Source organism: Hippoglossus hippoglossus, chromosome 18 (genome assembly GCF_009819705.1).
Source record: "Hippoglossus hippoglossus isolate fHipHip1 chromosome 18, fHipHip1.pri, whole genome shotgun sequence".
Lineage (NCBI taxonomy): Eukaryota > Metazoa > Chordata > Actinopteri > Pleuronectiformes > Pleuronectidae > Hippoglossus > Hippoglossus hippoglossus.
In genome coordinates this window covers 14,447,125-14,508,072 of record NC_047168.1, presented here as the reverse complement: position 1 = coordinate 14,508,072, position 60,948 = coordinate 14,447,125, and the positions used below count along the sequence as shown (strand labels likewise).

General features: G+C 45.0%; 5 protein-coding genes and 1 long non-coding RNA gene across 23 annotated transcripts in view; 4 read left to right on the top strand and 2 right to left on the bottom strand.

The window, feature by feature from the left end:
• Positions 1–3,105: 3,105 nt before the first annotated feature.
• On the top strand, positions 3,106–5,840 carry leap2 (liver-expressed antimicrobial peptide 2). Its single transcript, XM_034569021.1, has 3 exons — positions 3,106–3,330; positions 3,801–3,976; positions 4,442–5,840. Exons 1-3 carry the CDS (start codon positions 3,253–3,255, stop codon positions 4,494–4,496), a joined length of 309 nt encoding a protein of 102 aa, XP_034424912.1. The 5' UTR covers positions 3,106–3,252; the 3' UTR covers positions 4,497–5,840.
• Positions 5,841–6,537: 697 nt separating this feature from the next.
• LOC117751956 lies at positions 6,538–7,400 on the bottom strand. Its single transcript, XR_004611947.1, has 2 exons — positions 7,182–7,400; positions 6,538–7,150 (listed from the first exon to the last, which is right to left on the bottom strand). It is a non-coding gene; the product is annotated as an uncharacterized LOC117751956 (long non-coding RNA).
• A 277-nt stretch (positions 7,401–7,677) lies between these two features.
• Positions 7,678–20,499, bottom strand: phka1a (phosphorylase kinase, alpha 1a (muscle)). Of its 18 annotated transcripts, none has more exons than XM_034568991.1 (35): positions 20,380–20,499; positions 19,365–19,523; positions 19,153–19,200; positions 18,718–18,886; positions 18,529–18,611; positions 18,299–18,379; positions 17,370–17,468; positions 17,114–17,260; positions 16,811–16,864; positions 16,529–16,651; positions 16,342–16,437; positions 16,118–16,225; positions 15,961–16,039; positions 15,737–15,871; positions 15,493–15,602; positions 15,192–15,336; positions 14,841–14,919; positions 14,354–14,514; positions 13,191–13,352; positions 13,032–13,117; positions 12,798–12,943; positions 12,373–12,526; positions 11,958–12,116; positions 11,743–11,872; positions 11,511–11,612; positions 11,252–11,367; positions 11,071–11,106; positions 10,798–10,833; positions 10,406–10,441; positions 9,888–9,914; positions 9,051–9,095; positions 8,741–8,902; positions 8,551–8,604; positions 8,158–8,358; positions 7,678–8,069 (listed from the first exon to the last, which is right to left on the bottom strand). In XM_034568991.1, exons 1-35 carry the CDS (start codon positions 20,455–20,457, stop codon positions 7,896–7,898), a joined length of 3,780 nt encoding a protein of 1,259 aa, XP_034424882.1. In that variant the 5' UTR covers positions 20,458–20,499; the 3' UTR covers positions 7,678–7,895. The 18 variants fall into 18 exon arrangements, with proteins under 18 accessions (XP_034424882.1, XP_034424890.1, XP_034424883.1 ...); XM_034568999.1 differs by having other exon boundaries at positions 14,447–14,514; XM_034568992.1 differs by lacking the exon at positions 10,406–10,441.
• A 1,866-nt stretch (positions 20,500–22,365) lies between these two features.
• hdac8 (histone deacetylase 8) lies at positions 22,366–42,646 on the top strand. Its single transcript, XM_034569018.1, has 11 exons — positions 22,366–22,572; positions 22,654–22,706; positions 23,690–23,820; positions 24,774–24,915; positions 25,043–25,155; positions 25,300–25,377; positions 25,474–25,582; positions 26,331–26,503; positions 27,918–28,012; positions 35,906–36,011; positions 41,778–42,646. The coding sequence occupies exons 1-11, from the start codon at positions 22,459–22,461 to the stop codon at positions 41,798–41,800; spliced, it is 1,137 nt and encodes a 378-aa protein (XP_034424909.1). The 5' UTR covers positions 22,366–22,458; the 3' UTR covers positions 41,801–42,646.
• A 4,244-nt stretch (positions 42,647–46,890) lies between these two features.
• On the top strand, positions 46,891–52,259 carry cited1 (Cbp/p300-interacting transactivator, with Glu/Asp-rich carboxy-terminal domain, 1). Its single transcript, XM_034569020.1, has 2 exons — positions 46,891–47,115; positions 51,469–52,259. Exon 2 carries the CDS (start codon positions 51,490–51,492, stop codon positions 52,063–52,065), a length of 576 nt encoding a protein of 191 aa, XP_034424911.1. The 5' UTR covers positions 46,891–47,115; positions 51,469–51,489; the 3' UTR covers positions 52,066–52,259.
• Positions 52,260–59,431: 7,172 nt separating this feature from the next.
• rps4x (ribosomal protein S4 X-linked) overlaps positions 59,432–60,948 on the top strand; it is a 3,895-nt gene continuing 2,378 nt past the window's right edge. The window contains exons 1-3 of the mRNA XM_034569090.1: positions 59,432–59,502; positions 60,050–60,127; positions 60,858–60,948. The exon at positions 60,858–60,948 is cut by the window's right edge and continues 90 nt beyond it. Coding sequence (XP_034424981.1) covers positions 59,500–59,502; positions 60,050–60,127; positions 60,858–60,948 — 172 coding nt within the window. The 5' untranslated portion in view covers positions 59,432–59,499. The remainder of the gene's footprint in view (positions 59,503–60,049; positions 60,128–60,857) is intronic.

The following is a 60,948-nucleotide window of genomic DNA, read 5'->3' as shown; positions in this document are numbered from 1 at the left end:
TACTGAGAAACGGATATAAATACAAACAGGTTCCCGGAGAAAAGATGAGGAAAGGAAACCAAACTGAGATCCAGAATAAAAAAGAGCTGCTCAGGTGAAAGAAAGAGTCTCATCAGCATCTTCAATCGGACACAAAGTTCAATTCAGCTGAAGGACACGTGTGCTCCTGCATTAAAGGAGAATAGAAAAAGACAATTCTCTGTTTCTGCTGATGTGTCAAGTTTGATCCTTTTTCTTTTCGAAGTAGATCCGTGTGGCGCTCGTGTCACAACTCAAACAACCACGTCCACCACTTCTCCTCACAATGATCTGATTTCACATCGTCGAGATCATATGAAACACGTGATCGTCAGCGAAGAAGAACACTGGTCAGGATGTTGCTGCTCCCTTCGCAACACTTTGGTCATTTTGTGTGTGTCTGTGTCTCCTTGTGGTTGTTTTTTGTCTTTATGGTCATTTCACGTCTCTTTATGGTGGTTTTATTTCACTGTATGATCATTTCCCCCGGACGCCAACAGTTATTTCAGTAAGTCTTCTGCTTGTATTGCTTGTGCAGTCGATCCTTTATCGCAATGATAATTTAAATATCTGTTATTGTTTAAGAAAATGAAAAACGTGTTTTTTTGTTCCTGGTAGAAACGATTTTTAAAAACCTTGTTCTACTTCCATTCTTAATATCATGTTTATAGAGACAGATAAGAGATGAACTGTCCCCACAGCTGCTATCAGAGAGTTATTGGCTGCGACTCAAGGCCTTTATTTCTGGGTATCTGCTCTGTGAACATCAGCCTGTTCAGACCACACGAGGACTGAGAGCTGGTCAGACGAGGTCGTGTCTGAACCCTCCTTCGATCCGTTTGTCCACGAGGAGAATTATTTCCTCTTACTTCATGAAAGTTTTTTTTGACCGTGACCATGAGGACAGAGGAGAGGAGTGAGTGTGGCCTCAAAGGGAAACCGACAGAGTCACAGACGCTGCAGGAAGGAGCCTGAATCACTGATATTATAATAAAACATACATGAATCTGTAAATCTGTAAAAATCCATCCTGGGTTGTGTGTTTTATGATTCTTCACCACAGACACAAATACTGACTTCTTCGTGCCGTCACTCATCACATGACATCACTCGATGGAGAATAATCTTCTGATCAATACAAACTTCAGATTTTTTTATCTCTATTATTTGTGGAGATATCTTTGAAAATGTGGATCTTGACCTTTGAACTTTGACTGATCGGCTCCAAAAGTGAAAAAACCTGCAGATAAACTCCACCGAGTCCAGTTTGAATCCTGTTACCATGGCAACCGCTCGTGTAATTCATTTGCAAAAACCAAATTATTCACACTTTGCGGCTTATGTGTGCGTACGTCTCACACTTTGCAACAAACCCTGAAGGACCTTCACCTTCCTCGTCTTGAACTCTTCGTCTCTGCAGCTGCTCGACCTGTCGCACACAATCTGATGAGTCATGGCTGCCGATAACACGTGACGCACATGTTCTGAGTTTTACAGAGCAGGGGATTCCTGTCAGTACATTCCGACAGGAATCGGCCTCAGGAATTTTCCCTTGCATCCGTCCGTGATCCTGCAGATTAGATGTTCTCCTCCTCGTTCTCCAGTTTCTGTGAGTGTTTAAACATCCTTTAGCCGCGAGCGCGTCGTTCACGTGACCTGCAGCGTCTCTGTCTCGGCCCCCGGCTCCGTCTGCTCTCGTCCAGGTCGACCTGATTTACCCTGGATAGGTGCAGCAATTTGAATAAAGCACGTGAACGGGAACGTTACTGCTGCTGTGGCGTTGACCTGTGAAGGTAGCGGCCCTCACCTTTGCCCTAATGACCCAGTTAACCAATTATAAAAGATATACAATTTGCAGACGCAGGCACTGGCTCGGCGGCTCACGTGTACAATTAGGAAACACCGCGACCTCTCGACCATTTAGTTAAGATTAGACGTGATCTCACCGCTGACCTCAAACAAGGCCTGCATGGCCTCAGGACTGGACTTGGTACCCGGGTGCAGCCCCGCGCCTGCTGCTGTGCAAATAACCGGAGCAGACCAGTGTGAAGGGTTGGTTATCCTGAATTAGTCTCCAAGGACACGGAAGAACACAACAGCAACACAACCGGCTGCAACTTGAAATGTGCGACATGAGAATGTGCGGCATCAGGTTAATGTAGAATGTGTTGATTCATCCATCTCCAGTAAAAACGAGGTAACTTGTCATAAAATATACAAACAATCCTCGTTTTAAGCTTAGCAACAATAGATTTTTGGTTTTTGATACTTTCTTTATTTAGTTTCCTTCATTTTAAGAGACAGATAAAGAAAAACGCGGCCATCTTGTGCGTCTGTAGCGATCGGTGTGTGGAGCCGCGGAAGCGAGGTCCCGCCCGCCCATACCCTCGGGCCAATCACGAGTCGGTCTCAGCTGTCAATCATGACGTTTCACCCTCGTTTCTATAGCATCTATTAACAAATTAAAACCAAACTTAGCGGAAAAATGGACATTTCTATAGAGATAGACGAGCTGGCTGCTCCCGGCAGTACAGCTAAACAATCAGCCTCCTCCATGTTAGCTACTGGGACATGGGCCAAACAAAAAAGTCAAATTATTCTATATTTATTCTAAACACACACACATCTCCATCATATTTAAGTTGGTTCCTCTGAGTCCAGACGTGTCCTGCAGCCTTCAGGCTCATCTACCACCTTCTGTTATTTGAATGCACGGAGCACACGTATGTGATGTGTCATGTGCACCGTGCACCTGCTTATATAAACCACACTGAGCTCATATATTTGTATATAACTGCATTATATAAGCAGAGACTGTTGGTTGGATTGCGTCAGGTCAGGATATGTTCAGGTTCACTGCAGGTTCACTCACACACACACACGTTTGGGGAATGCAGGGTTTTCTGCAAACACATCCTGTCACATCTGGGCCAGAAAAGAGAGACAAAGCGAGAGAGAGAGAGAGAGAGAGGTGGAGCGAGGGGTGGACGACACATGATGGACTCTCTCTCTCTCCCCCCCCCCCTCCCGCCTCTCGCCTCCTGGGATCATGGCCAGTCTATATAAAGGAGAGCTCTGCCTCCTCTGCCGGTGCCACAGCTGCGCTCGCTGAGTCAGGCCCACTTCCAGCTCAAAGAAACCCGAGTTGAGCCGGACTCCAAACTCCAGACTCTCTATTTGGACTGAGTCCTGCAGAGATTTACCCGGAGCCCGGTCGGACCTGAGGCTGAAGAGATGCAGGAGAGAAGCAGTTTCGTCCACAGCAGAGCAGCAGTGGCTCTGTGCTTTGTGCTGTTGATGCTGGCTCAGCAGGTGAGTGAGTCCAGTGACATGTGTCAGAGGATGCATTCATATAAACTGTTCGACATATTATAAGCTGTGAAAAACATAGATTTTATACGTTTAAAGTAAAGCTAATCATGAGAAAACCACTCAGAAAATGCAAATCAAGTATGTTTTAGAAAGTAAATGTACCATAATAGTAACGTACCTATGTAAATAAATGATCTTTTTATGTATTTTCACTTTGGAGACCTGTACATTAATTGGTGGTGGTTGAACGTAAAAGTTAAATCTCGATCTTGGAAACTTTAGACAAACTACCGGCAAATGAAGTCACCACTTTGACTCAGCACATGTCCAATAGAGATACTCGGAGTTGACTTGTGGAGAATTACTGTAATAAATCAATGTTTAATCGTGCAGCGTGTCCTTGGTCTCTAATCCACTCGTGTGTGTGTGTGTTGTGTGTGTGTTGTGTGTGTGTTGTGTGTGTGTTGCAGGTGTGTGCGGGTCCGCTGGCCTCTCGGCTGCAGTCCAGCTCCGACCAGAGTTCAGACTCGGTCGTCCACACGCTGAGGAGGGTCGCCCGCATGACCCCCCTGTGGAGGATCATGAGCAGTAAACCGTTCGGAGCTTACTGCCAAAACAACTACGAGTGCTCCACAGGACTCTGCAGGTAACGCAACGTTATCAAATACACACTGTCAGGGAATCCGAGGTTAAATCGTCGACGTACGAAGCTCAAGTAAATGTAAAAAACACACTTAATCCAGGTCGCTAACACTCGGGTCAATATTAGCTAAGGCATTAAGAAGCAAGTCATTGAAGCATTCCAGTAGTTTAAAGGTTCAGTGTGTAGAATGTAGTGACATCTAGTGGTGGAGGTGCATGTTGCAGCTTTAAGCAGTTAGCTTAGCATCTCTTTTAGTTTATTTACTATGTACGCCATGCTTGTGAATATTCAATAAAATATCGGTGATGTTATGAGTAGATTGGAAATGAATAAATATACTCTCAAGAGAACTAATGCGTTTTGTACGTTATCAAACTGAGAATTACAGAAAACGGAAAGTTTTGCCTCAGTGATGAAGAACGATGAAGCCTCTGACAGAGCTTCGTGTTGTTCTCTTGTCGTCCACAGGGGGGGCTACTGCTCCACCAGCCATCGTTCCCCGTCCAAGCCCGTGAACTACTGACCGTCCTCGGACACCGGACGTTCGAGCCCCAGTGAGCAGACGTGATCCGCACCAGGGTTCTGATGACCGGAACTCATCCAGGCTCTGTAATCGGACTTCTGTATTTATACGTTCCAATTCGTTTCTGATGAAATCTAAAGGTTTTTATGGATTCACACAGCAAGTAGTTAATTAATGCTCCACCCATAATGAGAAATATCACTCGAGGGGTAAAGTTCCAAAAGAAAAGTCATGTTTATACTTGATGTTTTCCACGATAGGATCAGTGAGAAGGTTTTTTTATTAAGGGTCCGAACAACTTCAAACTTTTTTACTTTTACTTCTACTTCCGTGGACCAAAGTCCCTTCAGCCCTGATCTCAAACTGTGGCCTTGAACTCACCTCCAGAAATTGACATGATCATAGAAGCAAAACACAAAGAACAGCCAGTTATGACGAATATCAACAACCAGCCAGAAAAAAAGAAAAGAAAAAGCAAACAATGTGGAGCTTGTTTTAAATTTTGTGAATGTGAATCAGTTTGAATTTAAGAAGTTTGTGAATCGTCAGCCTTTAAAAACCCTGAAGAAATGTGCTTTGGCCAAAAACCTTCTTATTTCCCGTTTAACAAAGCAACCAAATGTAAATCTGACTGTAATCTCAGATTTCTGATGCAGTGGGATGACGGTCGACAATAAGAGGAAACAGAAACAACCTCAAGAACACGACGTTGAAAAGAAGAAGAGAAGCTGCAGAAGTTACAAAACTCTGCGGCCGTGCTCGAGCAGCCGGAACATTTTAACATCTTCGAGTTCTGTTTTATTCTGTTCAAAGTTGTATTTAAAGAAAAGATTGTTCAGGTGCAAATTAATCTGCCGAGAGGAAATCACTTCAACTACAAACACCTCATTTAAAACAAATGGAGGATACATACCTGTCATATCTATGTATTTTAGATTTTTTCAGTACCCAAAATATACTTTATGTAGTATTTCTTTTTAGATATATTGACAATGAAATGCTTGTTTTAGAATAATAAATATCCCAAAACCTTTCTGTCTACGTGCTCAGACAATCTTCCCAGATTTAAAATACCCTGGTCTATTGGGAACAGTTCCCTGACGACGAGCTGCACGGCCTCGGGGTTTTACTTTCAGATTTTGCTTCGACTCACCTGCATAGTTTACGTCATGCACAGAGCGGGTGGTTGCTGATATTTTGTACACTCAGCATGTTTGAGAAATGTTTGAGTAGGATTGCACTTTTAAACCAAAAATTATCTTTGTACTGTGTACTGTGTACTGTGCGTACTGTGTGTACTGTGTGGAGCGGCGGAGGAGGGGGAATAAAAGCATTGCAAAATAACAACCGTGATTTCTTTCGCCTTATTTTGAGTTTTAGAATAATTCATGTTGAAAGAAACAAGTGGCTTTAATGCACGAGTCGGACATTTGACTTCACGTTCACCGACTTCAAACGACTTGAAGACCAGAATCAATAATGTGAGTTAATCAATCTGGGTCTTCAGCACAAACCCTGAAACGAGGCCTGTTGAAATCTGCTCGCTCAGCAGTTTCCTGCAGGAGTTTCACGTATTGACTCATGCAGCTGCACTTTCACCTTCATCTGATCGAGGAGGAGGAAACGTGATCCAGGTTCAGGTTCAGTTGGTGACAGTCTGTGTGTTCACGTTTACATATGTTCGGGTCAATATTTAAGGTCTGTACTGAGCCCGTGTCTGTGTTTACCTCCGTCTGTGTGTCGACTTGTTTCAGGTCCTTTTGTCCTGCGAGCTGAACTTTAAACTCTTAACATCACAGCTCAAAGTTTAACGTAACACATCAACTCTTCATGACACAAAACCTTCTCCTCCGTTCCTCTAATATTAGTTTAATGAGTAAGAAGTTACACATTTGCATAATGCGCATCTCATCGGACACGCCCCGATGAAGCAGGTAAAGCGATTTGATTGGAGGTTGGACGTAAACAGCAGATTTGTGACAGGCTCCAGATCAGATAACAAACTGCAGCAGAAGTTAGAAAAAGAAAAACTCAAAACAACTTATCTTTTCCCTTTTATTACAGAATTAGCTTCAAAAACAACAAAACAATGAAGGAACGGTTTGTTCAGTGGATATTATTCATTTCTAATATCACAGACGGGCTCCCCCTCCTCCCCCTCCTCCTCCTGTTCTTCTCAACATATTAATGACCTTAATAATAATAATAATCTGAATTACTGACTCATGATGGTTTGTTCTTCACATGGAGACATTAAAACATCTGGAGAACAAAGTGTTAGAGGTGAAACGTGCCCAAGATAAAGTAAAACAACAGATGATGTTAGTTTCACTGTTTTTATTACAAGATAAACTAATTAAAGTTAAAGTTTAGCTCATGACGACAGTGAATTAAAGTGCTTCCCTTCTTTAAAAGGGCTTAGAATTCACTGTGTAGTTTCAAAAACAACTACTAAAAGAACAGCATCGTGCTAAAAACTCTTTATTTTCCAACATGACACAATAAAAGTAAAGTCATTTCTGCACAAACACAGAGTTTCACCCAGTTACAATGAAACAGCATTCATGTAGCTTCACTCGCACACGCACACGCACACGCACACACACACACACGCGCACACGCACACTTTTTACGAGTTAAGGCTTTAGAGAAATCTCCCGAACAGATCCGTGTCCCGTCAGAGACACGTCTGATGTCTAAATGTAAAATAAATAGATTATTTAATTATGAACCATTATTTTTTTTTTTTTACATCACACAGCATGTAGGATGTTGAGGTATGGTGACACGAGACCAGGTCGGGGGTGCATTCACCCTCCTCCCTCCACCAGCTGCACCACAGTCTGAGCAGATGTGGAAATAGATCAGCGTCAGTTTGAAGCAGTATTTGTTTAACAGTGGTTACACACACGAGAACAGACGAGTGTGTCTGAGTCTCTGAAGCTTGATGAGGATTCAGTGAGAAAGTTTAGTTCCGGCTGAAGGTTCGTGTGAGTCACAAGTTTCTGTAAGTTCTTTAGAAAGTTAGATCCACTTCCACTGGTTTAGATATTACGCTTTGAAGAAAATATTCATGAGCTGCTATAATGAACGTTCAATTATTAATTTAAAAGTTTGACATCGAGTGAAACGAGTTCTTTGTTGAGAGTTAGATGAGAAACATCGACGTGCGGCTACAGCGAGTTAGCAGTTAGCTTAGCACAAAGACTGAGAGCAGGAGGAAACAGCTAGCCTGCCAATAATTCATTTTATCATCTAACTCAGGACAAGAATTTCCCATAATTCCCTTTGTGAAAAAAAAAACTGTAACATGTCTCGAACCTTCAGCCTCACGGTTCTATTGTGACTTTAAGGTAGAAAACGCTTTACGTCTCAGTGGAGCTGCGTCACGGCGTCTTCTCACTGCACGGCACACGACCCGCTGGGCAGCAGGTCCTGCACGTACTCCGCCACGGCCTTGGTGAGGTAGGTCATGCTCCCAAAGCGGCCACTGGGGGCGCTGTCGTACAGCAGCCTGCACACTCCGGTGCCCGGGTCCCTGTCCAGGATGTGCTCCGCTGCTCCCAGGTCCATCTGGAGCAGAAGAAGAAGAAGAACTTCCTGTTAAAGAACTGATTACTACAACACTGAATCTGAGGGTCGTGTGTGTGGCGCCGCCCACCTGATCCTTGTAGAACATGTCGTTGGCGAGGTGGACGATCTTCTCGATGTGGATGATGGAGCCGATGCTCTGGATCTCCACGTCCGCCAGCATGGTGAGGACCAAGATGGCCTCCACCAGCAGCTGCCGGTACTCGGGCTGAGGGACGCGGTTCAAAACCGTCTCCACGTGGACGGCGAACTTGATCTCACCAGGCGTCATCTGGAGAAACAAGAAGAAAATAAGTGAAATAATACGATTCTCAGCTTTTCGATGTTGTATTCCAAACTTTGTGATTGGTTTAATGTGGTGAAGTGAAGGAAATAAGAACAAAGAAAAGGAGAAGTGAGAAGACAGCATCAGATTAACAATGAACTGAAGCAACAAGGGGACTTTGGAGTGAGGAGCGTTTACCTCTCTGGTCGTAGAAGAAGGAAGAACAAAGCCCTCGATGGACAGACCGTGGCACTGGAGGAAAACAGGTTGGTTTCATCACCACGTTGAATTCAATGTGGATTAAAAGTCCAAACACTCATGTAATTTGTGTGTATTGTTGTATTCGATCTGATCTAAGCTAATAACTGAAGCTCAGTGTGGGTCTGACCTTCTGCAGGATCTTCCAGACTTTCTGGTAGAACCCGACGGGGACTCGGTTCAAGGCGCCGTCCAGACGCCTCCTGCGCAGCCATTGGCCGTGTCGGGTGTCCCTGCTGACGGGAACGCACTCCGGGATGTCCAGAGACTCGATTGACGGCATCCGGTACCTCTGCATCATCACAAACAGAGAGGAGTCACTGCAGCTGCTGTTTGACTCTCAAAGAACAGCGCCCCCTTCCTGTCTTGAGGCATATAGCAGAAGACCACTCCCCAAATCTGACTTGTGATAAATATGTGATCGACGGACAAATCTTTACCCCAGACTCGATGTTTTCTATGTCCAGTGACTGAGATCTCATTCCCTGAGACGAGGAAAAAAGAGGAGAAGAGGAAAAAGAAGAACACACACAGATAAAAAACAAAGCTCGGTGGTGAACAGAGAAACGGAGGGATGGAGCTTCTTCTTACATCGATTCATCCAGAGTCACATCGTGCAAGAATCAAAATCAGGATTAGAAATCACAGAAATCAGGTGAGAAAACAGTGAAATTAGAGATGAATAAACTGATTAGTTCCCTGGTTGAGGAGGATTCCACGAAACGGCGCTAGGTGGCGCTAAAAACCCTGCACAGAAAAATAAAGATTCATCGTCACGTAACAGCGAACTTCCCAGTTTCCATTTGATCTGAAGGACGAGAGATTAAACACACACACGTCCTCCTGGTTTCTTCTTTGTGTTTACATGTTTGGACACTTCTCAACTTCTTTCATTTAACTTTCAATATAATCAATAATAAATATTCCCTTCATTGAGAAGCAGAAAGATAATTAAAACAATTTTTAGTATTTTCTACAGAATCAACTATAGAAATTAAAGTTTAATAGCCTGAAATCAGCAGCCATCAGAAATCAGAAAGTTCATACGGAGGAGTATCAAGGAGTATGTCAAAAATAACATCGAACTCAACGGGAGAAATGTTGTTCAAGTTTGCCAATATAATATAATGAGTAATAATCTTTTTTTTATTGTATTTTATACATCCTAATACTCGTCCGTATGTAATCCAGTCAGATGATCGGCTTCATAATCTTTAGTCGACGTTCATGAGAATTAAAACCCACAGAACCCAGTTTAACGTGGTTTTCAGAGTCACCTTGCGAGGAGTCGGAGTCTGGTCCCACTGAAACAGACAATACATCAACTCTGCTTTAACTTTCTCTTTTCAACCAAATCCTTTCAAAGCCTGAAGCCTTTCCATTCACGGTAATCAAGCAACCTCCACCAGCACCACCATCACCACCACCACCACCATCATCATCCTCACTCTGAGCAGCTCTGTCTTCCCTCTGCATCTGCCTCAGAATCAAATTAACACTAAATTACAACTCGTCTATTTTTAATTCCGTCAGATTTAAGCGATTACTCTCCATTTGTCCAGACTCTTATTTTGAATCTTGCACCACCACCACCTGAACCCAGTTGGACCCCCTGCGGTCGACCACACAGCAAACAATGAACCCAACAACCAGCTCTGTTCATGTGAGCAAAACCCAATACTCCTGTTTCACAGCAAAACCAGTTAATGACATTAATATAGAAACGGTGAGTTCACAACACCACAGCAACGTGAATTAACTCCTTCATCATCATCATCCTCCTCATCATCATCACCTCTGTGACCGGATCTGTTAAAGACAGCCTGGGGTCCTGAATCAGAACAAACACAAAACAAGCAGCGTTATGAAGTCGAGCTTTTCCTTCTTCACCTCGGAGACAAAACAGCTGGAGAGAAAAACATCTGGTTTCTGTTCCGGAGCTTTTCAGGTGTTTTCAAACCTCAGGTTCTCACCTCGACTCCACCACAGGATTTAAAAACTCATATTTGTAAAATCAGAGGCAGAGAACAAGCTTAGTCTCTTTTGATCAGTATGAAAAAGTCTCCATCACATTCTGATTGGTGATGTTTACACATGTACACATGTATTATTGATTTCTACCGATATGTAAAACCTATAATCAGCTATGACACTGTGATTATTAATATTCCGTCACGTGTTCATCACCTTGAATTGATCCGTCAATGACAACCTGTGGTCCGCCTGCAACAAGAAAACCAGGTGGTGAAAGAATCACAGGAAACAAGCTGCTCTGGTGACGTTTACATCCACGACCACACAACTCATTTCCTCAGCAGCAAAAATTCTGATTTGCCGTTTCAATTCCTACGAAACCTCCATAATTCTCCCTTTTTTTTATTTTTTCTAAACCAAATTATTCTTCCCCATCAGCGTCTGAATTAGCAGCTAATCTGAATCAACGCGGCCGGACGTCGTCACCTTACTCGGCTCCGTCAGAGACAACCTGTGCTCCAGCTGCAACAAGACAAAACACTTTCAAAGCAACGTCCTCTCATCGCGTCACCTCATCCGTGAAGTTCTCTCTTTTACAAAAGAGTCAACAAATACAAACATGCGATGTGAGAGGTGTGTTCTAATCGCACAACCAACAGGACCCTACCATCCGCATGTCGCTCTTCAGTTTGCTGATGCCGGCTCTCTCACTCTTGGTGGCGCCAACGTTGCCCAGATGATGGATGGAGATGGCGGGACTGACTCCAGTGTCCACCTCTCGCACTGAGGGGGGGGGGGACCCATAAAAATACATGTTAAATTCAACTTTTCACATTTAGGATGTGATGCATGAGCAGACTGGAGGGAGACCTAGACTCAGAATAAAACCTAAGGTCACGTTTAAACGAGGGGATTGTGTGACTCACTGCTGCGCTGGACGCCGAACTCCTTCCCGCTGAGGATGTGGTGGAGGAGATTCTTCAGCTCAGACGGACTCAAACTCATCAGACTCTCTGTGGCCTCCTCTCCTGCAGACACACAAACACACACACACACACAGACACACACATATTTTGGGATTTAGCAAAATAAGAAAATGGGACTTTTTCAGAAGTTGTGACTGGATACTTTCAAAGTTTGTATAAAACGTGTTCTGACCTGAGCAGTTGAGTGACTGAGCCAGTTCTGTGGCCATGACCTGGATGATGAGGCCGATACGGAGCCGGAACATCTCGCTGAACAAACTGGGCTGAGTCCTGATGCTCATGGCCAGATACACCATGATCTCCTGGAGGAGGGAGGAGAGAAGGGAGATGAAGGAGGAGGAGGACAAGGTGAGGACAAATTCAAATCTGGTGGAGGGCACGACTCACCTGAGTGAGTATGGCCACGCTGATGTTGTTGTCGCTGGCCTCGTCGATGAGCGCCGCCAGCTGGTCTGCGGGTATGGGAGCGGTGATGGTTTTCTCTCTGGGCTCCGGAGGCAGACCCACGGTCAGGTGCTTCTGGTGCGCCAGCAAATCAGAGCAGGCCTACAGAGCGGGAGAGAGAGAGAGATCACAACCAATCAGAAAGGAGATGTGGAAAAGATGAGATGAGGGGGAAGTGTGTGAAGGAGTGGAGGAGGAGGAGGAGGATGAGAAGAGAGGGAGGATCTGGATGTTCAACAGCTGTCTCAAGTTAAATGGAAAAGAATAGAATCTCAAGGTTATTAACTGATGACAATATTTAATAAATAAAGGAATGTCTCTCAGGTTTGTTTCTAACTGCGTCGCTGTGGTTTCGTACCGAGTCGAGCTCCTCCACCTTCTTCTTCAACATGCCGGAGAGCATCCTGATGAGGCCCCACAGCTTGAGCTCTCCAACCTTCTCATACAGGTCGGTGAGCAGCGTTTGCACCGTGGAGCCTTTACCGTGCAGCTGAGTGTCCCAGTCCATGCCCCTGTTAAAAAGACCCACAACAACAACACACACACAGACAACAACACAACATGCACAGAGGTTGATAAACGCTGCACAGTCAGAGTTAGGGAAGAGTTTGAATTCCGTGAGTTGGCTCCTTTTAAAACTTTAGTTTACTTCAAGTAGGAATCCTCCAGATGGTCATATACTGTATTTAAATAAGTATATATCATACGGACTGAATGGTAGAATTAACTGTTTATGCTATTTTTAAATTGTTGTCATCGTCCATCTAAGATCTAAGATCTCACTTGTCTTTGAAGAGGATGTGGAGAATGTCCGCCTGGTCCTGCAGACTCTGTGTGTCTTTGAGCATCTGGACCAGAGCCTCGTAGTCGATTCCTCCGCTGGCGTCTCGGGGGATGCTGCTCTCTGAGGTGACCTGCACGTCTGGACCCTGGAGGTGGGAGATGTTCACTTTGAATCATTACAGAGGAAAACAGAAGATGGAGTAGATGAAAGAACTGAGGGGAATTGAAACACACCCCACTTGCTTGTTCCTCTGGGAGGTTCAGGTTGAGCGACGGCTGACGAGAGCGAAACAGTTTGTTTTCCAGGTACATGTTGACGTCTAGACACAAACACGGTGTTTTCATTCTGCACGTTGACGCACGTTGTGACGTCTTAATGAAGGATCCACTCACTCTGCACGTTGAGCTCCTGAGCTTTGTTCTTCAGAGACACCATATCCTTCGTCTTGGTGGCAGCCGCCTTGAACCGGCCCAGACCCACGACCTTCTGTTTGGGCTTCTTGGGCGCAGTGTGGGCCAACAGGTGGTCCAGGTACTGAGCGAGGTCGTCCGCCTCTGGACACGTGGACAAGGGGACAGATTGAGGAGACAGGTGATTGAGAGAGGATGTGATGTGAAGAGCAGGACGAAGGGAAGAGTGAGGACAAAAGATAAAGAGAAGCAACAAGAGTCATGGTTTCAAAGACAAGTTTACAACTCTTAACTACAGGTCCTTAAAAAGTAAGAGAACCCAATAATCAAAACCAAATCATCCAACATTAAAATATCTTTAAGTAATTACACGTGTTGTTCTTTTGTAACATATTGACATGAAAAAATGTATTAACAATAAAACCAAATTTATTTGTATGACTTGAGAGGTACCTGTGAAAATAAATGTACTAATGAGTCACCTTAGTTTGAATTTAGCTGTTAACATTATTATTCTCGATCAAAATGCAAAATGTAAATATATTAGGATCATCTGCAGGTTCATGCACATGCATCCAGTCACACAAGTCATTTTACAACATGCGTGTATATTAAATTAAGACGTGCACAGGACACAGGCATCAGTTTTAAGACTCTGTCGTCCATGCAGTTATTGAAGTCATTTAAATGCAACATCAATTTTCTAAAATATCAAAACAACGACTGTTAGTAAAGGTTGAGAAACTCGAGGCTTCATTTTCCAACAGAGAGATGCAAACAGCACAGAGACACAACGCTGAGGTCAAAGATCAGTGAAGTTAAATGATGAGAAAACAGGGAGATTGTTATTAATCATGTTTTATGATATATTTTAGGTTCAATCTCTTTCAGGTGAGGAATATTAAAAGTTACTCGTTGAATTTAAAATGAGGTTCAAACGTTTAATTTGTGTTAATAGTGACTCAGAGCACCGGCACTTTGCACATGTGTATTTACAACCACAGTCTTTGACCACGTGAGTATGAACAGGAATGGTCAGACCAACGATGGAAAACAAAGAAACGCCACCGGGCAGCGTGACATTATAAAGTGAAAGAATATTTTTCCACAGCTGGTGGCACCATTTCCATCAAGCGGCTTCTTACCATCATCACAACGCAACTCATGCACGTATCCATCGTCGCTACTCTCATCATCACACTCTTCTTTGCGGTGGCCCATGCCGCCGGGACCCTTACCGTCCAGGAAACTCAGGTGGGCGAAACAGGAAGTGGTCAAGAACTCCGACAGCTTCCCCGTCTGGATCCTGGGAAGGAGGAAGAGGAAAGGATGAAGAGTTTTGTGTGCGACTAAAAAGTCTGTTATAATTATAAATGTTATTTTTACCCCCTGGGGATCGAGGGCTACTTTGGGCCAAACCTTCCACATCATCCCTCGGGAGAAATATCAGAGAAGTGGTATTTTCTCGTCGTTTGACTTTATTTTATTCATTTAATTAATTAATTTAACATGTTTTATTAACTGTAAACATATAGAATATACAATCATTCTGTCAAAGGAGCTCATTTTGATTTAATTTCATGTGAACTCCTCGACATGAGACTTGACCTCTGAATCCACAGTAACATTCACCTCACTCCTCCGTAGTATCCGTCCTGTAGCTTCTTCAGTGTGGCCAGGACGGCAGGATCCAGGTTTGTGTGGTCTTCAGCTGAAACACACACACACGCACAATAGGAACACACACATAATGTTCTTCTCTGTGTAACTCTGGTGAGTGGGTTCGATCTCCTGAGAGAAGAACTGGTGAAAGGCACTGGGACTGGGGCTGACTCTTCAAACACCTGAAGTCTTTACGTTGAGATAACTTCAGATGTTTTCAGCACTTCCAGGTACATTGTGAGTGTGTGTGTGTGTGTGTGTGTGTGTGTGTGTGTGTGTGTGTGTGTGTGTGTGTGTGTGTGTGTGTGTGTGTTTATTTACTCAGCATCGTCTGTGAAATGGGAAACGTGACAGTGGGGCGTCCGGTCATCCTCCATCTGGACGACAGGTAGGAGATTTCTGTCCTCAACATCTCCACGATCATCTTGTTGTCCAACGCCAGGTAGAACTGCTGGTGGTCGATGAACTGGAGCGATAAGATGTGAAAAATCAGTACTTTAAATTTATATTTGATATATTTTCAAGTTTTTCCTCATTAATCCCTATAATCATAATAAGTCTGATCTTCACAACAACAGCTGGAAACCTGACTGATCTCCACTTCTCGTATTTGCTTGCTGACCTGAGGAGTGAACGTGAACATGGTGTTCCTGATGATGTAGAACTTTGAGGTTCCCAACACCCCGATTCTCCTGTAGGGTCGCCCGGTCAGACCGAGCCTGGGGTTACGTCCTGGGCCGCAGCAGAGGAGGAGGAGAAACGGAAGGTGAGTGGAATGTGACTCGATTACATGTGATTTTCCCCTTTTAAAATATGAGAACAGCAAAATGATGGAATGAAGTTTCTTTTAAAGCTGTTTCTTGTACCGAGTCGGGCGTAAATGTGGCTCAGGACTTTGGGCGGCTGCACGAGGATGGGATGGATGTCGGCCACCGTCTCCACGTCGATGCCGTTCTTCATCAGCAGCTCTTTTATCTCCTCGGTCTCGGCCAGAATTGACACTGCAAGAGGAGACAGACGGTTTTTAACAAGCATAACAAATAAAGAGTTTCAGCAGCTCAGGGCCTCACGGTGTTTCCTGATGACTCACCCTGAACGACCACATCAGGCTTAGGGATGGTGGAGAAACGCCGGTTGAGAGGGTCGATCTCCCCGGGAGCAAGGAAACCCTGACAAATAAACAGTAAAGAAAGTCTTTGTATGCAAATTGTTCACATTACAAGTTCTTCAGTGAAACGACGGCTCACCTCGGACAGAAGGTTTCCCAGGATGTACAGAGACTGTCCCCACTTCAGAGGACATTTGCCCATAGAGACTCTCTCCACGGAGTGAGGGTTCCTGCACTCCTCCTCCACCTGTTCACATGTGGAAACACACAACACAATAAAGCGAGAATAAAAAGCATGAGAACACCACAAAACAACACTGACAAATTCATGCAGTTATTGATAATGTCTCCTGGTTTCATCACCTTGTCTGCGGGGACACTGTAGAGCTCCGGGACCAGTCGTAACCCGTCCTTCTGTTTGATGAGGATTCCCTCCAGAGCCTCCTGGTACTCCTGCACCTGAATAGAGGAATCAGAGTCTAATCCGTCTCTCGGGACAGACGTTCATACCGAGGTCCGACTTGTAAAGACACATGCAGGTGTAGACTACCTGTTCCGGGCTGTTGATGAAAATGCCATCCAGAATGAGGTAGGTCCAGAAGAGCGGCCACTCGCACTCGATGTTCTCAAACAGCTTCAGTTCTGCGGACTCGTAATAAAGTCTGTTTGGATCCTGAGGACAATGGGTGGAGGCAGAATCTTTTAAAAATCACCTCATTGTGCAAGAACAGAAATAAGTCTTATCTCCTGTTTTCTAATATTTCTCGGAGCCAGAGATCGAACATATCTTTCCACCTTGATAGAGATAGAGACCAGGACAGAACTCGTTTACCTCTTTAGGTGTCTTGTGTCCGTCTCTGAGGAACCTGCAGCAGCCGTATCGACCCTGAAACGACGGGAGAAGTTTATAAAATGCACGAGGTAAAAAGTGACTATACAGCTCCAGTAGATGTTCAGCATGTTCTTCCTCATCTAGGCTGGAATAAAAACACTTTCCCTCTTCCTCCTCGATCTGTAACAATCACCCCCATCATTATGTAGAGCCTCATATTTTCTTCATGTCAAAATACACGTTCATTCAGTTTTAGAGAGTTTTATAAAGTCCCATCAGTAAAAAGTCCCCCCCCCCCCCCACCTGGAGTTTGGAGATGATCTCCTCCTTGGTGATGTTGACGAGTTCTATGTCCTCGACAGCAAACGCAGGGTACGAGATGATGGACAGGACTCCGGCGTCCACCTCTTTAGAGATGGACGCTTGGGGTAACATGGAGGTCAGGATGGACTGAGGGGAAAAGATTAAACAATGTCAAAAGATATATAATTGTGTGTGTGTGTGTGTGTGTGTGTGTGTGTGTGTGTGTGTGTGTGTGTGTGTGTGTGTGTGTGTGTACCTGGCAGTGCTGTATGTCGTCAGCCAAGGCGTGGACCACAGATCCAGGTCCTCCTTTTGCTCCGAACAGGTTGAGTTCGTCCAACGCCTCCAGAGCTGCCTGCAGGACACACAGCAGAACACAACATCACATCTGTATGTCCCACACACTCACAACACGCAACACACAACACACAACTAAAATATTACAGTTGTTGTCATTATCTGGATACTGAAACACCCTCAATCAGTGAGCAACATTACGTGTAAGTGTGTGTTACATTCAAATGCTAAAAATGACACGTAATTAATAGAGCTTGGGATGTCCTGCAGTGCCTGTTTCAAAAGTCTTAAATTAGACTCTGTGTGTGTGTGTGTGTGTGTGTGTGTGTGTGTGTGTGTGTGTGTGTGTGTGTGTGTGTGTGTGTGTGTGTGTGTGTGCATTCTTGGAAGACCACAGAGAACCCGATACCTCCTGTTTGCTGTCGGACAAGGACAGCACTGGGTCGGACGCAGAGAGAGAGAACAGTGCGTCGTGTTAAAACTTCAGAACTGCAATGTTTGTGTTGGATTTTTAAGTTTCAGGGAGTTTTTTTTATGAAACCAGACAAAGCTCCATCACAAAAATGTTCTTATTGAGGTAAAAACGTGGCTGACGACCGAAACATAACATGAATCCATACGGAAGGCAGTTACTGCCGAGTACACAACGTCTCCCATCTGATCCTGAGTCAGTCTGGGTTGTATAAAGGTCAGCGTAAAGGCCGCCACAGTGACCAGACACCTTGCTCCGTGCCAGAGACTTATGCTGGAGCACCTGTTCTGCCATCGCTCAGGCTGTTTCTGCTCCTCCCACCTGCTTCCCACGATTCTCCTGAGCCTGTTTCTACAGTTTGAGTTTGTGTATTTACTGTGTGTTTGTGTGTGTTGTGTGTGTTTGTGTGTATTTACCTTGGCCATGCCTATAGAGCTGACGTTAATCTCAGTGATGCCCTGGTTGGTCTTGTCTCCTCTTTCCCACATCCCATAATCCTGCAGGGAACCAGAAAATCAGACGGCGACGTTAATGCTTCGCCGAAGTCTTAAGAAAATATAATAACACACAAACTGAAGCACAGAGGACAGAGACTTCCTGTGAACCCACTTCCTCCTCGTCTGAGGGTGAACCAATGAGAACTTACCGCCACTTTATAAGCTGCCTCGATGTAGAACATGAGATTCTGAACGACGTCCACTTCGTCCTGAGTGTAGACGATGTGAAGGCCTGGAACACACGCGTGACCGTGAGCACACACATGCAGAACACCTCCGAATAACAATCACATCGAGAGTTCAAAACCACGACAGGGAGCGAGGACGAGTTTATTCACCAGATGCGGTCATCTGAGCGAGGAAGAACAGGAAGAGGGAGGTGGCGTCCACCTGCAGGTGACCCCACTGGTCGTCTCCAACCACGGGGGCGCAGGTCTTGGTGTTGTACTTGGCGTGGAGGGAGTCTGAGGTGCTCCTGCTGTATTTAAACTTCTCCACCTTGTCCAGCTGAGGACGGAGCAGAGTGGACAGAGACGTCAGTGTACTGGGATTCATAAGAAGATCTGATTGGTTTGGTTTGTTGGGACTTGGAGGAGGAATGAACCCTGAATGCAGTTCCAGTCTGAGGTTTAAATCCGTGGATCTTAACCTCCAGTGTATTTACTGTTACTGCTGAGACGTTGTCCAGCTCCTGTGTTAAACCCTCATCCTGTGTGTGTGTGTTTGTGAGAGAGGAACGAGGGACGAGGAAAAGCAACGCACAAACAACGTACCTGCCGCATGATGCACTGCAGGACACCTCTCATCAGCTTTACCACATTCTAGACAAAAGGAAAGAGGAAGAGGAAGAGGAAGAGAGAGGGAGGGTTAAATGTCAGTATTGTCAACACACTCTTCTTCCTGGTGTCCAGACTGAGGAACATGAGACTCTTCATCAGCAGACACAGAGGAGCTGGACACTCTCCGACCACAGACACACACCTACCTGCTCCAGCTCGTAGGCCTTGGCCTTGTCTTCGTCCCGGTCTGCGTTCTTCCTGTAGGCGAGACTGAGGGCCCACACGGACAAGATGCTGTAGACGTTGTCTCTCACCCACGCGTCCGGCTGCTCCGGGCTGGCCGGCAGGAGACCGGTCACCGGGTCCTGTCAGACACACAGAGAGGTCAAAGGTCAGGGGGTTATCACAAACTGATGAGGGACCCTGGACAGTTGTGTTTCACGGTGTTCATTTAGTCTGTGTGTAGCTGTGATCGCACAAACACAGACAACATGTTTCTCTGCATCCGTCAGATTCCATTTAAAGTGTCGTCAGTGAGTCTTTGTGCAGAAACACTCAGCTCCCAGGGACCAGATTTGGTCGTTAGTGCAGTGATCCATCTGAGCAGCGAGCTGTGCACAGCCACGGGCCGGCTGCCATGTGGGACGGGTTCAGATGGGTTGAGACGGGGACTTCACACCCAGTGGGTTGGACGTTTTTCAGCATAGTGAGGACATTAAGAGGCATGTGAGCGTCTGAGGGCAGAGTTTAGGTTGAATGTGGCCCCTTGTGCAAAATCAAGTCCACGAAAAGAGGTTGGCACAGATCTGTGTGTCGAGGTCTGGGACTAATGTGCATCGAGGAATCTGTTTAAATGCATTGTGCAAACACACAACACAACACAACACAACAAACAACTCTTTACACTTCATGAGGTGACACTTATCGCGATAATTACCGAGTTTTTGACCGTATCGTCCAGCTCTGATTCAGACACACACTTGCCACAACTGCCACAAACACACACTCAGGCTTTGACTGTGTGTGTGTCTGTGTGTGTGTTTGAAGCTGTTGTCTTGCGAAACGAGACTTTACTACAGGAGTGTGTGAAGCTGCCCGCAGCCATGACACTTTCCCGTGAGAGCCTGACTTTACTACATGATGATTACATGATGATTAACATGATGATGTCATGATGATTACATGATGACGACATGATGACGGAACCCCGCGGGGTCGCACCTGGTGTTTCATGATCGTCTGCTGGATCATCCGGGCATAGTTGTCCAGCTTCACGCCGGAGTTGCTGCGGCTTCTCATGGTGACAACAGGTCCTCGGTTCAGGTCCTCGGTTCAGGTTCAGGTTCAGGTTCAGGTTCAACGACACGAGCCGCTTCAGAGCGTCCGCGGGGAACTCATGTCTTCAGGCCCCGGGGGGAGGAAGGCGGGTTACCGGAGGTTCAGGAGCCACGCACACACACGCACACACCGCACACACACACACCGCTGCTGCTGTCCCGGTTCTCTGCGGATTCAAGAAGTTGATCCGCAAGCGGAGACCGGACACCAGCGACCTGCGGTAAGCTAACTGAAGCTAACGGCTACGGGACAGGAAGTGAGCAGCGGCCGCCTTCAAAACAAAAGCACGTAGAATTCACTTGACTCCAATGTATTATTATTAATATTAATAAGAATAATAATAATAGTATTGTTGTTGTTATTATTGTTATTCCCTGCACCATGGAGGTAAAAGACTAATAGGACACACCTCTTTTAATATGATCTTTATTTATATGAATATTAAAAGATTTAAATTTAAAAAGAAATCAATAGCTTCCATGTAATGTGGCCAACTTCATATCAAGTTTGTAAAACAAAATTCCCCACAAGGACACAGACGTAGTGATTCACTCCCTTGTTGTTTTAATATACTGATTTCATGTGTTTTATACTGTAAAATGATGAAAGTAATATTAAGGTTTCCAGCCACTTCACCACAAATATAAAAATCATAATACTTCAGAAGAATGAAAATGGTTCTAAATTATTACTGCTTTTCCAATTTCCTCCTCTGTACTTTTATTACAGTATCTGCTGAGTACTGAGTATTTTATTTTGAATTGTGAAACCGGAAATGGTGTTCTTTGCTGAACATAACTTGGCACATGTGAAAGTTCTGATGTTTGGAGTTTGTCCTGTGGAAGAATTTTAATTACTGATGAAGTAAATATTGTTTTAATAGTGATGACTTCGATTTAAAACAATAACTTTGGGGGGAAATTTAAGCAGCTGAGCTGTCAACTGCAACCAGGAAGCAAACATGTTGACCTAAAAACTATTTTAGGTCAACATGTAAGAACATTCACTGTTTTATCTCTGTGTTCTCCCAAAGAACGATTATAGCATTAATTGTGAATAAAATCATGATATTTTACATTTGTTGTGATGGTTGATTGGTGCAAATCAGCTGTTTTTGGCGCCATTTAGTGAAAAGTTTGAGGTACTTCAACTCTGTGTGAATATTCTCTTCTTATGTCACTTTATAACCTTATAAACTTAAGTTACTACAATCAATAAAATATCTATAAATCCATATTTGCACACATAACATAAAAATACCTTATAAAACATGTATCTATACATATACACATACATGTACATAAACCTTTGTTGAACTAAAAGGACAAACACTGGGAGCTGAAATTATAATTCATATAATCAATTAATTGATTATAATTGATGAACTTTTTTGGCTGTTTGAGACAAAAGACTACAAACATTCCCAGAATCCTTCCCGCTCGGTGCTCCGTCCTAAAAACGTCCGGAAGCTCCCGGAACTGGGTGTTCGATGCTGTGTGACCCCCCGTCACCAAATTAATATAAATAACTTTATTCCAAATTGTATAAATCCTGCTCATGAATATGTTTTATAATCAATTATCTAATTTGACTAGTGTAGAGAAAAGACTACATTAATTCCCAGAATGCTTCTCGCTTGGTGGTCCGTGCGTAAATAACGTCCGGCTTCCCGACCGAGCTCAGTTTGTGACCGTTCCGTGTTATTTCCCTCTAAAAACCACACCAACGCCATTATTAAAAAACAGAAACACCTCAATAAAGTTCATACGAACATTTTAATGATACTTCTTTATAATGTAATCATCTGTATTTGTCCTGTAACGGGGCGGTACGCCGGCCTCTCCGGCCCGGGATGGAGCGGGGGCTGTTGACGGTGTGACACCAGGCTGCAGGACCGTCGCTGTGGATTCGTCTTCTTCTCTCGAGTTTCAGGCGAAAGCTCAGATTTCAAACTGCTCGTCCATGAGTCGCAGAGGGGACAGAGATGGGGACCGCACCGGGACGCGCTCCGTCGCGTACGTCTACAGTTCGCAGTACATCGAGACGTGCGACACTTTGTCCAAAGTCCCGCACCGGGTGAGCGAGGACACTCCGCAGCTCATGTCCTCTCGGTGTCTGCTCGTGTTTCTGACTTTGTGTTGTTTCCCTCACGTGCAGGCGAGTATGGTCCATTCCCTGATCGAAGCCTACGGGCTGCTGCGACACATGAGGTGAGGAGCTGCTGTTTGGTTCCATCCCTGATTCAGGGTGAAGCACTGACTCTTCAGGTGTGAGTCATGGAGCTGGAGCTGCTGCTGTTTGGTTCCATCCCTGATTCAGGGGGAAACACTTCAGGTGTGAGTCATGGAGCTGGAGCTGCTGCTTGGTTCCATCCCTGATTCAGGGTGAAACACTGATACTTCAGGTGTGAGTCATGGAGCTGCTGCTGCTGCTGCTTGGTTCCATCCCTGATTCAGGGGGAAACACTGATGCTTCAGGTGTGAGTCGTGTGGCTGCAGCTGCTGCACAGAGGGTTGTTGGGTCTGAGGGGAAGAGATGGTTCAATACCCCGAGAGATCCGAGTTCACAGAGAAGGTTCAGAGGACATCTAAGTAAACAGAGAGACAGGCAGAGAGAGAGAGAGAGAGAAAGACAGAGAGACAGACGGGTAGATAGATAAACAGGCAGACAGACAGTCAGTCAGATAGATAGAGTCCAACTAGGGGCTGATGTTGATGCTTATATTAAGTAGTAAAACATTTGAAATACATATGAACTGATATTTACTCTTGCACTGTTTTCACTTTTTAAAAAAAACACGTACATCTGCTGCACCATCGTTTACAGGATCCGTTAGTCGAATGCTCAACTTTGTACAGCTTCAGCTTTCTGTCTTTAAATCTGTATTTGTATTTGGTATCAGTACTCAGATACTTGCATTTCTCTACTTGTCTCAACTCAAATTTTCAAACATCTTATGCTTACTTATCTTATATGTGTGTATTGTCAATATATATAATCGCACTCAGACCGAATATTAAAGTTTTCAGGCCAGTTCCTGATTTTATGAAACTCTTTTAGTGACAAAAACACTGAGGCCACTGAAAGAAAATGAATTTATATCTATTGGAAAAGAACTGTCAGCTCCAGCTTCTCAGGTCGTCTCATACCTGTGTTGGTCCGGCTCTAGTTTGATTTACATTTTTTCCCTCAGTGTCGTGAAGCCTCGTGTTGCCACCATAGAGGAAATGGCCAAGTTCCACACAGACTCGTACCTGGAACATCTTCATAAGATCAGCCAGGACGGAGACAACGATGACCCCCAGTCGGTCGACTACGGCCTGGGTGAGAAACACATCCAGAACACGTGTTGAGTGGTTCTTATTCTTTAAAAACTTATTTTTACTTCCAGTTGAATTCATATTAGATTCAAATGTGGCTTCAAAAGGGAAGTGGAGGAAGAGATGGGTTTAGAATATCCACGTGCAGTGCCTGTTTCTTGGCAGCAGGGGACAGTGTGACGCTGGTTTTCAAAACATTACTTAAACTAAAAATACAACTTTCCCGTAACTTTGCTTTTCTTTCCAAGTTAGTCTTTGTTTATTTTCTGCTTTTTATTGAAACAAACAGTACATATTTAAAGATTTGACTCATTCTAACTTGAGTCAGACGCTGTGGAAAAAGGATCCACTGTGGTTTGTTGCTCTGGGATTTTTCTCTCTCAGCCCAAAGTTTACATTTCTATCTTTAGAATCATCCTCCTTGTTTTTAATTCCTTGACTTGTTGCCTAACGCTGCCTCTCCTCTCTCCTCTCTCCTCCTCCCCTCCTCCCCTCCTCCCCCTCCGCTGCTTCTTCTTCCTTACATCCTCGACTCATCCCTCATCCTGTCCTCTTCCTCCTTTTGTATTCCACACACCTTTCTCTCTCTATCCGCTCCACCTTTTCCCAGATTAAGATCTTTCTCTCTCTACTTCCACACTCCATTGTTTTCTATCCTTCACACCCATTCTCTTCATTTCTGTCTTCCTCCCTTCATTGTTCTCTTCATTTCCCTTTTTTTAAATGCCCGTTTTATGAAATGTAAACATTGCCCGTACAATATCTTCAGTTTGCTACACTCTTATCAATTTGAGCTTCTTTTTCTATCAGTGTATTTAAAATAGCGACCTCTACATGAAAATTAACTTATTCCAAACCAGCATTGTGCACATTTGTCTTTATTGTTGACGTTTTATCATGTTTCTTCTCTTCTCTTCTCTTGCCCTCGACCCCTCGACCCCTCCTGTGTTACCCCAGGTTACGACTGTCCAGTGGTAGAGGGGATATTTGACTACGCAGCGTCAATAGGGGGCGCTACGCTCACCGCAGCTCAGTGTCTGCTGGACCAAAAGTGTGAGGTGGCCATCAACTGGGCCGGGGGCTGGCACCACGCGAAGAAGTGAGGCAGCACCTTCAGTCACAGATATCCATATCATAGATCAGCGCTTTTAGAGCAAAGATGCTGTGAAAGTAGATGCGATGCCGGAAGATAAATACTTTATACTTTTCCTGTGTTTCTCCTCCAGGGACGAGGCGTCGGGCTTCTGTTACGTGAACGACGCCGTGTTGGGAATCCTCAAACTGAGGGAGAAGTATGAGCGAGTCCTTTACGTTGATGTTGACCTGCATCACGGAGATGGTACACAACACACACACACAATACATCCAGGCTTTTTATATGTGTGTTTTGATTATCAGGCTGAAACTCAGGTTTAAAAGGTTTGTCGTCATCTATCAACAGACCTATAGCTTATGTTTCTGTTTCTCCTCCTCCTCTCTGCAGGTGTGGAAGACGCCTTCAGCTTCACATCCAAAGTCATGACCGTCTCGCTGCACAAGTTCTCCCCTGGATTCTTCCCAGGTCCGTTTCTCGCAGATGTTGAACAGGAAACGTGTTTTCTTGTGATAATCGATCTAATGAAAACATATAGTGAAAGATAAATGTGTGTGTATTCAGGTACAGGGGACATGTGTGACACGGGGCTGGGTAAAGGCCGCTGGTACGCCGTGAACGTCCCCCTGGAGGACGGCATCAAGGACGACAGATACTACCAGATCTTTACCAGGTACACACACACACACACACACACACACACACACACACACACACACACACACACACACACACACACACACACACACACACACACACACAGGGACATATTGGAAATTCCCTGTGCAGCTCTGAGTCGACTTTGAAGAATTGTTTTCCTCGTGGATCCCTGAGGAGAAATCCTATTTTTCCTCCCCTCTCCCGACCGCAGGGCCCCTCCCTGGAAGTCAAAGGTCTGGGTCAGTTATGGAACGCTCGCCTTGGAGCGGGTGCCGTTTCAGGGTTCTTTGCTCAAGGGCACTTCAGCAGGGGATTCCCTCCAACTTAGGTTTTTCACAGCTGAAGTATTTTGTCCTTGGCTTTCACAGATTCCCGTGAAAACCTCAAAGTAAACACTGGACCAGATTTTACTGATTTAAGTAGTTAACAGTGAACAGTAAATAAAACCTGAGACGTCACAGGATTTCAAAAGGAATATTTACTTTATTTGTAGTTTCTGAAGTCGTAACAAACTACATTTGTGCAAGAGAGAGAAGCCGTGGGTAGAACCGAGCTGGAGAAGTAGAAGCACAAGATAGCAGTGACTATGACGAAGATCTTTTAGCTTCATTTGTGTACAACAAGAGGACGTGGAGACGTGTCGTCCGTCTTTATTCACACTCTGGTTTCATCATTTCCCCACTTGAACGTTACCTTTACCGACTTCTGATTGGTCCAGCCTGTGTGACGGCGTCTGTGTTTACTGCCACCTTGTTGTGCAGTGTGATGCAGGAGGTGCGGGCGCAGTTCAACCCGGAGGCGGTGGTGATGCAGCTGGGTGCTGACACGATGGCCGGCGACCCCATGTGCTCCTTCAACATGACCCCGGTGGGGGTGGGCAAGTGCCTGCAGTACGTCCTGCAGTGGCAGCTCCCCACTCTGCTGCTGGGAGGAGGTACGGGTGTCGTTTGTGTTTGTGTGTGTGTTTGCATAGGTGTGTGTGTGTGTGTGTGTGTGTGTGTGTGTGTGTGTGTGTGTGTGTGTCCCTGTATATGAGTGTATATGCATGTGGTGTGTAAAATGTTTTCATGAAATCATCTTTTATCTTTGTATTTGTTTGTTTTTGCTTTGAACGTCAGTGATTTACTCACTTATCCACATTTACAGACGCACATACAGTACACACGCACACACGCACACGCACACACACACACACACACACACACACACACACACACACACACACACACACACACACACACCGTGCTCTGTTCCAGACCCCTCAGCCCTCGGCCAGATGATAGCGACTAATTATACGACACAATGAAGCCATTTTACTCAACTACAATCCCACCTCTCTTCCTTTCTCTCCCTCCCTCTCTGTCCTACATACTTTCTCTTCATTACATCCTCCTCTATTTTTTGGGGTTTTATATTGCTCCTCTTCATCCTTCACCCTTTTTTTATTCGTCTTTCCCGTGTCGATACATTTTCAGCAGTTTTATTTCGTTAGCGTCCAGTTTGTGGCCACGTCTTGATCTTGACTTGAAGTTGTTTTATTTTCCTATTATGCATTAAAGTAAATTGTCGAACCCTCCTGAGTTTACAAGAAACCAAAAGCTGCAGTGGCAGTGTTCAAACATTCCACTGTAATTTCCCTTAATACAAAACTACAGATTATTTTACAGCTCTGCCTTAAAACCAAAAATATTCTGCCTTTTCTCTCAATGTTGGCAAATAAAATCCACCGCAGAAAAGTTCCCTCCCCGAAGCAACAACTTAAGTGTTTCATAATCGTAGAACCAGAAGAAATCAGCATAAACAGAGGATATTGTATTAAAGACTAAATGTCTTGTTTTAGCAAACATGACAATAAAACAAGAATCTCATGGTTTTCAAACTCCCGGTCTCGTGGGCTGAAGGAGATTTGTACATAAGGATCTTTGTTGTGTTATTTCTTGTCTCTTGGTTGGTTTGTTTGTTTGTCAGCAGGATTATACAAAAACCCACGATACAGATTTCCATGAAACTTGGAGCAAACAACACATCTGTGCCTAAATTGAGTTCTTTCTTCATCCTTCCACCAAGTTTCCTGGAAATCTGTTGTGTAGTTTTTGTGTAATCCGGCTGACGACAAACAACACTTAACCTCTTCGGCGAATTATACTTCACGTAAGGTTTTTAGAACATTTGTTTTGTCCGTCTGACTTTGAAGAACTTTCCCGGTACTAAGCTGTGATCAGATAAAGGTTGAGAGGTTTGGATTTCAGGAGAAACGATTGTTCAGTACCTGCAGCTTGTAACCACATAATAATAATGAGCCTCTCTTCATCCTAACTTGACTCCCGTCTCCTCCGCTCTCTCACCAGGAGGTTATAACCTGGCTAACACGGCTCGCTGTTGGACGTATCTGACGGCAGCGGTTCTGGGAAAGACCCTTTCCTCCGAGATACCAGACCACGAGGTAAAACAACACATTCTCTCTCTATTATGGCCATAGTCGCACACATTTACATATTCCCACATGAGCACAAATGTGCTCATTCATTGCACCGTCACACAAAAAGCCACCAAAAAAAAACACACACCCCCTTGTGCTCGCCGTCTGCTGAGTCACTCCGGCTAATCAAGGATGGCCGCCCACTTCTCAGTGAAGGGGTTTGTCTCCAGGTGTGTGTGTGTGTGTGTGTGTGTGTGTGTGTGTGTGTGTGTGTGTGTGTGTGTGTGTGTGTGTGTGTGTGTGTGTGTGTGTGTGTGTGTGTGTGTGTGTGTGTGTGTGTGTGTGTGTGTGTGCTTGTTAAAAAAACTGAATTGTAGTAGCGTTGACAATTTCTTTCCGTTCGCCTCGTCTACCACAGACGTCTTTACATCTCATCTTTTAGCAAGGTGAACTTTTATTTACCGTATTACAGATTTTAATACACTTTTTTGTAAGTATAACTTAAATAATTACTTGATTACTTTGGGAAATACTTTTAATTGACTTTCTGAATAAGATGAAGTTTCCTGTTTTTAACAGGACGATCAAACATGACGTGTCGACCTCTGGTTTATAAATCAGATCACTGGGAACCATGTAAACGCTTAAACTGGAACTTAATCTGGTTATTAATGTCCCAGTGTTGACGTTAACAAAGCTGGACTGCAGGACTTTGGCAAACAAGGACACAAAAGGCTGATTCGATCTCCTGGTGCGTCGCAGTCCACCTGAGTTTTGAACCTGGTGTCTCTGGTGTCGTTCCCACATTTAACCTTCAGGCGCCGATGCATTTATGTCAACTAGCAGGTTTTGGTTTGCCGGAGCTGAAGAGGGAAGCAACCATCGGAACCATTCTCCAGATGAAAGTGAAGTCGGAGGAATGATTAAAAAACGAGGAGATGGACGTCTCGGACGAACGCTATGAGCACACGTACAGTAGTTGTGCGATAACCATCGCTGCTTGACGGGGGGGGGGGACAAAAGTTTCTCTCTGCAGGTTTAATTTAGTGAGGGGAGGAAAATGCCCCGGTAATTTATGTTTGTGAAAGAAATGTCATGTGAGCGCTCTTCATTCTGTGAACTAGTAAATCAAATAGAGCCGTCCTCTCTCCAAATAGAAATCAGTCCACCCATCTGTCTCTGCCGCTCGGATATTCACACACACACAAAGAGGCTCTTTCTCCAGCAGCTGATTTTTTAGACCTTGTCTTGGTCAAATGTAATGAATAGCTGTGTGTATCTGTGAGAGTGCGTGTGTGTGTGTGTGTGTGTGTGTGTGTGTGTGTGTGTGTGTGTGTGTGTGTGTGTGTGTGTGTGTGTGTGTGTGTGTGTGTGCGTGTGTGTGTGTGTGTGTGTGCGCGCGCGTGTGCGTGTGTGTGTGTGTGTGTGTGTGTGTGCGCGTGTGTGTGTGTGTGTGTGTGTGCGCGCGCGTGTGCGTGTGTGTGTGTGTTCTGACCGTGATGAAGGTGCCTCTTGTTTCTCCTCGTCAGCGTCCAATGGCCCTAAATAGCCTTTGACCTCATTAAGAAGCACTCATTGAAAACAAAGCAACTATCAGTGTGGGCAGCTGCCACAGACGATGAAGATGAGGGGACGCACAACACAACACAACACACACACACATTTAAACAAACACCTTTCTAAGTGCTCATTCACTTTTTTATTCTTTTTATGTATTCAAAAGATTTATTTTGAAGGTAAAGTTATTCCTGAAGTCGTAGTATTACACAACATTACGTGTGTGTGTGTGTGTGTGTGTGTGTGTGTGTGTGTGTGTGTGTGTGTGTGTGTGTGTGTGTGTGTGTGTGTGTGTGTGTGTGTGTGTGTGTGTGTGTGTGTGTGTGTGTGTGTGTGTGTGTCTGGGCTCTGTCTGTGCCCGTTGTGCTCGATAAGAGGGGCATTTATCCATGATGACCAAGCAAAGCTGAAGTTCCAGCAACACGGGGAACAAAAACTACCTTTGTACCCGTGTGTGTGTGTCTGTGTGTGTGTGTGTGTGTGTGTGTGTCCACCCTTGTGCTTTACTGTAGACAAAAACCCAGATGACTACACTTGCTCTTGTTTGATTATGTGCATATATATATTTTTAGCATTGTAGTCATATGATAAATTACTGTTAAAGTGGAGAAAACACCTGCAGATTTATCAGTGAGGAAATCACTCAAGGTGAAGTTTTTCCAGAATGAAAACAACTTCAGTAGAAGTGAAATAATGTTTTTCAAACATCCATCTACTCAAATTTTCCTGATATTGATCCCAAACAAATACGGTTTGATTTGTTCTAAATGTGTTTGCACTCAATCTTGTCTTTTTTCTCAGTATCCAAAAGTTTCTGACGTCTACTTGGCAAATGTGTCTAAAGATACTAGTGCTAAAAACACAGCCATCACTCAGAGTTGCCCAGTCACATCAACAATAGTGCTGCAATATTCACTGATTACCAGACAAAATATGACTCTGCAGATAACCCACACAATGCCCCTGCTCCTACCGCACGCATTCTCCTGCAGTATCTCACAAAAACACAAGTAAACGTGCCTTTTGTAGTTCGCGCTGCCAGGTTGAAAGTCATTAACCCCTCGCCGATAACTTGTATTGTGTGTCAGTCGTTTGCTGATACGCGTTTGACCCCCCCCCCCCCCCCATTGTGTGATGGCGGTCGAGCCCAGGGGCCGGACTGGGACAATGGTTCAGGCCGGGGAACCTGACTCCTTTCCAGGCCGCTCTCTTCACGCAGAAGCTCGGAGCTGGGACTTCGCAGGTTAACCTTGATTTGTTGGTGTAACCGTTACCAGACCGGTAAACAAGCTGCAGTAACTCGCTGACCTCTGCCGTCTTTTCAATGACGTCAATACGCGGGAATTAATATATTGGGGTTGTTAAAAAAGCTAAAATGATCTCAAATTATTTTCTTTATTTATTTGTGAGAATATTTTTCCATACTTTTAAGTCAGCCGTGCAGCTGTGAGGTTTAATAACAGTGTTTGGTAAACAGCCAGTTCTGCCCATCTGCCTTTCTTTAATAATTCAACCTGCACCCCCCCCCCCCCCCCCCCCCCCTCCCCTCCCTCCTCCTCCTCCTCCTCCCTGATTCTGTTTTTCGGTCATTTCCCAGCAGCTGAGTTCCTTCCAGCCGTGCTGTGGTTTGATGAAAACAAACCACAGATCATAACTTCCTGCGGCCGCCCCGCTGCCTCAGTGGGCAAACACGCATCGACCACGTTCTCCGAACCAGCTCATATCCTCTGTCACATATTTCACCTTCTCTCCGACGCTCTTCTCTTTGCTGCCTCTACTTCAAGCCCATAAAGTAGTATCATGTAGAAACCTGGACTTGCTTGACCCCAGAAGGTCATTTATGTTTTTCTTCTTTCCTGGATATCAGAAATAATTGGCCTGTGACGCGGACGCCAGCTCTTGGGTCGATAACCTTTGATTGTGGAGATATGGACAGTGATTGCTCTCCTCTCCACATCTGTTACTGTACAAACCGATGGTTATCCTGCAGATAGATGTTAAACAGCTTATTGGAACAGGTAGAAAGCAAATCATCAGTTGCCCGACCGCTGTACCCCCCCCCCCCCCCCCCCCCCTTTAGCCTTGTGTTAACGCAACCAACGTACATACAAATGTGTGTCTCCGAGCCGCACAGGAAGGGAGGACGTCTCTGGTCCCATGTCCCAGATTGGCAGCGGGGGAAGCGTCCCGCCCCTCTACTTCCTCTTTTCCTGTCTGCAGCCACTTCCTGTCCTGCCCCTCGCTGGCTGTGTCGGCTCCCAGAGTCACGGGCTCAATCACCGGAAACGTCGCCGGTGTAAAGTGTGTGTGTGTGTGTGTGTGTGTGTGTGTGTGTGTGTGTGTGTGTGTGTGTGTGTGTGTGTGTGTGTGTGTGTTCAGACCTGTGGAAATTTTGTCTGTTTACAAAATGACACAGAAAAATGATTTGTGTGAAGAAGCTGATTATTAATTATTATTGATTCTCTTCCATAGAAAATTTAGATTTTCTGGCGAATATTGCGATTCACAAACAGGAAGTTGAAAGAGTCAGTTTCCTGTTCTATTTCCCTTCAGGGACTCGTGTCTCTGCTGCATCTCTGAACGTTATCGTGTATGAAGTTCATGGACCGACTTGATCCGAGAAGATGGAACCATCGTTCACTTGGTTCTCTTCACTTTAACTTTTTCCCATTTGGTGTTTTTTAAACCCACTGTCCTTGTTATACATGAGTAATTTCAAAAACATACAAATGCTAAATATGGAGTATAGTTTCTTAAAGGGACTAAAATACTGGACAGTCGTCTCGAGAAAATATGGACTGATGAAAAGTCAGGGAGGGTGAGAGGGGGGGGGGGTGTACGTGCGATATGTGACTGCGATTTGGGCATCGGGCCGTTTTTTCTTTTTTCTTTCCTTGTTGAAAACATTTATGAGATAGCGGCGTGATAGCAGACAGAGTCCATTTGTTTTCCGAGACGTTTTCCCCTCCGCTGTGCAGCTCGGTGTCCTTCATCACTGAGATCCTGCTGGTCACTGTGAAAACAAACACACACACACACACACACACACACACACACACACACACACACACACACACACACACACACATTACTGTCCACAGATGGACACATGAACACACACTCTGACCTTCTCACAAACACACATGTTTTGCCTTAAGTGCACATGAACCTGAACTTGTTTACATGATGGTATATTGGTATCGGAACTAGTTTTGCGCTCTAATATCAGCGTCCGCCTCCAAAAATCCATGTTTGTCAGGCTGTAGTTCAAACAGTACAAGTCAAATAACGATGAATATTTGTTCTTACAGTGTTTCCAAACTTATTTTTACATCTCTGTCTGAAGCACAAGTTGAAAAACATTAATAAAATTGATGCACACACACACACACAGCTTTCTGAGTCGAGGGCCGTGTTTCTCATACAAACCAGCTCATACCAGCAGTGAGTGATGGGCAGAGGGTCCGAGTTAAATAAGCAGAGACCTTTCAGTATTTATCTCCCTGCCGGAGACGGTCAGCGGGTATTTTCTGTCTCGTGACCTTGTCCAGGTGATGTCCTTCTCTCGCTCTACAGGCGTCTGTGGTGGACAAAGTGTCGGGAATAATATAAAAATGTTAGAGATATTGTAGGAAAACCAGTATTTCTTCTAGGAGTGTCTGCACCTCTGTTTTCCTCGCTTCCTCTGTCTCTCTTCTCCCCATGGTCATCCAAGGCAAACAAGCAGGCAGCAGGAGATTGTGTGATTTGTGTGTGTGTGTGCGCGTGTGTGTGTGTGTGTGTGTGTGTGTGTGTGTGTGTGTGTGTGTGTGTGTGTGTGTTGCTGGACAGCAGGAGACAGAGCACTGGGTTCATGGGAATACATAGCCGGTGTGCTAGTGCATGTGTGTTAAGTACTCTCATGTTGAGCTCAGTTGAGACCGGAGGTTAAGACACAAAAACTCATCGGAGTTAATTGGAAACAGACACACACAGACACACACACACACACGCACACACACACATTACAACAGAGCCTTACCTTTTGTACATACCCATGCACATTCACACAAAAACACACGTGTACGTACACACACCGCTCATCTACCTTTATTTCCTACCAAAGATCTGCCAATCGAGTTTTTGGCAAAGCTTCCTCTCTTGTAAACTCGGTTCGACGTCAGCAAACAAACCAACAACAGCCGAGTTTCACTTCATCGTGCAGGTTCTTTCACCTGCTGCATGCACAAACACATTAGAGATATTGTTAGTATGGATATAGTTAAAAAACTATTGAACTTGCATATAAACTGAATCCAGACTGAATCCTCATGATCTCAGCTACACGTTGGTGCTAGTTACAGGTTCGTAGCCTGTTTTTCGAAACACTGCCTCCTACAGTCTGGGTTCTGCACGGATCGTAAAAGCTTCGACCCTTTAATCCCGATTCCGTGTCGGCTCACGTCCGTTCGACCTTCTCTGTGGGAAGCACAATCGTTAGCGTCGCAGCTGATATTTATCTAAACTATCTGTAGAACACGCACCAGCATCAGTTCCCCCCCCCCCCCCCCCCCCGACTCACACGCCCATATGCTCAGGGCTATTCATCAAAGACAGAGTAGCCTTTGTCTTTCAAGTAAACATAAGTATACTCCTTGTGCACGTTGGCTCGGCTCAGCTGTGTGTACATCTGCTCGGGCCTGTGTGTGTGTGTGTGTGTGTGTGTGTCTGTGTGTGTGTGTGTGTGTGTCGCCAACAGACCTTCTGAAGTCTTCTCTAGTGACACAAATTAAAATGTTCCATGGAATCAGGGTAGAAATTATTCCAGCATGTTTTCGGGAATCAGTTCGCCAATCTAACTATTAATCTAATAATCCCTTATTTCATACGTGGGTTTCCATCGTATGTGATGTTCAAGAAAAACAATTCGGGACCCGAGGTTCGTTTTTTCAGAGCTTTAAACCACATCTCCTGCTCTGTTGTCATCACAATTACATCATGTGGTGGAATCTATGGGGAGAAATCACAACCCTCTGCTGAAAGAGACAATGACCCACAGTGGAAAGCTCAGAAAAAAAAGCCACAAGTGCAGCTTGAGTGAAAAGTTCTTCCTCCACTTTCCTACTCCCCATGCTTGGTTTTTTTTTTCCTGGTAATTTCCGAACAGGTGATTTGAAGCGGACGTGTGGCCGCTCAGCGCGAGGCCTCCGTCACCTCGGGCTGCTGCGCGGGGTTCTGCTGAGTCCTCAGAGTCCGGGGCTTTCACAACACTCGGCCGCAGATGGACTGACGCACTTGTGGTCGGACCTGGCCGCTGAGTTTGTTTTTTGCTCCCGTGGCACGGAGTCACGACTAATTCCCCAGAAATGCATTTTTTCAACTGACGTGCGCCGGTTTTTAACTTCTGGTTGAACCCACTCGCTGGATTTCCACCTGTTTTTTCTTTTCTCGTGTTGGCTGGTTTTGTTTTCATGGAATTGGGCCGACGCTGCCAGGAGCCTTTGGTATTTGCTGAAATCATCTCAGACTTATTTATCCAAGTTGGTGAGCATCGGGCTGTCTCAGTGGAGGTTTGACTGATTTGTGGTTCGTCTTCTGGGCTCCGCGTTACGTTTTCTCTCTTTACGTGAACCAGACATGACTGTCTCATACATTCGTTTGCGTGTCATGCAACATCCAAGACAACACACGGGGTTCAGGGAATATAAAGAACATGTGTCCGTCTGAAATCTTTGTTCTGGCGACGTTCATGTTCCCCAGAGGATGAATGAGTTCAGTGATTCCCTTGACTTTTCCTCTCGCGCCATCGTGAGGCTACTTTTTTACTACTTTTATCTGGTTCTGGTTAAATATCAGAATTAGGTGTGGAGCTTAAATAAATGTGTATAATGCACAATATAGTGAATAAATCAGTAAAAGATAAAAGTGGATTTGTTGGTCAAGCAGAGGGGAAACAAGTTTGTTGCTCAATATTTGTAAAGTTTGGTTTGATTTCTTTATTTCCCACCGTTTTGGGTGTAATTCCCTTTTCTTTTTCTTTTTAGGGAATGATCCGTGAAAGCCTGAGTAAACACTCATCATCAGTCAGTTTCACAGTCGGATTCTTCAAAGTCCAAAACGTATTCCGATATTTTCCAGGAAAGCAGCTGCATTCTTTAAAAAAAAATTTTAAAAAAAGAGAAAGGGAGACAAAGAGGAGAAAGTGTTCTTTGGCGCTCGGCTGCAGCGACTGAGTGCAGATGTTAACGTTTGACCGAGGACGAGAGAAATTAAACGTTATTTCAAAAACCAATCCATCTAAATGTGTTTATAATGATTTTTTTGTGACATGATCTCTCTCTCTCTCTCTCTCTCTCTCTCTCTCTTTCTGTGTGTGTTTAGTTTTTTACAAAATACGGACCAGACTACTCGCTGGAGATCAGCCCGAGCTGTCGACCGGACCGGAACGACACCAAACACCTGGACCAGGTCCTCGGCACCATCAAAGGTGTGTGTGTGTGTGTCTGTGTGTGTCTGGATGGGTGTGATGTGGATGCACAGGTGTGTCTGCTGGTGTGGTTGAGGGCGTGGTGGGTAAACAGATGTGTGTCTGTTTGTGTGCGTCTCCCTGAACCCTCTCTCACCTACAGCCCTTTTGTCTCTGCACGGCTCTTTATTAACTGTGGTTTCGTGCTCTGTCCTCGTCTGTGCGGCTTGTTCCTCTTCTTCTTTTTGTTTTGTTCTCGTCCTTGTGGCTCTTTAACAGCCGTTTGTGTGTGTGTGAACAAACCATCGACCCGGCTCTTCTACCCACAAGCCTCCTTGACCCGAGTCTGGGTCTCCACACATGTGGTGTTTTCTATTTTTGCAGCATTGTCCTTCTATATATATTCCTTTATGTTTGTATGTTCTTCTGTGAGCGTGTGTCTCCGGCCCTTTGGTGTGTTTTGCGCTGACAGCCCGCAGCAGCCAGACGAGATCCGTCCGACCGGGTGAAACGGAGGCGAGGGGTTGAGCGGCGGGAGAGAGTGACTGGATGTGAGGTCGGGAACTCGCCGCAAAAGAAACAAGCGTGGAGCGCGGCTACGGGTCGAGTTCACTCCCCGGAACACCAAACCGTGCTCAGCCCAGATTTCTAGAGAAGTAGGAAGACGTGTTAGCCACAGGCCCAAAGGAAATACCTCTTCCTTTCTTTTGAATCAGGTCCCTTTTCAAAGTGCGTCAGCGTTGCTACGGTTACACCTGCCAGCCACACGACCACTCCGGGGCTTTCAAGTGCCTGAAACTGTTTGGAAACGCTCGCCTTCACTTCCTCATTGCTTCTTATCGGTCACTCGATACGCTGTCGACGCTTCGCAGTTCCGTCTCGTCCTCTTCTCATTTCCACCGCCGCTGTTCCTCGTGCGTCGTGTTTTTGAAACCAACTGTGGAGTCGACTCTGCTTCCTGTTTGCACCGGCGAACACAGACTGCAGCGACCTGGGGCTCGGACACCAAACTGCAAACTCTGACAACCACTTCTGTCGTGTATTCTGTGAAATAATAAAACTATAAAGGTGGGACTGTTGTTTTCAAATGTGTTTACTGGAGAGGAAGTTTTCAAATCTCCACTTTAATGGTGGAAACTGCTGCTCGGTGGGATTGGAGAGCCGGCTTCGTCCACGTTCGACTGGACATGGACTCAATTAGCAACCGAAGCTTCGTGGATTCAAACAGAACAAGTCGTTGTACCGCAGCAAATTACAACAAGAGCCATGTTGGATGCCGGGGCGGTTTATCCAAACAGCATTAAGCTCCCGCGCTCTGAAAAACTCCAGGTCACATCAAATCAGAGGAACAGGAGTTCTCTTCTCTTTTCTTTTATTTTCTTTTTTGACAAAATCCACTTGGGTCTGTTGGCTCGCGTTAAAATCATCACAACCAGAGGGGTTGAAAGTATCGCTGGTTTCCAGTCATACGGCTTCTATTAGAGGGGGGGGGGGGGGGCAGAAGGAGCGGATGGATGAACAAACGGACGGATGGAGGGAATAGAAAAAGGAGGAGAAATGAGAAATGAAACGCAGACGAGCCGAAAGACGGAGAGAGAGACGGGCCTGGTGCCTCTCCTGTCGTTTATCAGATCGCTTGTTCTCTTTCTTCCCTTTGCTCGGTCAGAGTCAACTGTCGACTGCTCGTTAGGGAAGGATTCATGTTTTAATTTCATCATTAAGATGATTCAACATGACTCTTACGACCATTTGTTTTCATCTGTTCGTTTTCAGCCTCGTACGTATAATATATTTACAGTATGTGAATCCGGGGGACTTTTTCTTTCTTGTCCTTCTCCCACTGAAGTTTCCATCCTGCTCTCAACCTGTCACGTCTGTTTAATGTCCTCTCTCTCTCTTCCTTCATTTCTCTCTTTCTCCTCCACCTCCGTCATGTCAGAAACCACTTTTCACCAGAAACTGGTTGTGTCACAGAGCGTTTCACCGCACAGCGAGCAGGACCCCGACCCAAAAACCTCATCAGGAACGTGAGGGCATTAGGATTTTAAATATCGTGCAGTTAAACGTACGTGTCTTTTTGTTTCTGCCTACGATTAAGAAAAAGATCCACACGTCTGCTAACTCAACTAATGCAGACACACACACACACACACACACACACACACGCACCTCTAGGCAAACATATCCACATGACCTCATTGGGGTGGATAAGTGTTTTTCTGGTTTTGGAAGTGCTGCACTGCTTATAAACATTGGTTTCCCTGAGAAACTGGGCAGTGTGAGGGTTTGTATGTTTGCGTGCGTGTGTGTGTGTTTGTGTGTGTGTTTGCACGTCTGTGTGTGTGTGCGTGTCCACATCTGCTCTGTCTGCTGGCACGTATGAACTGTAACGTTTTGAATCTTCAACTTCTAATCCCCCCCAAATCCTTTCTATTCTTCCCATCGTCGTTCAGCATGTGCGATGTCTCGAAGCCAGATGTTTGAACTCACTGTGACGATTAAAGCAGAATACACAGTTTTTTAAATGATGCAGGACGATTTTTTTAATGAATTACAAACAGAAATGATACGAACGCCGCCATCTTGCACCGTTGAAGTAATTTCATTTACAGTCCGTGGCTAAGTAGCACGCTAACGTGGCCACGGTTGACTTATTTACATGTATGTTAACGACGATGCAGATATTTGGCGTGTGGCGGCGTCCATGTTTAAATGTTAACGGCCGGTGGCGCTAGATGAAAAGTCGCAGTGTCACCAACGCCCAGTCGATCCGGTTCAGCTCGGTTCAGATAATAAAAGTCGGGGCTTTTATTGGTGTTCCGACATAAACTGTCCAGTTAGTGTGTTTGTGAGACTGAACACATTACAGCCACTGTTACGAGCGTTAAAACATCGAGACAATTCAAAAAGTACAAGACCCAGTGAGCTTTATGTATCTTTAAATGTCCTTCTGAGGGAGTTACTCACTCTTTCCTTTTGTTTCTCTCCCCCTCACACACACACTGGGGCTTGTAAAACGTCTGTATTAATTAAAATGTGATTTTTATTCGGTGGTTGTCGGAGGCGACAGCAGCTGTTTGTGTATTCACTGTCCTCTGTTTACGAGGCTCTGCTAGTGTGATTTCCCCCGGGCCTGTCTGTGTGTGTGTGTGAGACTCAGTGTGTGTGTGTGTCTGTGGTGTGTGTGTGTGTGTGTGTGTGTGTGTGTGTGTGTGTGTGTGTGTGTGTGTATAAACTGCCAGCCGTTACTGTGTGATTGTATCTTATATTATCAGTGTGTGTCAGCAGGGAAATACTGCAGCATCTTTACATCCTTCCAGCTTTTGCACGTTTATTCTTCCTTGTGATGACATGTCCCACACACACACACACACACACACACAGACACAGACACACACTCTATAACACACACACACCTTCACAGGGTCCTAATTTACATCTGACGCAAAGCAGCACCAAGCCACTGTGTAGTCACTGCGAGTTTCAGACCCACACTGTTCTCATTTTCAGGTCCAGCGCCCACGTTGTTTAAATATCAAATGCAAAGAGGTGTGGTCCGGCTCATTGTTGGGGCTTCGCTATCTTCAGTGCAGCAGGGAGCTCGTCCTAAGTCAACGACGCAGCATTGTCTTGTGTTTTTATTCAGGGGGAATTATCCAATAGTAATATTTGCCTGTTTGTTTTGGGCCCTTTGCTTTTATTGAGAGGACACCTGGAACCCGGAGATTACACTGTGATTGGTTAATTCCTTGTTACACCTTAAACACACAGATGATTCATAGAGAGACTAAGACACTTCTGAACAATGCGCCTCATTCAGCGACCTGGTTTTCCAGGATTTGCTCCCGAGTGCAGTTATAGATCATTTAATTAGAGCCGCTCGGTAAATGTAACGTCTCCTCTCTCGGCCTCGGTCTCATCCTTCCACCGAGTTTCAAATGTGCTCAGTAGTTTTTCTGTCATCCTGCTGACAAACACACAAATGGACGGGGGGGGGGGGACACAACCTCTTTGGAGGAGGAAATAAACTCGACTTTCACACAAAGATTTACAAGCAGGACACAAAACCAGGGAGAAATATGTTCACCTTCATACCTGAACTGGAGAATTGCCTCCACACCCACAGACGCTGTGATGGATGAAGTTTGTCCAGGTAGTAAATATCCGTGGTACAATTCCCCGTTGTCCACATCTGGAAAGCAAAGAGAAGTGGGAGAGTGGATTCAGGGGGAGAGCAAGAAGAAAGACCATATTTCTACATCAATCGTTTATTGTTAGAAATTAGGTTTTTCTTTTAAACACCCGTGGCAGGTTTTCAAACTCCAAGGTGATGTCAGATTGTTTGTTTGATCCGACCCCTGATCCCCAAACCCTCAGATGTTCAGTTTACAATGATTCAAAACACGTTTTAAGAATCTCAAACTATTTATTGATCTGTTTCTCTCCCCTCTGCTCATCAGAAGTGTGGGTTATTAAAACATTTCTGTCTGTTGACTTATTGTTTTAACAGCTGAAAAACCGACAAAAGAAAAACAAAGAACAACAAGTTCGTCCTGAGACGGTGATAAAAGTTCACGTTTAAATCAATTGTGTGATATTTTAAAGTAAATATCCCATCGGCAGTTTTTCTGTCAGTGCACCTGAGGCTCTGCCCGGGAGCAAACTTCCTCTTTTTCCTGTTTTCAGCTCACACCGTGATTCCCTGACACTTTTCCTCTTGTTGTAGTAGAAACAAAACGGCCTCGTCAGCGGCTCTCTGTCCTCGGTTGGCCCGTGTGAAGATAACAGTGCACGTATGGAGATAACGTGCTTTTGTCAACCGTCGACCGTTAAACTGCCTTCAGATAAAAAATTAAAAAAAACTAAAGGTGACGTAAACCCAGAGATCAAACACACACACACACTGAAGGATCGATGCAGTTGATTGTCGAGCTCTTTGATGAAGCTGCTGTTGTCACGGCAGCGGAACATGACAGGACTCCACTGACAGGACATCCTCCCTCACTGCCTCAGTGAAGGGCTGCGTTTGTCGGGGGGGGCAATTACTCATCCAACCAGAGGGTGTGTGTGTGTGTCTGTGTGTGTCCGTGTGTGTGTACAACATGTTTATTTTTCACAAGCAGGCAATTTAACATAACAATAGACCAACAAAGAGGCATTGTTGCATCGTTACATAGAAAGTAAACCGACGACTAGACTTTTTAATGAGGCTATTGTGTCGGCTCGTGCGCGTGTGTGTGTGTGTGTGTGTGCGCTCTTTGTGTTACTTAGCGTTGTCGTTTCCATTCTGATCCTGTATTTGCATTCTCGTGTGTCATCGGGAGCGACTGGATTTCCACTGTCTCGTCCAGAAGCCTCACATTATTGGCCCTTTCCCTCAGAGGCTAATCAATCGTCAGACGATCGACGACGTGTTATTGAGATCGACTCGCGATTCGTCGGCGCGCGTCTCTGACCTCGATACTACCTCTCCACACCGCGATCGCTACGTCTTCCATTCCTGTTTACAGTGTATTGTGTGTGTCTGTGTGTGTGTGTGTGTTTCTCATCCACACTGCATCCATCTTGTGTTTGGTTTTTCCTGTTCATTTGTGTATTCATCCTTGTTTTGAATCCCACTTAATGTTTGACCCTTCTCCTTCCTCCCTATTTGTGTGTGTGTGTGTGTGTGTGAGAGTGTGAGTGTGTGAAGGGGGGGGGGGGGTGTTGCTAGTTGTGTACATGTGTGTTGTAACATGTGTGTTCGCCCCCCCAACTCTCATTTCTCTCTCTTTCTGTTGTTTACAGGGAATTTAAAGAATGTGGTTTAGGAGCCGGCGGACTCGGCCTCCTCTACACACAAACACACACACACACACACACACACACATTCAGACACACAAACACACACCGTGTTTCCAAACCAGGTCGACGCTCGGTGGCTTTAATGAAGACAATATGGAGCGGACCCCTTCGGCCCCGAGGCGCGGAGCGAACCAGGGAGGGATGGAGGCAGCGAGAGGAGGTTTTGGAAAACATTAGCCGAGTGTTTCCAGAGGATAACAGTTTAATAAGGGGGGGGGGGGGGGGGGGGGGATGTGGTCGCTGTTTTTAATCCTGTGTTTTTTTTGTTTTGTGTTTTTGAGAAGCTACAGTTTGTGCGTTTCCTGTGAACGACAGAGTTTTTACAGTTTCCAGTGAGGTTATGTAAACGTTGAATTACAGCCGGAGTCAGTGCGCCCGTTTGTTTCTCGGTGTCGGGAGGGGGGGGGGGGGATGCGTTTGTGTGCGTCCGTCAGTTGCACGTTTTAACCTAAATGGAAAAAACAGATTTCTCAGGTGTCCGGTTTCACGTTCACCCCGGTGCTGCTGTGATTTCAACCCCCCCGAGGACCCATAAGCGCTAAAACAGACATAAAACCAAACGGCCACCTTCCCCAAAAAACGCCCCCTGGGTTCCAGAGCCGGTCTGGAAAAGTCCTGAAAAGCATCGGAGACGTCCGGAGACTCTTGGAAAGTTTACAAACAAACGGTCTGGAGAAGTTTTGGAAAACAGCCGGTTACAGATTTGAAGTTTATTTGCTCGGCCACATTGTTCTGACCCCTGGGCAACAATCTGCAAATTAAACATCTGGATAGAGTTTGGAATTTTAAATGGCAGAAATGTAGGGAAAGTTTAAAAAGTTTTTTTTTTTTTTTCCACAGACAGACAATAACAGAGCTCATATGAACTTTAAGGAGGATTTAGACAGAGAGAGGAGTCAGGAGCTGGTTTCACATGTTGGTGAGGTTCATTCATTTCACAAAACAAACTTGAAATGACTAATATTTCTTCTGTACCACGAAATACACAAAAGTAAAGTGCACAATAAAGTACACAACTGAGCATTGAAACTGTTTGACAGAGTGAATCCTGACTCACACACACCGGCCTTTCTGAGGAGCTTTCATCTGTCTGTGATGTTTTCCCCAGTTTCCAACTCAGTTCCAACTCAGTAAGTGGATCTTCAGTAAATCCTGACGACTTAAGAATCTGTTATTTGTTACTGTTCAATATTCACATCTCAATAACTGTTTTCGTTTTTGTATTTTTTTTTATTGTTCTTGCACGTTTCTTTTTTAAAATAAGTATAAAGACTAACGGAAAATCCCGTCTCTTGGAAACTTGGCATCAAAGGAAAACTAAACATTTAAAAAGTTAAATTCCCCTCGTGTTTGATTCTCTATATATATATATGTATGTGACAAAACTCCATCTGTCATTCGACCAATTTTTTTATAAACCCACTGCAGATAAACGTTCAATCTTCAATATTTTAGAAAAAAGTGAAAGGTTGAATCTCATAACTTTGACATGTTTTATGCGTTTGTTTTCTGTCCGAGTGGTTTGATGTGCACACCACGGACACGTGTTGAAATAAAGGACAGGACGGCATGTTGTTGTCATGTGTCTCCTCTGTGTTTTAAGACTTGATTTATGTTGCCGCGGCTGCTTAATGGAGGCTTTAATGGGGCCGAGCGTTTGAAAGAGGAACCACAAATGTCAGGCAGGTTCCTTTAGAAGTGATGTTCCCCCAAATTAATGGCCTGGAAATTCACACCAAATGTAGGAGTCGCCACTCGAGAGCTGGCATGTGCTGCACAGAAGTGAGCTTACAAGTGTGTGTGTGTGTGTGTGTGTGTGTGTGTGTGTGTGTGTGTGTGCGCGCGCGTGCGAGGATTCCCTGTGATCTTTACGAACACTGCTGTGGTCACCGTGGCGGTTTGAGCCCAACGTAGCCGGAGCAAATGAAACTCATTACACCGTTTACGAGCTCAGAGAAAGGAGAGGCCATTGAAATCCTATCTTGTAAACTGGTGGGGGGGTGGGGGGGGGCTTTGTAATCATGAGCAATGGGAGAGACTTGTGTGTGTTTATGCACTTTTTCTTTTTTCTTTTTTTTTTTGCTCTGAAGAGTCAAATTAGAAAAACCCGAGGGGCCCCCGGAGGTTTCAGGGCACCACTGGAAATCCTGGATTGTGCTCTTTTAGTTTTTTTGGGGGGGGTCGGGTTCTGACCCAGGTGGTCTTAGTTTGGGAGGAGACCGGGTGTTTGGGTTGTTTGCGGTTGGAAGTAGAGACAAACAAAACTCAAAGTGTCACCGATACCCGAAAAAATGAGTGCGAGAGGAACGAAGGTGCAAGAAGATTCAGAGAAAGTCTTTGTTTCGTGTCTTTTTCTGATTTACTGGGTGAGAAATTGGTGTTAATCTGAGTTCATTTCTACCAAAACTAACATTCTCCATCAAACTGTCGTCACACAAAGAGGCAGGAGAGGAGACGTTAATCATCACGTGACAGCATCAGAAACTTCAGCAGTTTGCGTTGCGTAACTTTTATCCCCGCTCTCGTTTGCATTGGAATCTAAACGACTGGGAAACAAGTCTGCGGAGCTTTTCTGTCATTTTTTTAAAAGCCCCACATAAACCAGCCGAGTGATGCAACGCGCTCTGGAAAAGGAAAAGCTGTCGTCCGCGTCGTGGCGAGGACGGAGCGTTTCTCTGCCAGTGGGCCGAGCTGTAATTTGTCTCTGGCGCACGTTTGTCTCCCTCCAGACGCACACAGATTTATTTTTTCCGATATGAAAATGGAAGGTGGTGTTGGACTGAGGATCCAGTCGGGCTCCATCACAGGTTTAAGTGCAGTTGAATCCTGGCGCCTGGTGACTTTGGATCACTGTTAGATCCGGATGCTCCATTAAACCTGCTTCTTAGACTTTTCAAGCAAAGGTCCTTTAACCCTCTGGAGTCTGAGGACAGTTTTCCGACTGTGACCCATGAGCTTTATTTAAAAAGACATTTTGAAGACTTTCTACGTGTTTTATTTCTGCCTCTCTTTGTTGCATCGAACGCACCTTCACTACGAGAGAGAGAAAACTTTACCAACGACTTGTATGCAAATCGTGCGTTTGACCCAAAGAGTCGTTGAGATAAACCAGAGGCCCGTCCTTCCCCTTCCTCTTCCTCTTCCTATCCCTCTCACGTTCTGTGGTTCCCCCCCTGGTGAAGACCTTAATCAGTTGTGTTAAACATTTTTGCATCAGTGTTGTGAAGCATTTGTGTGAATCTTCAAAGATCTCGTGTCCAGAGGTGCAGAGTCTGAGATGCAGTTTCATCCTGCGAGACAAAAGTCCGGTTCGCGCTCCGGCAGTTTGACCAAACATGCTACGACTATTTGTGTGCAGAGATGGAAATCACAAACGGTTTGTTTGAATTTGCATAACGTCTCCCTCAAGGGGGGAACAAAGCGCCGGGGGGGGGGGGACCTCGGCCTATACGTCCTCCTCCTCCTCATCAACATGTGAAGTGTCTGCGGTCAATGGCGGAGGGGATTTACTCGCACAATAAAGACAGATGCCACCTTTTATCTGCTTAACGGAAGAGAGGCCGAGCGCGTGGCACTTGACCGCGTCGCCCCACGTTGTTGGCGCGTAATGACGTCCTCCCTCCGCAGACTATTGAACCAGCGGTGAATGGGTAATGGGCTGTTTAGCAGGAGGGTGGGGGAGGGAGGTCCCCCCCCCCCCCCCCCAACAACACTTTCAGTGATTATTCTTTTTCCCAAACAGCCTTTTGTTTGTCCCTTATGAATAAAATAGACGAAGTTGACCCGTGAGGTGACAGGATTCTGGATTTAAGCTTCTCCAGGTGACAAACTTCCAAACATTAAAATGATCCAACACTGCAGATCTGACCAAATTTAATAAAACTATATTTAGATTCACTAGTTGGTCGTGTTTCTGGTATTAATTGATTATCTAGTTCTCTCTGGTGTAAACTTTATTTAACAAGGGACTGTTATTGTGACGTGTTACTATATAAAAACATCTCATTTCAAGAACTTTCTGGCCTCACTTTGTTTCTCTGTTATAAGAGTTTGATGACGACATCTTAGGAAACATTTCCAAACTAATATTTACATCCTGACGCCTCCACGACTCAGATTAAATGACTGATGCTGAAATGTTAAGTTGTTTTTATGACAAAATATTTTGTATTTGTGTGTCGACACCGGACGATAACAATACAAAATCACCAAAGCAGAAGACAAACACTGAAAACCTGTTCATTAGTGAAGACATGTCATGCAGACGTCATGTGAGAAACTACACACAGACTTTCTCTCTCTCTCTCTCTCCCCCCCCCCCCCCCCCCCCCCCCCTCCCCCCCTCTCTGTGGTGGAGTGACACTGACAAAGACAGTCCTCTGAAGTGGTTCATTTGTTTTGCAGCAGAGCGGCAGCGTTGAAAACCCGGAGGACGGATTCCTCCAGATGTGGATCCGGATGTGATCCTTTTATTTGTTTTTTTTGTTTTCAAATCATCTGAAGGACGATTGGGTTGAATTCCATTGAGCTGCTTCAGGGTCCTGATCCACACATAAATAAACACAGACGTAGTTGGTGTTGGTTGTTACAACTGTCATTTTCTACTTATTATAATATTAACTTGACGTGTACTTTGACTTTTTACTCGATGTCCCATCTGCTAACATGGAGGAGGCGGGGTTAATGACCTGCACTGCGGCTCCGTCCCTCTAGTGAGTCAATCCCCTTGTTGAGCGGGTTGAGCCATGTTGAGCGTTGAGACCCGACCCAAACTGGTCCAAAAAAATGTTTGGACAGAACATCATGGCCCGAGCTTTACTCCAAATGTCACCTGGGATATTTTGATCTCAGTTTTGGACAGTGGGAGGAAGTGGAGACGTGTCGGCCATCGTTATCTACATTCTGTGATTAACACTACAAAGAAAACTCTATTGAAGATAATAATTTGTAAGATCTTCTCCACCCTGATCCTCTGGAAGTCCAGATCCTGGTTTTGTGAAAGGCAGCCAGTCTCACACACACACACACACACACACACACACACTCATACAATACAAACACACAGCAGGCTGGTCAGTGAGGAGAGGGAGCTGCACAAAGTGGTTTCTATTCAGTGAGGAGCTCGTTGAGGAGCTGGAGGGTCTGCAGACAGTCCGGGTGTCAGCTCTCGTCGTTTCTCCAGAACTCCAGCTGCAGCCCGCCGCCTCCTGCTCTCATGCCCACACACACGTTGGACTCTCTGGACCTGACACTTTGAGTTTCCAGGAGCTTTCCTCCCAAGGTTGGTCCGTTTCCCTGGTCTGTGTCACTGTGTGTTTGTGTTTGTGCTGTAAATCTGTCTCTCTCTCTCTCCTCTTCTGTTGCCTCCTGGAGTGTTTACATAAGATTTTAAATGAGGTCAAGCGTTTTGAGCCTGGAGCTGAAGAGGTTTGGAGGAAAAAGCTCATGTGCAATTTACATTTTCTGTTCGGTTTCTTGGATAAACTCAGTTTAACTCTGTTTATGTGCACGTGATATTATCTCCGTTGCAGAAATTAATGACTTCCTGCAAAACCAGTTTTAATAAGTCTAATTACATTTCACCTGCAAGAACAACCAGTATATTGTTGTGTGACCTATGATTATTAATTAGATTTTTTTATATTAATTGGAATGTTTCCTATTTTAAACAGTGAAGTTTTACAAGATTGAAACTTGAGGGAAGTGAAGTTTCTGTTTTTCCTCATTAACCGTTTTAATTGTGGATGTTGGAAGCAATTAAAGCAGTGAATGCGTCACGCTGGGACAACATATGGTGTGTGTGTGTGTGTGTGTGTGTGTGTGTGTGTGCGCGTGTGTGTGTGTGTGTGTGTGTGTGGGTGTGTGGAAGAGAAAGGAACAGACAGACTGACGTTTCAATTTGCTTGTCACGCTTTAATTGTGTAATTGAAACCTCTGTAGTTGGTGTGTGTGTGTGTGTGTGCGTGTCTGTGTGTGTTTGCTGCCTCTTGATAAATGCATCGTTAAAAGCATTCCTATAATTCCCTTAAATAATATAAAACCTACTGGTTTGTTTTGTCCATCAAACAGGTGAAAACACAGAGAAATTCCATTGACACTGATACCAAACAAAGAAAAACACATTTCAGAAGCTGGAAGTAGAAAACTTTGTATTTTTGTTTTCTTTAAAATGATTAATGAACAAGCTTCTAACGAGTTTGTAGGGATCTGATGAACTGTCTGTCATTTTGTCTTCTCTTATCATTTGTGATAATGTTATATATAATGTTATGATATGAGATTTCACAATGAAACCGTCAGTTGATTAATCGCCTGTAGTGAAATGACAGAAAACTGGTTTCAGCTTCTGAAATGTGGAGATTTGTCGTCTTTATCTGTTTCGTGAGACCGTGACTTTCATCTATTTTGGTTCCGGAGCATAAAAGAATCAATTTGAAGACGTCACCTCGGGCTCTAATAAACTGTGACGGGGCGTGTGTGTATTTTTCTGAGTAAATAATTATCCATAACTGAGATTTTATGACTGTGGAGTTGTTTTATTGTTCTGTGGAAGAGCTGCCGGTCTGGCAGAGGCAGCGGACTTTGATTGCTCATAATTAAAGTAACTGCAGACCGGTCCGCAGCCGAGACTGCTAATGAAATCGTTTATAGGGAAACTGAAGCGGGGCCAATTTCACAATCTCATAAAAGTGGTGGAAGAACACAATGAATCAGGTCAGCTGTGAACAGGAAAAAACACTGGCCCTCGTCCAGCACTTTCATACCACGTCCTTCCTCGGGGCCGGTCAGCCGCCCTCCTGTTGCACGAGAGGAGCAAACAGTCCCAACACGTCTGAGTCCGACTCGTCCTCGTCCCAGAGTCTGAGTCTGATTCGTCACAAGCTGCAGACAGAACTTCTCCCTTCTGGACGTCCTCAGTCTGACTTGTCCTCGTCTCACAGTCTGATTCTGAGCTGCAGACAGAACTTCTCCCTTCTGGACGTCCTCAGTCCCACGAGTTCTTAGAAAAGGTCTCATTTGATTAATGGAAATCATCAGCTGGAGCGTTTGAGGACAAACCCAGAATAAAACTTTGTGGACAAATTGATTTTGGTCCTAAATGTGCTTCAGCAATCATCAGGTTTTAAAATCACACTCATGACAGAATGAAAACAAACCATGATTCCTCTGGAAGCTTCATGGGGCTAATTTCCTTCTCTTCAGTGTCTCCAAGAGATTCCTGATGTGCAGAATATTAGTTAAACATGAATTATTAGACGATTAAAACCAAGTGAAGCTCTTAATGGACCAAAAGTAAAACCTTACAAACATTACTCTTTGAATTATGAACACATTTTTCTTTTAAACAAGCCAAACCCCCTAAAAATGAGGAATCAATCTGACAAATGTCCTTGAAGTGTCATGCAGGGACGGGATTGCATTTTTGAATCACATTCAAAAACAGGTCCCAACAATGGAGACCATTGTAGTTTAAGGTATTTAATGTTGCGTAGGTTTGTGTAAATGTTGGATTATCAATGGAGAACATTTTCTATTTAAATCACGAAGTAACAAATCCTCAACTCTAATGGTTTCCAGTAGAGTTTAAACTTCCAAACAAACAAAGGGACGGCGTCGAAAACCAGAATAAACAAAAGTGTTAAAAAGAGATTTGGTGCTTTTGTGTTTTGCTCCAGATTCTTTTCTGACGTGTGTTTACAGATGTTTGATGCTCTGACTCATATTTCTGCTGTTTGTTTGTTTTCGGAATCAATTGTTGTTTTTATCAATCCAAGCTGACGAAGATTTCACGCTACTAAGTTAATTTTATCGCATTTCGCAGAGAAACCTCGTCGTTGTCACGTGATGTTAAAATGTGAAAACGCTCTTTTCATTGTGGTGTTTGTTGTTTGTCTCCTGGACCCAGTGTGGTGGAAAGCTGCTGAGCGGAGACACCATGTGCAGCCTGGCCCTGACAGTAATCAGTCAATGAATAATGAACACACACACACACACACACACACACACACAGACCTGCCATTGACAGCTGTTTGGTATCTTTGTGTGTGTGTGTGTGTGTGTGTGTGTGTGTGTGTGTGTGTGTGTTAACTCTATCAGTCGAGTGCAGCTGCATGCCTGCCTGTAGCAATTATGTTCTCGCTAAATAAGAGCCAGCGCTGGGAGGAGGGGCCCGCTCTGTGTGTGTGTGTGTGTGTCTGTGTGTGTGTGTGTGTGTGTCTCCTTTCAAGTCTATCTTTGTAAGGACCAATTTGAGTCCCAAACCTCGGAGAATGAGGACGTTTTGGGACGGTCCTCGCTCCCGGAGACATTTTCAAAGGGTTGGGTTTGGGTGAGGGGCCCGGGAATGGATCATATGAATGAGGGTCCTCACAAAGATAGAAGTCCAAGGGTGTGTATGTGTGTGTGTGTGTGTGTGTGTGTGTGTGTGTGTGTGTGTGCGTGTGTGTGTGTGTGTGTGTGTATTAATCCACACATGCTGTTTGAACTGTGTGTAATATAAACCAGCTCAGGGACTTTAACATGAGCCTCTAGGAGTCTTTCTGCAAGAGGGCTTGAGTAACACACACACACACACGCACACACACACACACACACACACACTGAAACACACAAACATTGTGTTTCACTGGCCCTTTTTTTTTTTTACCTCCGCACACACACAAACACACACACACACCCACATGACCACACATATGCTCTGTTCTCAGGACCCATATGTATTTATCCATCATGTGACCCAATCACTGCTCGAGGTCCTCAAAGGCCCCGTTGTGTTGTGAACTCCACACACACACACACACACACACGGACCTATAAACACTCTCTAAGCCCGTCTGTCTCACGGGCTTTTCTCCTCGCGGCCTTTTCATGGTTAATTTGCTGCTCAATAGGTCAAGAGGAAAAGCAGACATCAAGCGAATACACACACACAGACAGACACACAATCAGTCCTGAGCACGGTGAGTCATGCAGCCGTCCAGGCACCGGTCGCCACGTTGTGCGTTTCCCAGACAGATCTGACTCCAGTGATTTACTGGGTCATCAGAACGCGAGCGGCTCTCAGGTCGACAACACTTTTTGTGTTGTCGAGGTCTGAAGCCGCCGCGTGTTGGTCAGGAAACCGCTTCTTAAAGAACCTCTGAAGTTATGAGTCATCCGTCCTCCAGTCGTCAAATGCTCAACACAACACACTTGTTAATCTGTTTTGCCCACATGAGAGTGTGTTGTGCACAGTGACTCGTGGGTTCGGCCGTTAACATGCGCGTGTAAAACGTTTACGGGACAGGGAAGCTAACAAAGACGCTGTTTTACTGTTTAATGCTTTATCTTCGTCTTCCATTTTCAAGCAGCCCCAATAGGACGTGTGTTTATGACGTTCTGTCTTTATCCACATGTATGAGAGCAGAGAACGATGAAGAGCACGATCATCTTCATCTCCTGCTGCTTGGCGCTGCAGGTCCGGCCTCAGCATTTCCCTGAATCCTCTCTCGCAGTAGATCTGTACTGAAAGGCAGTCTGGGTGAAGTCACCTGCCATCGGAGCAGGCCTCTGTTTATCTAACCACCTTATCTCTTCCTCCTCACGTCCCAGTTTGACCACGTTGGATAACATCTCCCTTTTTTCTCCACCGCAGGCTCTGTGGGTTTTCCCGGTGATGACCTCACTGCTGTTCCCTGGCAACGCCCACGCTGCGATGAAGGACCTCTCCTCCTCCTCCTCTCCTCTCACCACCCTGCTCCACTACCCGTCCTCCAAAACCTCCGCCGCGCCCTTCTCCCCGTCTGCTGGCCCCGCCTCCTCGCCGGGGTCCACGCTGTCGTCGGCTCCGCTCTCCAAACCTCAGCCCTTCTGCCTGCAGACGGGGCCTCACCTCATCGCCAGCATGCAGCTGCAGAAGCTCAACTCGCACTACCAGAACCTCACCGGGGCTTCTGCCGGACACCCCGCGCCCGGCGGAGCTCAGAGGGGCTTCGGACCCTCGCCTCTGGGCTCTGGGAACCAGCTCCTGGGGCCGACTGGAGGCCTCGGCGGCGGCGGGATGGGGGTCGGGATCACCATGGGGACCCAGAGCGCCGGTGCAGGTGGAATTATCGACTTTGACCCCGTGGACGAGGAGGTTCTCATGTCTCTGGTGGTGGAACTGGGCCTGGACCGAGCCAACGAGCTGCCCGAGCTCTGGCTGGGTCAGAACGAGTTTGATTTCATGTCAGATGTGCCGGCTGGATGCTGACGGTCGGGAGGACGCAGAGAGAGAAGACGTTCTCTCCCTTGTTTAGTTTTTCTCTTTCCTCCCTTTTCATTGGTCGATAAAATGAGGAAACAGAAGAGACACTGAGTGTGAAAGAGAGAAAGAGATCAGAGACACACTCCAGCTTCTATTTGGCTTTGTTCTCTTTATGGACAGATGGAGGAGTCGGTGAAGAAAAGGACATTTTTGATATTTCATCAGAAATAAAAGAAGGCGTGACCTTTCAGTTTGTCTCTTCCACACTGACACTGGTGATCGAAACCCAGTCTAATGGGATTAAGATGTTTTTCCTCATCCCTCTATCATTTTACATTTTTCCTGTTCATCTAAAGAAGAAAAACAAAAGTATGAGCAGAAAACCAAAGAGACTTGATTGCTTCTGTCCTCTTTTTCCCATCGCTCCCTGCTGCAGGCTTTATCAAATCCAGAAGGTTTGGCTCAGACGCTCGGGTCACTTTCCTGGAAACAAGCAGGACAGATGACAAAGACACACCTGTTGGACCTGGTCCCCGTCTTTTCCTCAGTGCTGTCCTCTCTCCATCAAGGAAAAAGAAAATGGGAAACCTGACTTTATGGGGGATTGGCGGAGGACGACAAACACTATGTTTCCTGTTTTCTTAATGGACAATATTGGACTCCGGTCTCACGGGAAAGAGACTCCTGTCTCTCGGCTCCACAAAGACGCTGATTGTCTGAGAATTGGTTATCTCAATGTACTTCTTTCACTTTCTGTCTTTCTTTCTTTTTTGTTTGAATCGACTTCAAGCCGACGCTTTCACGGGACATGTTATTTAAGACAGAGGCTGATATCCATCGGGCCACTTGGACAAGGAGAGCTTCTGTAGCAACGTCTATTATCGCTCCGACTTTTCTCAGCACAATGAATTAGATCAAGAGACGGGGAATCTCTCCGAGCACGGGACCTTAATGGAGCGCGTCTTGCTCCGGAGCACAGCCTGATTAAAAACCATAGAGGCCTTATGGTCATGTGAGCTGCCACTACATGTACGTGATGTGTTTTCTGACCCGCAGTCGGGTCCAACCTGTGTCAATGATCGTGGATAGCACTGCCTTCTACACGGAGGATACAAGGTTCTGTCAACGTGTGTGTGGACATAAACCAAATGAGAAAAACATGATGAATTCACTTGTCCTCAGTCTTTTTGTTTTGTTTTTCCTGTTCTGCCACATTGATGTTTACGTGAAAACAGTTTGTTCAACCCCGAGCAGACTTATCTCTGCACATCCACGCTGCCGATAAGGAAGCCGCGGCTGTTTTGTCATCAATGGGGCTGGAGGCCGGTGTTTGCACCTTGCACGACGGGCTTTGACCTACACACACACGCACACACACGCACACACACACACACACACACACACACACACACACACACACACACACACACACACACACACACACACACACACACACACACACACACACTTGGTTTCAGTGTTTCCAGAAACTAGAAGGAAGGTTTGAAAGGGCTGGAGGTAAATCTGTCATATATCCGTAGACTGAGTTTTTAGTTTGGTCCATGTAACAACAGCTAACCACCAGGGGGCGATTGAGACACCGTCATGTTGTCCAAATCTTTATATACAGCCGATACATATATGTATAAATGTATAAAGACGATACATCTTGACAAGTGGAGGTACTCGTAGAGGTCTCTATCCACTGAGCAATTTAATTCTGGCTACTAAAAATAAAAAACTTATATACAATATCAATAATATTAAGTTTAGATGAATCTCACAAACTCAACCATCCTTTAAAGCTGTTTCCAGATCTCTCTCTCCGGAGTCAATCAAATGAACTCGTAAGCGAACACGGTCGGATTATATCATAACAGCTGTGTGAGCTCACATGTCAAATCCATCTCGGTGTCAACTGAGACAACTCCCGTCGGCCGACTGAGACGTGATGTGGTCGAGGCGGCGAAAAAACCAAGTAGATGACGAATTGAAAGTGAAATGATGTTTTACATGTGTCAGGGTTTCAATACATCCATTATGTTCTGAGTATCTGAAACGTGGGCCTGTGGGATATGTGGACTTCTCACATGTGAAACTTGGCTGTGAGGTCTTTGTTAAAATTGCGCAAACTAAGTCAAGGAAAAGCAGCAAAGCTCATGAATGGACGGATGATTTCCCAAGATCGTGTTGTGCAAGTCATGTAACTATGGCCTCGATTTCTAGATACTCGATCCTGAGAGGTGTCCACACACACCTCCTGAGTAATGATCCGTTTAAAATTCAATTAATTTAGGAATTGATAATTGACCATCCCCTAATAACTCTGGACTGAATACAGGCATGTTAACACAATCTTTTTGTTGCCTGGCTGTTAAATCCCATGTTTATGTGCTTTATTTACACACATCTCATCCTCACTGGACCTCCATGGTGCAGCCAGATGTGGTTGTCGGTCTGATTCCCCCCCCCCAGCCAACCCCCTATAGGAGCTTTACCGTGCTGCTGCGTCCTGCCTGTAGATGGGTGCAGTCAGGACGGGGGCTCTATGTGTTGTGGTAAGACGAGACGGTGGAGGGTGAGTGGGGGGGGGGCAGCGGTCTAACAAAGGCCTTTCACCTTAACCCGGCTTGTCTGTCATCCTGGGCATTGTGGGTCTCCTCCTGGACCACACACACAAAAAAAGAACACACCTGGATGCATGTGTACGTACGTGAGGTTGCAACGAAACACCCGCGTGCACCTTGAAGTTCCGAACAAACAGGTACACGCCGAGAGCGGCTGGCTGCGGGCGCACAAAGGCATGGAAATACACGGCACAGGAGCGCGGGGATGGTGTTACAGCGGGGAAACGGGAGTAGCAGCCGTGAAACAGGCACTTGCTCGGTTACTCAGACTTCACAGGGTATCGGGGCCGTGAGTGTGTGTGTGTGTGAAAGGAGATGGTGAGAAAGTGAGAGGTTGATGTACGAGTCCGAAATGAGAAAATGTGTGTGTGTGTGTGTGTGATATGAGCTGCGAGTAATCGGCCCACATGAAGACCCCGGGTCGAGGGAAAACACACAACCCACTGGGGCTTCAGATCAGTGACTGTAAAGAAAAGATGGACGACGCGTCGCTGCTTCCTCCTGTTGTACAAAAATGAAGCCAAAATATCCCAGATACGGGCGACGCCATCTTGCACTAACGTTAAAACAACAACAAATTAAAACCAAACATACCTCAGCGTGGTAAAACTACCTAAAAAACAACGTTAACGTGTATTTTGACTTTTTAATTTCTTCCATGTCCCATCTGCTAACATGGAGGAGGCGGGGCTTATGACCAATACTGCAGCAAGCCACCAGGGGGCTTCACATTCGGGGGGGCTGTCATGTCGTCCACCGTTATATAAAGTTAATGATAACGATCGGTCCGCTAACACAGAAACTTCAGTTCCTCCGGAGGGAAGGCAAACTCCTCAAGTCCTTTTCCACAACTTACACACAGACACACAAAGACACACACACACACACACACATGGTTACAGTCAATGACCACAGAACTTTCTTTAATGAAACAAGAGAAGCAGAGATTAATGAAAAGCCGCTGAGGGACTAATTTGACAGGATCCTTTCAGCTCAGGGATTTTCTGGGTTTTTCACTTGACTGTCACACACACGGCGATTCGCAGAGAAAGAAATAAAGATGCTTCTCATCACGTCCAAATCCGACCCGGAGACACACTGGTTCCTCTCTTCCTCGGCCCCCGTCGCCCCGAACGGGTCAAAATAACATTCTTCAGATTTAAGACAGCCCCGTGTTTGTTTCCATCTGCTCCACATTGTTTTAAAGTCCCCTCTTCTTTCTGCGTGTGTGTGTGTTGTTCTGCAGTCCGGCCTTAATCCCAGCTGAGTGAATGTTATTTTTTGCTGTGTGAACTAGACGAACGACCCCCACCCCCCCATCCCCTCCCCTGAGAAGTCGCCCGGTCGAGATGCTTGAACCGTCTGAGGTCTTTCATTTCCTCTTTTTCCTTGACCCCCCCCCCCCCCCCCCCTGATATTGCAGGTTAACCCCTGGGGGCAAGACCTTTGTGAACCCAACAAAACACATCTCACAGCTTTTGTTTCTAACGACAGAAACTTAAATCAACGCAAAATATATATATATATAATATATCCCTCATTTTGATTTCACTTTGCTTTGGAAAACCACATGAAAGAAGTTCAGGTCACAGAAATATACTTTTTGAAAATGCATGTGCGAGCCGGGACTGTTCAGCCCAGAGAGAAGTCACCACCGGAAAGTTTGATTATAGATTCATTATTCATGAGTAACCATTACTGATGGGATTTCCTGCTTTAATTTGATTTAAATCAATACAAGCACAAAGTACAGTCGACAAAATGAGCGTAAAACTCTTTCAACACAACTATTACTTATTATGATATTACGTATTATGTCGTTTTTCAAGCAAACAGCATTCTGACTGTTTAATAAAATTGGCCTCTGGCTTTTACGCTTTTTTTTTTAGACTCAGATTTGCAGCTTCTGATTTGGCAGTTAAAGAAAACATGTAAAGCTTAAACACTTGAATAATAATTTTACATTTTAAATCAATTTGTTGTGAAAGTGAATGTTGAAGCCTTAATTGTGTTTACAACATAACAAACTCTTCTTAAATCAGAAAGACACTTGTTGAATGTGTTTTTATTTCTCTCTCGATGTGTTTTCCTCTTCTCGACGCCCGAGTCCACGTAAACCCTGCGTGATATTGACAAACTCATGAAGTAAAGTTACAGTTTCCACGTGGAAACAGTGATTTGTTGCCCGTTCGGCCGCCTCCGGACCTCAGGGTCATGAAACCTGTCCCAACGTATTAAGGCCCAGAGGAAACCTTTGACTCCCGTGAGGATACATCCCCTGAAAGGCCCCTGGTACACGGTTTCCTCTCCACAGTCATGAACACGTTCAGCCTCGTGCTCGGCTGCTCCGCCCGTCACTCATTCACTCCTGGTTCTTTATCATGTTTAACTTTAAACCTGTAGTTTAAAGTCGTGCTTTGTGATTTTGTTTTGGTTCCACCTGCCGTTTCTGTCCTTTTCCTTCCTAATGACAAAATGAATATTATTCAAAGATGATTTTTAAAGCACTTTTTGCTCACTGTACATCCATATGAATATGTAAATGACTGAGATCATATTGAGAAATGCTTGTATTTTTGTTATGCCTCTGAAGATTTGGGGAGAAATAAAGAAATTGAAATCTGAGCTGGAGTCAACATGCGTCATTAAACAGTTTCTACTGACTGCTACACTTTTTAATGTCATTTTTCTAGTTCTCCTATAAAACACATACTTATTTATCAAAAGATATATGCACCTTACACAAAATATAAGACAATATAATCACCAGCAAAAGTCTGTGGCTGATAAAGTCTGTGGATATGTCCCTTTCTGTCAGTTAGTTAATGCAGTGCTTCCATCTGCTGGTATGTGATGGTAAGTGTTCACAACGTAGAATGACTGGAACTCACCCAAGAACATAATTAAACCCAGTTGAACACATCCTGTATCTTTTCTTTGCATTTTCAATATATTAAAATAGGATGAATCTTATTTTATTGATCTGTTCTACTCAACAACCTCTTTAGATTCACCCTGTAAGAGCTTATTTGTGATTTGTGTGTTATTTTATGGAGAAAATTCTTACTTTGTTATTTCTGTTGTTTTAATTATTTGAGTTTTGAAACTGTTGTTTTCAAGTTCACAATTTATCTATAATTGGAAACTGAATTACATATAAACAACAATTATCCGTCTTGGATATAAACTCAACAGTTCACTGCAACACTGCTGCCGTAGTGTTGATGGTGATTAACATGACTGAATCCACAGATCTTTATTCAACACAGAGAACAGAAACAATCCTGAACAAATTAATGTTTTAAATGACTTTACTCTGACATGTTGTCTTAACCACCCTTGTAAAAATGCATTTGAATATATAGTAATTTCTTGGTTAAATTGATTTATATATGACAAAGGGCAAATATTTCACGTGGCTGTAGCAACAGTTGCACACAACAGAGAGAAGATTAATAAATCATGATTGTGTATCATAATAATGTGTATTTTTGGGATACAGAGCCGACAAAATACTGCAGGTTTTGATTTATTTATTTTCACATATTTCCAAAGGAATAATAGATGAATCTTGATGAAACTCTTAAGAGGACAGATATCTATGAGTGTGTGCGATGTGTTTCAGCTTGATTGAATTGAAGGGGACTGTTGGGCCTTGGCAGAGTTATGTTCTCTCCTGGGGGACATTCCTCTAAAGTCTGTAGCTTTATGTTGCCTCTTAATTCTCGCACCTTTTATTAAAACGACTCCACAAATCTGTGTTGAATCCTCCCGGGTTGTGGATCGTGTGTCCGGCGCCGCAGTCAGAAGTGGGTCAGGAAATTGAGCTGAGAGAGAAACCGTGGATTGATCCCCGACTCCCCGCTGGCCACAGGCCATGTTGTGAAGTCCTTCCAAGTTTGTGCAAAACGTAAAAGTGGCCTGAATACAAATGTGGGTCAGTGGGTTGATGCTGCTGGAAACTCTCACTGAGGAGCTTGTGCACGGTGCTCTGGTGATTTATGCTTCCAGGGGAGAAAATAAGAAAATAAAGTGGGTCACCAGAGATAAATGTGTGAATAATCAACAAGGGAGCATTTTTAATATCATCGTATAAATAAACTCTAGGTTTGTCCCGATTTGTCCCTTCGGGGGAGAAGAGTTCAGAGACACTCGTGGGTCTGATTTACTCACAGGAGGAGTTTCATCTGAGTAAAGTGTGAACAGGACTGAGATCTGCCCGACACGCTGGTGTCTCCTGAACGAGACGGAAACACAGAGAAGACGTGAAGGGAGTCAGATGTCCGTCAAGAAATATGACTTTTATTAAGTAGAGAGATTCTGTGAACTTTTGTACAGACATTCATGGTCCACAGATGATGAACCACACGTTTGTGATCCTCTAGTTCCACACCATGGACCATAGACTGTATATTTGGGCAGTAGGAAGAGGAGACGTGTTGTCCATCTTTATTTACAGTCAACGTTTTGTATGTGGACACACATGGAAAATATAAATATGTACAATAAAGTATCAGTGCAATGTATTGTTTGTGCAAAACACACATTATACATTGCACTGGATGTAAAATGTAAACAACCATAACTCCCATTGGATCAGAATGGTTCATTTCATCACTTTAATCCACGCAGAACTTTATTCATTCATAATTTCCCCTTTAAGCTAAAAAAAACAAACAACATTAATCGAATCTGATCGATTTTTTCTTTTTACGCTGCGACTTTCGTGCCCCGTGTCCCTCCCCCTCTGCCGTCCTCGGCCTTATCCGCGCACACCGGAAGAGACGCGGTCCTTTTTCCCGCAGACTCCAACATGGTGAGCGCCTCCGCCTCGCGACTCCTCCGGCCGCTCATCGGGAAACATCGCGCCTCGGCGCCGTGTCGCCGCGAAATCACGCGTCCGAGTTAAAAATACAACACGTTATTAAAGCGTCGGTGTTTGTATCGAGCGCAGAAAGTCGCGATGGTCGATGTTTGTGCGTCATTTGAAAAAACTCACGGCTCGTTAGCCTCAATGTGGCTAGCTGGGGTTAGCTAGCTGGAATGAACCGAACATGGGGTGGGGGGGAAATGTCGCTATTTTGTGCGCAAACGTGCGCGACTTTTCTTTAAAATGCGGAGCTACACGTGTTAATAGTGAATAAAAAGGTTTGATTCCTAACATGCTAATTCTGCTACATGTAGCGTTGCTAGGCCGCAGCCGGTGTTAGCCCACATGCTAACAGGTCCGTTATATTCTTTATCATTTCCAGCTTTGCACCTACTTTCTTACCGGGGGATGTTTGTGTTTTACCCGGTTGTGTGTTTCACTGTCTCCGGTTGTTTTGCCCTGTTGCTGACCGGGTTGTGTGTGTCTCCTCCAGGCAAGAGGACCGAAGAAGCACCTGAAGCGCGTCGCGGCGCCGAAGCACTGGATGCTGGACAAGCTCACCGGAGTGTTCGTAAGTGGAGCTGCCTCAACCCGCCCGAGATACATGTGTGATCACTGAGTGTGTGTTTGTGTGTGTGGGTTCGATGCCCGACAGTGTACAGAGATGGTGTCGTGTCACGTGTGTGTCCGCTGCAGTGTCATGTGTAACAGCAGCGTGTTGCTCAGACACGTTAAGTGACGTGATGGGCTTCACGTATTCAAAAATAGGAAATTTGTTTATATATCAATTGTTAAACCTTCTGACTGAGTGTGTTAAAGATGGACCGGGATTCAAACCCAGGCTCTGACACTGTTCACTCACAAGAAACTAGATCTGTGATCAAGTTATATTTGTTCCTAGTGTTGTTAAATGAAATAAATGCTCATCAATTCAAAAGAAATGACGTCAAAAGTATAATAATCAAACATCAAATAATCAGAATCACAACTTGAAGATTCCTGTCACACGGGACAAAACTTAGATAAAGGCTCCTCAGATGAACTTTATAATTCTAAAGTCAATTTATCCACTAATTCTCTAATCTCTGCAGGAGATGTGTTAAAAAAGCAACTATGAAAGTTAAGTTTAAGTCTAACAGTGATTTTGGATATGAACAATATAACATGGAGGTTTAAACATGCCTCAGACTAACCTTAGTGGTTTTGATGAAGCCTAAATGGAAAAGGGACACCATCTATTATTAAGTTTGATTCATTGACTTGTGACTCTTTGTTTCAAAGTGTAATCTCTTCCTCCTCAGGCCCCGCGTCCTTCCACCGGTCCCCACAAGCTGAGGGAGTGCCTGCCCCTCATCATCTTCCTGAGGAACCGTCTGAAGTACGCCCTGACCG

Excerpts from the sequence above, each read along its gene's own strand:
- hdac8 (XM_034569018.1), top strand. The coding sequence starts at position 22,459 with ATGAGTCGCAGAGGGGACAGAGATGGGGACCGCACCGGGACGCGCTCC. Across the intron at positions 25,156-25,299 it reads TGACCTGCATCACGGAGATG|GTGTGGAAGACGCCTTCAGC; the intron begins GTACACAACACA and ends TCCTCTCTGCAG. Across the intron at positions 25,378-25,473 it reads CTCCCCTGGATTCTTCCCAG|GTACAGGGGACATGTGTGAC; the intron begins GTCCGTTTCTCG and ends GTGTGTATTCAG.
- leap2 (XM_034569021.1), top strand. The coding sequence starts at position 3,253 with ATGCAGGAGAGAAGCAGTTTCGTCCACAGCAGAGCAGCAGTGGCTCTG. Across the intron at positions 3,331-3,800 it reads TGTTGATGCTGGCTCAGCAG|GTGTGTGCGGGTCCGCTGGC; the intron begins GTGAGTGAGTCC and ends TGTGTGTTGCAG. Across the intron at positions 3,977-4,441 it reads TGCTCCACAGGACTCTGCAG|GGGGGGCTACTGCTCCACCA; the intron begins GTAACGCAACGT and ends TGTCGTCCACAG.
- cited1 (XM_034569020.1), top strand. The coding sequence starts at position 51,490 with ATGACCTCACTGCTGTTCCCTGGCAACGCCCACGCTGCGATGAAGGAC.
- phka1a (XM_034568991.1), bottom strand. The coding sequence starts at position 20,457 with ATGAGAAGCCGCAGCAACTCCGGCGTGAAGCTGGACAACTATGCCCGG. Across the intron at positions 19,201-19,364 it reads AGGCCTACGAGCTGGAGCAG|AATGTGGTAAAGCTGATGAG; the intron begins GTAGGTGTGTGT and ends CCTTTTGTCTAG. Across the intron at positions 18,380-18,528 it reads AGGCAGCTTATAAAGTGGCG|GATTATGGGATGTGGGAAAG; the intron begins GTAAGTTCTCAT and ends GGTTCCCTGCAG.